Source organism: Micromys minutus (genome assembly GCF_963924665.1).
Source record: "Micromys minutus genome assembly, chromosome: 1".
Classification (NCBI taxonomy): domain Eukaryota; kingdom Metazoa; phylum Chordata; class Mammalia; order Rodentia; family Muridae; genus Micromys; species Micromys minutus.
This window is the reverse complement of record NC_137969.1, coordinates 157,013,643-157,082,976: the sequence shown is the minus strand read 5'-3', so window position 1 is coordinate 157,082,976 and position 69,334 is coordinate 157,013,643. Positions and strand designations below refer to the sequence as shown.

Below are 69,334 nucleotides of genomic sequence, written 5' to 3'. Positions count from 1 at the left end.
AGAGAGCTGGGGGTTGGGGGGTAAACTCTTCTATTTCTGAGATAGGGTCTCAACTTACAGACTGTGCTGGCTTTTGACTCACAGAGATCTGCCTGTCTCTGTCTCCAGGTGCTGCAATTAAAGATTAAAGGCTGTTGACAAAAATTAAGACATTTTGGGTTGAAGAATGACTCTGTGGTTGGGATCAGTGACTGTTCCTCCAGAGGTTCCAGCGACCCACATGGCAACTCACAAGCAATCTAATTCCAGTCCCAGAGGATCTACACACACACACACACACACACACACACACACACACAATCAAAAATGAAGGAAAAAACTTTAAAAATGAAAACATTTAAGAAACTTGTAATTTATAAATGGAGTGTTCCTGCTAGTTAGAACAAAGTCTGTCTTCAGTTACTTACTGAAGGAGGCAGTACCTAAAAACTACAAAATACCCATTGGCTCAATAGAAATTTCACAATGGAGATCAGTGCCAGGGACAAGAGAGGGAAAGATGCTGAGGAGCTGTGATGAACCAGCTAATAGCTCCAACTGCACGTGGCAGACAGTTGGCACCGTTAACCCCTGGCGCTGGATATATGCACGGGTGCTGAGTGTCTGTGGCAGCATGTTAACACAGAGGAGGGTAAACTAGGGGTTGAGGAGCCTTCCTAGTCACAGGCTGGATTCACGGATTCGAATCATCTTTCGATCCCCCCCCCCCGAAAAGTAAGTTTGATCGTGTGTGTGTGTGTGTGTGTGTGTGTGTGTGTGTGTGCTAGATATGGATATGGAGACATGGGTCTCACCATGGTATTCTGTTTCTATCCATCGCTATCCTCTCCTGCCCCACCCCTTACCTTTTCCTGGTGACCTTCTTCCTCACACATAGGAATTCATGTCTTATTTACTGATTGTTTTTTGAGACTGGTCTCAACTTCTTATATATTTCAGGCTAGCCTTGACCTCATGGAGTTTGTCTGCCTCTGCCTCCTAGTAAAGGGATTAAAGGAACACACCACACCCAGCATGATGAATGCAGTTCTGCTGTCCTCTCCTCCAACCCTTCCTCTCCAAATGTCTCTTCTTCCTCTTTCATATCCTCTTTTTAATCTCCCCCACGTCTGTACAATAGAAAACATACATCCTTTGTCACCCCTGAGCCTACACAATAGAAAACATACCTTTGTCACCCCTGAGTCTACACACTAGAAAACATACAACCTTTATCACCCATGAGTCTACACAATAGAAAAAATACAACCTTTGTCACCCACAAGTCTGCACAATAGAAAACACACAGCCTTTGTCACTCTGAGTCTGCACAATAGAAAACACACAGCCTTCATCACTCTGCGTCTGGTTTATTTTGCTGTGATCTCCTGCTCCACTTACTTCTCTGTAAATGTCATGACTTCCTTCTGTCTGTGCCCCACAGTTTATTTGCCCTAGATGGTCATGTAGGCTGGTTTCATTTTTCAGTCTTCAGTGAATACTGCAACAGTAGACAAGGGCATGCTGCTTTCCTGTGGAATGTTGACACGGAATTCTTCAGGTATATGTATCCAAGAGTGTGACAGCCAGGTCTACAGCAGCTCCATTTTTAGCTCTTTGGAGCATCTTCATACTGATTTCCATAGCAGCTGCACCTCTAATACAGTCCCTTGTGTTGTGGTGACCTTTCACCATGAAGTAATTTCATTGCTACTTTGTAACTGTAAGTTTGCTACTGTTATGAATCATAACATAAATTTCCGATGGTCTTAGGAAATTTTCATAGGACCATAGACTCCTATGAAAAGGTAACTGGACTCCCAAAGGGTTTGAGACCCACAGGTTGAAAACCAGTGTATTGCAGGAATTGTATTACAGAAGCTTAAGCTTTTGTACTGAAAAGAAACAATCAGAGTGAACAGACAGCTCAGAGGGTTAGAATTCTGAACTGGGCTCAGTGGTTCCCACTTGTGACCCAGCACCAGGGGAGCAGAGACTAGAGGACAGCCATGAGGCTGAGACTAGCTTGGTTTAACCAGTGAGTGAGTTCTGCCTAGCCAGGGATGCACAGCAAGACTGAGAAAACTCAAAAAAAAAAAAAAAAAAAAAAAAAAATTAAATACCAAACAAAGGAAGCCATCTGATCTATTAATGGGCTAATGAAGTCAACTGTTCTTTGTGTGTGTGCATTTCTTTTCATGTCTGTGCATGTGTATATGCATGTTTTCACATGTGTGGGCACATATGTGTAAGCATGTTTGTTTGCATGCATGTGGAAGCCCAAGGTTGATGTTGGAAATCTTCCCTGATTGTTCTTCCATTTCCTTCTTTTGAGGCAGGGTCTCAACCAAACTCAGAGTTTGCCGGTAAGGCCAGTCTAGCTAGTTAGCTTGCTCTGAGGATCCTCTTTACTTGCCAACAGGCATTTACAAGGGTTCTACAAATCGGAACCCAACTCCCCCTTACCCCCAGCCTTTGACATGTATAGATCTTTAAAGATATAGATGTCTGATCCTTTTGTTTCAATTGGTAAAATATTTCTTTAAACATTTAAAGAATGTTTAGCATTAATATAGGCATGTGTGTGGATCAGAGGAGAACTTTGTAGAGTGGATTCTCTCCTTCCACCCTCACATGGCTTCTGGGGATGGAATCCAGGCCATCACTCATATTGAGAAGCAGCAAGCACCTTACCCACAGGCCGTATTGCTGTCTCCGGTTACTATTTAAAAACAACATGAGGACCGTAGTTCAGGTTCTCAGCTCCCTTGTAAAGAGTCGAGCAAGGCAGCATGCATCTGTGGTTCTGATGTGGGCAGACAGAGATAAAATCCCGGGGGCCAGTTAGTCAGTCAGTGAGCGAAGGAGCTTATTTACCTGTTTCTATTGCTGCGATAAACACCATGACCAGAAACAAATTGGGGAGGAAAGGGTTTGTGTAACTTACACTCCTAATCACAGTCCATCAGTGAGGGAAGCAGAGACAGGAACCTGGAGTCAGGAACTGAAGCAGAGGCCATGGAGGAGCGCTGCTCACCGACCATCCTGTCCCTCATGGCCTGCTTGTCCAGCTTCCTTTTTAATACAACCTGCCTAGGGCTGCCACCACCCACACTAGGCTAGGTTTAGCTAAAAGAAAAACAAACAGACAAAAACAAAACTCCCTGTGATGGTTTGAATATGCTTGGCCCAGGGAGTGGTACTATTCGGAGGTGTGGCCTTGTTGGAAGAAGTCTGTTGCTGTGAGTATGGGCTTTAAGATCCTTCTCCTAGCTGCCTGGAAGCCAGCCTTCATTTACCTTTGGAACAAGATGTTGAACTCTCAGCCCCTTCTGTGCCATGCCTGCCCGGATGCTGCCAAGCTCCTGCCTTGATGATAATAGACTGAACCTCTGAACCTGTAAGCCAGCCCCAATTAAATGTTGTCCTTTTAAGAGTTACCTTGGTCATGGTGTCTCTTCACAGTAATGGAAACCCTAACTAAGACATCCCCAGAGTCCACACAATCAGCAGTTCAAACAATCCCAAACGTCAGACTCTCTCCAACAAGACATCTATGAATAATCTACTTTTCCCATCATCCCCAGGAGCCCTGTTAGGTCCTAGAAGCATGTGCTGTTGCTCCATTTACAACCTTTCAGTCTCAAGACAGGGTTCATAAAAGAAGTCGTCTTTAAGGCTGCTTTTCTAAACCTCTACCACCAGTTACCCACCCAGCCTGAGCCACAGGAGGAAAGCTCAAAAGTGGCTCTTGACAGGTGCAGTATCATACACTTCTAATGTCAGCCACTTGAAAAGTCTGAGGCAGGAGAATCACAATTTTGAGGCCAGTCTGGGTTATTAAGCAAGACTGTATCTCAAAACAAACTACAAAAATTGGGTCTTTTTATGGGTGACATTCTCCCTGGAGCATCCTTGTGAGGTGCCACAGCCAGGTGGAAGACAGGCATAGCATAAGGCGTGTGAAAATGGGCTTGTTCAGTGCCGTCTCTGCACACGTACCCTAACCCAGAAGCACTCTGGATTTGGGATGTGTGTGGAGACGCCATCACTTCCACGTGATTGACTATTATTTTCTGAATCCCCAGCTTCCCTCTGTTCTCCTGGTTGGGCAGGGAGCAGGGTTGACATTTCCACGCTTCTAATTGCAGAGCCGGTTCCCTTGGTAACCAGCTGGTCACACGGAGGCTACCAGGCTACCTGTCCTCTCAGTAGCACATAAAAAGACATGCACCACTGTGGGGATTCCTAGGGTTTTAGATGTGTGCCAGGAAATAGGTAGATACCTATGAAACAAAGTTTCTGTTCTTTTGTTTGTTTTGTTTGTGGGACAGGAGCTCTCTCTGTAGCTGAGGCTGACCTTGTGACCAATCCTGTTTCAGCTTCCCAAATACTGGGGTTACAGGAATGCACCACCGTGTCTGCCTTCACTCTAGGTTTTGGAGGCTCCCCAGGATAAACTGACAAAGATTATACAGGAGACAAGGTGTTAAGATTTATAATCTATCTGGGGCAGTGGTGGCACACACTTTTTAACCAGGCACTCGGAGGACAACAAAGACAGGTGTGTCTCAAAGAATCAGAGGCCTAGTATGGCCTACATGGTAAGCTTCAGGGCAGCCAGAGCTACATAGAAAGACCTTGTATCAAAACCAAGCAAGCAAACAAGCAGATTTATAATCTGCAAAAAATATACTAAATGAAAAAACCTCCAGGCATGTGATTTACCTGCTGGGTCAATGTGCTCACAAGTTTACAAACTTGTCTTTTTACAGGGGAGAGCGGGGCAGAGAAATCAGAACAGTACATGATTTTAAGCCTTAGAGAACATAATGGCTTCAGACACAACCTGTTCTTTAGAATGGAATGATTTGTTAATGGTTCTGAGACCAAAACAGAAGGTAATGCTGGACCTAAGGGTCTCCAGTGTGCTGGCAAAACGTGGTCGTCCGTCTTTTGATTTGAGCTAATAGAAGGTCTGGGAAGGAATGGTGGTGACTGCTTCTTCTTGGGTGGGGCTGGACATCAGGCATGTAGGGCCTCTGTAGAAATCCCCTTTCTGTACTGCGATGGGAGACGCAAGGAGGGACCCAAGTTCTGAGGGATGTCTCATGGCGCTTCAGATTTCAAGGCACCAGGCTCTGGGCAGTTGTGGCATGTTCTGGAGTGTGTAGTGAGAAGTGGAACTGAGAGATCATATGGAAATCTATGCTTATGGTTCTGAGGAATTAGTAAACATTTCCCACAGACACTGAACCATTTTACATTTCTTACTCAAAGTGCATGGCCCCCACTTTTTCTCCATTCTTACCCATGCTTGTGTAGACTCTGAAAGCTGAATCCCATCTAGATTACAGTCGATCAACCATATCTTCCATGGTTAGGTAGTATTTGTTGAGACCAGTAGAAACCTTGGCATGAGAGGTTTGGCCAACAAAATGGCTCTGTAAGAAAAGGTGCTTGCTGTACACAAAACCTGATGATCTGAATTCAATCCCTTGGCCCTCGTGTTGAAGGAAAGAAGTCTCACACATTTTTCTTTAACATTCATGTGTATATGTTGTTCCAGGCATGTGAATACACACATGCACACGTACACACACTAAATAAATGTGATAACAATTAATAACAAAGGAACAAGGGCAGAGTGAACATAAACACACATTTCCTAGTTTGTTCTAGGTCTGAGTTTGTAGTCAATTGGCCATTCTAACACTAGGTGGCGCTCAAAGTCCAGGTTTGTATAAAATTTCTTCTGGTCTTAGAACCTCAAAAAATAGAAATTAGGTGGGTGGGAGGTATGGGTTCCCTGTAAAAGGGTAATTGTCTGCCACTCCGCAAGCAGCCGTTAATAAGTTCATTCTTCTTATCACACTGGACTTGCATATGTATTCTTTGGGTTGTAGACATCACCCCAATTTGGAGGCAGACATTTCTCTAGGAATTACAGAGAACTGTTTATTACCTATCCCTGCCCCTAATTTATTTACCTTTTTTTTTTTTTTTTTTTTTTTTTAGGGAACTGTGTACTTTATTGCATTAGGTTTAGGTTTTCATTTAACTGGGTATTTGATTGCTTCTGGCTTCTGCAGTTATAAAGAATAGCTCACTGGCATGCTATGGAGAAAAGAGAATCATTTCTCCTACCCTCTCAACAATCCACACTTCTGACATCAGATGGGTAGATGCCCACTCCTGATGCTAATCTCAGGGCCCAGGTTGTTTGCACATGCTTTTGACCAACTGGCTATCCAAGAGTCCCACGACACCTCCTTGAACTCAATTAACTTGAAGAGATGTTTGTACAACTCAGAGAATCACTTGAGTTCCTTTTATCCACTTCTTAGCAGCTTGTATCAGGAAGAGACGCAGGGGACAATAATGTGGGACAGTGTAGGCGCTTCTATCTTCTCTTTGGGTATACCAGCTTCAGGAATGTCCATGTGTAGCCTTTGGAAGCTTCCCAAACCCAACCCTTTTGGATTTTAAAGGGAGTTTAATTATGTTGATAAGGCTGATTCAGGCAGTGGCATCAGGGGGATGAATCTGTACTTCCTACGCTCCATGGAGGCTGAGGGCTGAAGCTGAAAGTCCCACCTCTCTACCATGTCTTTCTTCAGGTGGCCGGCTCACCTCCTGATTCTATCTGGGACTCTCTGGTTACTAGTCTTCCCATCAGTGTATCAGAGACATTTCACACTGTCACGGGGTTCCTTTCATGTTTGCAATGTTTCCCCCACTTGAGTTAATTCACGATGTTGTATCGTTCTAAAGTGACTGCAAATTAGGATGAATCCTGCTTTAGTTCTTGCTGATGTCAAACGTATTTCTTTGTTCCCTTGTGATTCATCTTACTTCAGTGAAAGCTTACTGAAGGCCTCTTGACTATCAGACTCTGTACAGGGGACAGGTATATTTGATGGCTTTTCCCAAAGATAAGGGTAAAATCGGCATTCGTGAGACACTGTGGGAGGACAGACAGATAAGTCTAGGTGATGCAGGGTGGGAAATGACACACACAGTTCTCTCCTTGGAGTTCTTGAGAAGCAGAGGTGGGATGGCTGTGAGTTTGCGGTTAGCCAGGGCTATACTGTGAAACCATGCCTGGTTTAAGTTTGGGCCTAGTGTGGTGGAGCACACCTTGAATCCCAGCACTCAGCTGGCAGAGACAGTTGGCTCTCCAAGTCTGTGGGCAACTTTATCTACAGAGAGTAAAAAGTTCCAGGACAGTCAGAGCCACACAGACAAACCCTTTCTTGAAAAACAGTATCAAAAGTTTTATAGAAGAAAATGGACAAGATGAAACTTGAAGGCTCAGACAGAGCTAATCAGTCATAAATGAATGAATCTGTTGTACATAGAATCTGGGTTGTCTGGGGACTAGTGAATAAACCAGTATTTCAGGGAGGTTGGGAGCACACATGTGTGTACATATGTGTGTGTGCAGTGTGTGCCTGTACAGTGTACATGTGTGTGTTCAGTATGTGGGGTGTGTGTGTGTGTGTGCCTGTACAGTGTACATGTATGTGTTCAGTATGTGGGGTGTGTGTGTGTGTGTGTTTGTGTGTGTGTGCAGTGTGCCTGTACAGTGTACATGTATGTGTTCAGTATGTGGGGTGTGTGTGTGTGCCTGTACAGTGTACATGTATGTGTTCAGTATGTGGGGTGTGTGTGTGTGTGTGTGTGTGTGTGTGCAGTGTGTGCCTGTACAGTGTACATGTATGTGTTCAGTATGTGGGGTGTGTGTGTGTGTGTGTGTGTGTGTGTGTGTGTGCAGTGTGTGCCTGTACAGTGTACATGTATGTGTTCAGTATGTGGGGTGTGTATGTGTTGTATCCTTTCGTAATGACTGTGCTTTATCAAACATACCAGAAGTTACCAGAACTGGTGCACTAAGTCCACCTCAAATGGCTGACCCCACGGGCTTATGTTAGGTTATTAAGTTTTGAGTAATTTGATTTTGTTTTTTTTTTTAATTTGTTTTTAAGTGTCACACTGTAGCCTTGGTCTTTAACTTACGGTAATCCTCCTGTCTTAGCCTTCTTAGTGCAGGAATGAGCCACCATGCTCAGCTGTCATTTTGCTTATCTTTTAAAGTGAGGGTTTTGTGTGTGTGTGTGTGTGTGTGTGTGTGTGTGTGTGTGTGTTTGAGACAGGGTCACTCTATGAAGCACTGGCTGACCTTGAACTTGTAACCCTTCTGCCTCAGCTCACTGACTATTGGAATTAGTTATGTACTACTGCACCAGGCTTATGGTGTATTTTCTTGTAGTTTGTATCTATTAATTTGACAATATGAATTAATAAAAATCATTAATAAATTTATCAAAAACTTCAAAATTTTTAATTCAGAGAAAGAGAAAGAGAGAGAGAGAGAGAGAGAGAGAGAGAGAGAGAGAGAGAGAGAGGATACCCTGCAGGTGCTAAAAGTATCAGATCCCCTGGAACTGGGGTTATAGGAGGTTGTGAGCCATCTGAAGTAGATTCTGATAAATGAATTTAGGTTCTCTGCAAGAGCAGGATATACTCTTGACTTCTGAGCCATCTCTCCAGCCCTCATTTATAATTTAAAGTTATCTCTCTATCCCAAATTCTAGATTATTCATCAAAATATTAAAGTTAACACCTGGAGGATCTCAGTTATTGATTCAAAACCTTCTCATATTACGGTCCTGATTCCTATCTTTAAGGTAAGTCTCTGTCCAAGAACGTGTGTCTCACACCTGCTCAGGACGGGAGGAGAGGGGAAGGATGGAGAAGAGAGTCTGGGACACAGGACAGTACTGGCTCTTCACAGGATACAGCAATAACTCATCGCTGGGACCAAGAATCACGTTAGTTTGTATCTCTTCACAGTCTTTGGGCTATTTGTAGGTTTACATGGTTACTATTCAAGGAAGATGCAAGAAGGAATCATCTTAGCTTTACACATTGTTTCATATTCCTAAATCTTATTTCCTAAGTGTAAAGCCAGTCTGTGGTGGTTTGAGTATGTTTAGCCTAGGGAGTGGCACTCTTAGGAGGTGAGGCCTTGTTGGAGGAAGTGTGTCACTGTGAGATAGGCTTTGAGACCCTTGTCCTAGCTGCCTGGGAGACTGTCAGTCTGCTCCTGGCTTCCACTGGATGAAGATGGAGAACTCTCAGCTCCTCAACACCATGCCTGCCTGGATGCTGTGCTGCCATGCTTCCTGCCATGATGGTAATGGACTGAACCTCAGAGTTTGTACCAGCCCCCATTCAATGCAGTCCTTTAAAAGAGTTGCCTTGGTCATGGTGTCTCTTCACAGCAGTAAGCCCCAACGAAGACACAGTCCAAACTTGCATTCTGGTTAAGCAAGCTCCTTAGTCTTGGGCCCAAACAGAGCTATTTCAGAGCTTGACTTAGTAGCTATTTGTGTTGGCAATCTCTGACCCTGGCCTTTTCAGGAATCCTAGAGGAAAGTAGTCCACGGCAAAACTCTCTAAAAACTCCCTGCTTTCCTGCTACACTTAGTTTTGTCTTTACTTCCGCCCTTGACTAACCCTAAACCAAAGGACCACTGAGCCAACTGCCCAAAGCTAAGGATAAAAATGAACACAGAAGAGTAAACGGAATGATAGTGGTGCCAGGTGGCTCTAACTGCAGGACTGCTGTTCGACGAGAGTAAAGCTTGGAATCAGAAACAAAGGGCTGAAGGACGCAGGGCACCATGCACAGCGCCTCATCCGAAAGGTCTGTGTTTTGACTTCATTCGGGTGCAGCTAAAATGGCGAGGAAGATTGGGGAGAGGAGGGCACACAGGTATCAGTTACTTCTTAGTTCATGACATGCAGCTGCTGTTACATGAGCATCTCTAAAAAGCTGAAAACCAACCTGTCCTGTGTACAGCTTTATCTGAGGTCAGGAATTTATTAAAATTCCACTGGTTATTATTGTGTATGTGTGTGATATGTGTTTGAGCAAAGGAGTGTGCATATGGTGAGAGGGGAACTTTTGGGAGACAATTCTCTGCTCCTACCATGTGTTCAGGTCAACCTGCATGGCAAATGCTTTGATGGAGCTGAGCCATCTCCCTGACTGAGATCAGCTCATTTAATGGCCATCCTCATCGCTAATGATTGCAAGAAACAACTGTTCATCTTTTGGACAAGAAAGTGTAAGTAAATTGCTCTATCTATGGCTTTCATACTGAGACTGATTTGGGGGACCTCCCCTCCTGAGGCCCTGAGCAGGTTAAGCACTGTTGGAAACTAAAGAATCACCACCGATGTTAAGGCTCCCTTGTTATAAATGCCCCCGGTGTTTAATTTTCCTGTAAAGAAGCAAGAATTTTAGAGATAGGCAACTTGACTTCCTAAATGAGCTATAAGCCTTGAACCCTAGATGCTTCAGGGAAGCAACAACTGACAAGCCATCAGCCAAACTGCTCTCAGACTAGCACTTGAGGAAGCCAAACGGCTACCTAGCTACTTGCTGTAAGTACAGCTTTGCCTCGGGAAGGCAGAGCCCCAGGCATGACTGTTCAAACAGCTTGTATTATATTTCCCTGCCTTCCTGTCTTGGTAAAATCTAGATGATTCTGCAATCATCATCCAGGTCAAAAGGAGAACATCTCCCCTAGGGCAGAGCAGGACTTCTATGACTGGCACCAGGACAATGCCCTGGTTAGTGTGCACACAGTCCTCCACTTCCACCAAGGTTTACTGTGTTGGCACAAATACTACTATTCTTCCAGGGAGCTAAGCAGGCTGATCAGTTCGCTCTGGGAGCTGCTGGGCGTGGTCTTCCTTCGCTAATGCACTGCTGTCCCAACATGAGGCCCAGTAACAGGTTTCTCCCAGGTTGCCTTTTCTGTCCTACTTGTGATCTTTGTCTTCAGTAGAGTAGGCTGGACATGGAGACAGCAGTGGTGACAGCTGAGGCAGCGGTAATGGAGACAGTGGCAGTGCCAACGCAGATGCGGTGGTAGATTGGCAGTGGCTATGAAAGGGCTGAAAAACTCCTGAACAGCCCGGTTAGAACTAGCTGACAACAACTGAAGTAGAAAGGCTTGAGAGCTGAGAGCTGAGGAAGATGGGAAGCACAGCAGGGACTACATTGATTGTGAGTTTGAGGCCACATTACAAGGCCTAGACTAGCCTGAGCTACATGGTGAGACCATGGCTCAATGCCTTAAGCCTTACAGCTGTTAAAAAGGAACTATTAATAGCTAGGAATCCCCCAAATCTTTTTAGACCTGCACCAAAGCTTAACATTGGTCATTGTAGGCTAAATGTCACAGTACCTAGGGTTCCCTGCATAAAAGCCAGGAACAAAGACTATTACCTGCTACAGCTTCCAGTCATCTCCTGCAGCTCACTGTTCCTTTAAGTTAGGAACGGTGCCAAGAAGGAACTGTACAGGTGTTTCTCTTCATCAGCCTCTATTGGGGCAAAGACAATTGACAGCTAACAATATCAGCCTTGGCCTCTGCCTCCCTTTGAACCGTCACATTGTTCCATGTTGTCTGTCTTTGGTTTGAATGGTTACGCACAGTACTGCGTTAGTGTTCACTATCGGGGGAACAAAACGACCCCTACTATTACTGGGAAGCTGGTGAGTGTGGCGGGTAACAGCACCTTTCTCTACCACCAACCCACAAAGTAGTAGGTGTTAGTCTATGCTGACTCTCAGGACACTCCACACAGTGCGGGGTTATAAATGACCACACCCACTCAGGGTTTCCTATACATTCTTGTGCAGGACGAGTACTGGAAACTAAAAGGAGGGGAAAAAAAAAAAAAAAACCAAACAGGCACAAATTCTATTTGAGAAGGCTTATTACAGTCGACATTTCGTTTTTAAGAAATAATAAATGTGTGCAACTCTTTCTTAGTCTGCTCCCTGGCACGCCTTGGCCTTGATTAGAAGCTGGTTTACAGGGTTTGCTAATGGTGCTCAGTGACAGACTGCTTGCCTCCTGTGTGTGAGGCCCAGTGTACTGTAATGTAAATGTACTGTTTTCTTACACCTTATCAGGGTAACTTGTGTGATCTGTGGAAAACTTATCCAACTTAAAGTACAAGTTTTACTACAGACATATTGAGTGATTTGGAGACAAAATAAATATATTTATCTCGTTTGTTCTGGTCTGCATGACTGGGACAGCCATGGAACCCGGTTCAGTGTTGTTAGAGTGGTCTAGAGCTCTCCCAATTGCTCTGAGAATTGGTGGTGCTGGTGGTGTGTGTGCTAGGGTACTGGGGATTGAACACAGAGCCCCTTGCATTTGGGGCTAAGTGCTGTCCCCTAGCTGAGGACTGTAAAACTTATGAGACATTATTTTTAGTATTATATTGATATTTTGGTGCTGGATTAATATTAAAACCAGAGCTTCATGCCTATGAAGCACATACACTCTACCACTGACTTATTCCTCAGGGCTATTTTCACTTCATTCATTTAAATTCATTCTTAAAAAAAAAAAGAAAAAAACCCCAAAAACCCCAAACAAGGTCTCACATTGTAACTCAGGCTAGCCTCAAACTTACAACATTCTTCTGTTAGTTTCCCAAATGCTGGGATTGCAGGCATGAGCCACCACATCTGGTTTAATATATATTGAAAAATGAAGATAAAGCCATCATATCTTTTACAAACCTCCATGGAAAGATTTTATTCATTTTTATGACTTCAGTAACTTTTATTGGTGTTATTAACTATACTAATTCTTTAACTTACTAGCCATTCTCACATATCTGACACATTCTTTCTCCTGACTAAACAGAAACTACCAGAGCTAAGTTCTTTTCAAGTTACATTACAAAGATAACATTTTTTTCGAGGGTATGGATTGCGTATGTTTGCCTGGTTCCAGCAAAGCCTTAGGCTCAGTCTCCATGCTGGTAGAGGGGGATGGAGAAAGAGAGACACAAACAGGAAGGCAGAAGAGGTGATTTGGTGGCAGGCGAGGGAAGTGAGACAACTACAAACCACACTCACAGCTACGGCTCACTGGGGAGAGATACAGGGAGCTGAACAGCCAGGCCGACATAAGACAGCCCTGGTTACTATGAGTGTAAAAGCCCCTTTGAATGGAATTCAGAAGAGGAGACAGGATAATTCCAAAGGCAATCCTACGATTCACAGGACTCTGGTAAATCACTTCTTAAGCTTGCCTGGTTTTAATTTAACCTCATAAGGCCACATCATTTCACACCACCTGTATAGTAACTGAAGGCTAGGCGTCTTTCCCAGATGAGTTGATTTCACCTGAGAAATTAAATGATATAGTTTCATTGGATTTCAGAGGTGAATTAAGATTTTTAGCAATGTCTAACTTTTTTTTTTTTTTTTTTTTTTTTTTTGTTAAATAGAGACCCTAAGGTCCAGCAAGATGGTTCAATGGGTAGAGGCACTTGGTGCCAAGCCTGATAACTAAGTTAGATCCCCAGGATCCATTCATTGGGAGGAGAAAAATCAACTGTGGAAAGTTGTCTTCTGGCCTGCCCATGCTCACCCCAACCCCCCACAAATACATGTAATTAATAAAATGATATAAAATAGAAAACTCGGGCAAAGTAAAACTGAATTCTTGAAGATCCCTCAGATAACAAGTATAAGATGACAAAGTATAAAGTTCTACATTATTTCTGTTTAAGATCTTCCCAGGATTTATAATTGGTTCTAAATTGTAACAGCCATCCACAAGGGAGAGGCAGCCAACTACAACTACTTAACACTAAAGCCTTCATAACACTTAAGCTGTGAGGCTGGAGAGATGGCTCAGTCATTAAGAGCACTCATGACTATGCAGAGAAGATCAGGGTCTCTTCTCAGTGTCCTGAAGCACAGGGCTGTCTGTAAGTCCAGCTCCAGGGGACCTGGATGCCTTCCGTCTCCTCAGACACTTGTACTCACGCATGCATACATACATATAATTAAAGATAACAAGAGTCCTTAAAAAAATTCAAAGTTGTTCTTTAAAAAATATTTCCTAAATTGCCTTCGAGGCAGGAGGATCATGAGTTTAAGGTCAACATTGGCTACAGTGAGTCTCATGCCCCAGCTTCTCAGAAAGCTGGGATTGTACAGGTGTACCACCTCCCTCAGCTCTTGGGGGGTGGGGTTGGCACACTGAGTTTGCTTCCTTATGAAGTGATTAACAACTGCACTTCACTGGGTCTAGATGCTGAGAAGGGATGGGTGTATGGGAGAAGGGATTTGTAAGGGTAGGACTGGGAAGTTAGGAAGGAGGGGGGCTGTGATCCTGATATAAAGTGAATAAAAGAATTAAAAATTTTAAAAAAGAAGTGCAGCTCATGTATTATTAGTTTGCCCCCATGTTTTTTTTTTTTAATTTTACATGTATGGGGGGGTATTTGCCTGCATGTCCCTACATCATATGCATGCAGTGCTCCTGAAGGCCAGAAGAGGCATCAGGTCCTCTGGAACTGATGGTTGTGAGTCACCATGTGGATTCTGGGAATTGAACTCAGGATCTCCAGAAGAGCAGTCATTGCTCTTAAGGGCTGAGCCATCTCTCCAGCCCTATCATGTCACTTTTAAATGTTTTTCCATAAGTAGTTAAAATATGTTAAGTATGGTTTGTATTTCAGATGGGATTGTATAAGGCTCGTATTTAAAAAAATTTGATGACAAAATCCTTTTTGTCATATTTATATTGACTAGAAGAAATACTTGGCCAAGATTTCATCTTGATTTAACAGACACTTTATACGTATCATCTCATTAAGAATTGTACATTTTAGATATGGGCGTGGTGGCTCACACTTACAGTCTTAGCACTTGATATTGATAATGTTGTCCTGAATCTGAGGTTAGTCTGGGCTGTACAGTGAGTTCCAGGCCAGCTGGGAACTAGTATGAGATCCTGTCTCAAAACTAACAAACCTGTCCACACTCACCCCACACAGCCAGAAAACAGTGCTTGGTACATCGTAGGTCCTGATAAGTATTTGTTAAGTGAATGACTCCAAGGAACTTAAGAGGATATTTTAAATTAATTGCCCTTATTCCAGGGAACTGGAGAGACTGGTGGAATCACAGATGTAGTGTTTTTTAATAGGACTATATTTCTAATTTGGGTTAACCATTTCCAACCAGATAAGTGCCTCTGGAGAGATGATGTAATCTGAATTTCTTCTTGCTGGTACTGGAGAATACACAACTCTGGGCTTTGTGCTATGGGAAGTGAAGCAAAATACCTCTCATCTTAATAATAATGTTAATGGGTTGGCCATGATGTATGCAAAGTTCTCTACACATAAGGCACTCAATAGAAAGTAGCAATTATTATTAAACCTTAAGTACTAGTAGATACATATTAACAACTGGTGACGTGTTCTTTCTACAAGGCACCGGGCCCTTGTAAAATCACTCCTTGTAAACACAGGGCCCCGTCGAGATTGAAAGATCAATGGTTTTATGAGGGAATCGAGGAGACCTTAGCAATTGGAATTCGCACCGATTGAACCAGTGGAATTTGACGAGGAAGTCCAAGGTACACAACAAGCATCATGGATCAGAAGGAACATTATTTTCAAGTCCCTTTATTGGACCACTCCCAGTCTCCCGTTGACCTGGCATCATCATTTCAGGATCCCGAAGTTCCAGGTGCTCACAGCCCGCCGTGGCACATACCTGGCTCCGCCATTCCTCCCGAACTCCTTCGTACACACTCACCCTGGCGACAAAATTATGAGAGTTTCCCCCACACAGTCACTCAGGGTTTCTATAGCAGAGTCAAGAGCAAGGGCTGCTGGGAAACTGACCTTTCACCTCTCCTCTGACTTCAGTTCACCTATTTTGTCTCTGGCAAATGAAGCGACGAAGACAGTGGGGAGGCGGGACTTGGCGTTGGTCAGCCCGTGCCGATTGGGTGGAGGCGGTGCTGGGGGCGGGCCGAGCGAGAGGCGGTGTCCCTAGCCGCGGGAGCCGCAGGGGCTGCGCTTGCGCACTGGGCGGGCCACGCGTGCGCGGTGGGCGGAGCGCGCCTCTACCTTCTTTACCAGCCCAGGCTTTCCTAACCCTGCACAGCGCCGTGTGCTATTCCTGTTTCATTGCCCTGTCGCTCAGTGTCGCTGCCGCTGCGGAGTGGGCGTTCAGTTTTCGGATCATCATGGCTGGCTACGAATACGTGAGCCCAGAACAGCTGGCGGGCTTTGACAAGTACAAGGTAGAGAAGGCGAGCGGGAGGTCGCCCCTCTCCCTCGCTCCCCAGCCGCGCCCTAGCCGGCGCGGTCCGTGTCACCTTGTGCCTGCCGCGTGGCGTGCCGGCGGGCGTTGTTGAAGGGGATCTTGGGGAGGCTGGTGGGGGAGCATGGGAGCATCCTAGGCCTGCCGCCCTGTCTCGGCACCCCGCGGGTGCCTCTTCCTTAGAGAGTGGGGTGAGGGAATTCCTTTCTCCTCTTTTCCTTATTACTTGTCATGAAACGGGTTTTCAGCCTTTCCCAGAGAGGGTGTCGTTCCTTTCTTTTGGTGTTCGTTTGAATGAACTTTCCACACGCCTATCAGTGCTTACTACTTCAGAGATCTGGATGTTTTTTAGCGGATGCTAAGGGAGGGAAGTGACCTCTCCAGGCCTTAATGCAGATGCACCCCACCCTACCCCTGGAAGAAGGTTTTCACTGAGGCTCGTAGCGCTGGCGCTGCAGGTTGAGGCGTTGTGCAGTAGAAGGAACTGTATAGTGCAGAGAGCGCGCGGGCTTTCGAGTACATAGAAACCCGATGCCAAAGTCAAGTTTCTCTTTTTGGCTTTGGACGAGTCATTGGAACCCCACTCAGTCTTAGTATTTAGTATTCCCACCAGGGAACTACTGGCCAGCCACTCATCATAACGTGAAATAATGAGATTTAGTGTCTCATCTTTGCTAAGCTTTTCCTGAGGGCAATCTGTTCCTTTATGAAATTAGTGTGCATGTCGAATAGAACGTCCAAATGATGAGGCTGGTCCTGTGGGCCAGCATGGCCGAAGCATACTGCAACACTGCACAGTAGTCAACCAGCAAACATTTGTGCAATGAATTAATATTTGGGTGGGAGGGGGAGAGGAAATCTATATTTTGTTTAACTGAAATAGAAAAAAAGAAAAAACCTGGGCGGGGGGAACCCAGGGGCTTTACAAAGTCCTAGGATATTTTTCTTTGAAGCAGTGTTGAACCCTATCATTTCTGAATTAAGGTGGTGACTTGTCTTAAAACTGTAGCTGGGAAGTTGCAGAGCTCTCTTAGTAACTTGGGTCAGAAGGCTGTTAACCCAAATACCTTCTGTGTGTGTCACATGTGCTGCACTGCATTGGCGGCCAAAATATTTTCCTCAAACCGGAGTCCTGAATTTTAGAGCAAGCTTTTATAAAATAGCAGTTTTATTCAGTGAACCTTATTTTCCTTACAGTCTTTTCCAAGCTTATATTTTCAGCTACACAGAAGTCCTATTTTATCAGACAATTCAATGTGGTTTTCAGTGGCTATCCTTTCCTTATCTGACCCAGCTCTGGCGTTTGACAACAACAGGTTTCCTATCATCAGGGAAAACAAAGGTTAATTTAGCAAGCACCCCAGTGTTCACTAAAATAGTTTGTTGATGTTATTCTAGTTACAATGAGGCTTTTTTGGAAGAGGGATCCAAAATCAAATACAAATGTATAACCGTAACATTCTAGAGAAGGCTCTTTGCTGGGTGCCATACCACATTCCTATTAAAGGAATGAATCAGAGGCATCCAAAGGGAAAAATCTGTGTGGTCAGTTTTGTTGCCACATGAATTGCACACAGAGATCCTTTCTTTCTCATCGCCTTCTCATTGTGTGGTCTTCAGAGATACATGCTTTATAATGAATTAATACACCACCCCCCAACTCCCAGCCTGCAATCAAAATACTTAAAGAGGTCTTTATGCTCGGGTGTGACCTTTTATAACAGAGCAAAAAGATATAGAGGGAAAAAAAGACACTCATACAGCAGCTGGTAGAAAAAAAGTTACTTTTGAACCAGTTTCATTTCTTTATCTTCCCTAGAGGTACATTTGAGAGCTGCATGTGGAAACCTGGCACTTTTGTAGAGTAGCTGCTGAGAGGGGTGTATGCAGAGAGGTAATTAGGTTTCTGTAGTAAAAAAGGGTGAGTTCCAGTACAGAAGAAAGCCTGGGGTGGATTCAGTTTTATATACTCTCTTAATACTTATATCTTCTGGTAAAGTGAATGGCAACAGTCCTGTTCACTAGTCAGTTTAATAATTCCTCGTGTGTTAGGGCAGGGGCCCCAGGAGGGCAGGGCTGATAGCTGTCTTGTTCAGCATGACCTGTGTCTCCACAGCACCCTGAGCTGAAGAGCTGCCCAGAAAATAAGAAAGGAATGAAAATGGAAAGGAATAGAAGACATTTTAAGTCAAACAAAAGGACAAAAGGAGCTCCATGGGGGGTGGGTCTGGAAGGCTTCTTTTTTATTTTCACTTTGAATATGACTAATTTAGAAGTACAGTGTTCTGCTCCCTTGCTTAATAGGGAGCTCAGACACTTGTGTTGAAGTATTTCACCTTCATGAGGTTTATCGCTCCTCTCCTCAGGTTTTCCATTTTCCTCCTGTTCATAATGGACACATACTTACTGCTGAAGGACTCCACGCTTTAATGGGTTAAACTGTTGTGGTGTGCTTAGACTGAGGGAAGCCATAGTTTTAATTTACAGTGTTGCAGCTGGTGTCACATTGTATCCTTTTGCTTTAGAGGGGAAAGAGTTAAGTACTTTGTTTAATTTCAAGAGTAGAATTTCAGGAACTGGTTTCTGCTGTTGGGTAGTTAATGAATGTGGCTGATGACAACAACCTGATACAGGGATTCTATTGTGAACTTATTACTGGTACAGTTGAGCTTTAAAGGGGAGATTGCATTTGCATCTTGATAGCAATGCCAGAGAACCAGAATCCAAACTAGCCTTAGGTCTCACTGGGTCATTCTGTGTAATTTTATTTATTTAGCTAGCGTTTATGGAAGATCTGTTTATCAGGTGTGGCACTGGGGTTGCAAAATTAGGCTAAGGTGAAATTCCTGACTTCAAAGAGCCTAGTTTGGTGGCAGATAGGAATGAGTAAACAAACCTTTATAACTAGTGAGTATGGATTGAAGTTCTAGGTTCTATGGAAAAGGCCAGGAAGCAGCACACACCGATGGGGTAAGAGCTGGAGAAAGATGCAGATGGACCTGAGAGGGTTTCTGAGAACCACTAAATAAGGTGTTTGAGTGTCATGTTGTCGTGGCAGGAAAGACTGGAGAGGAAGACAGGCTCCTAACTGTGGCAGTAATTTTGTTCTGTGGCCCACATTTATTGGCGTCAGAATCATTTGGGGGGTGGTTACTCCTCACCTAGTGATTCTGATGTCAATCAACTAACCAACCAATCAACCTAGGAAATATTGCAGACCCGAATATTATGGCAGTGAGGATAGAAAAGAGGGAATAGAGATTTTATGTGTCTGTCTGTGTGTATCTATGTCTGTCCTACTGTGTCTGAAGCTCATGATCCCCAAGGGAGTAGAGATCCTCTTTCCTTCTCTCCCTCCTTTTTTCCTCTCTGACAGTCTTGATCTGTAGCCCAGCTAATCTCCAACTTCTGGTCTTTCTGCCTCAGTCTGCCTTATTCTAGGATTATAGGTATGAGTCACCACACCCAGCAAGGGAAAACTCATACTGAATTTATCCATCAGATAATTTGAATTTGACCCTTACTTTGTTTAAAATTAATTTTTCCCATAAAAGTCCATATTTCTGGATGCTTTTTCAAAAAATTGGGCAACACTGTCCTTGAACTTTTTCTTATAGTTCAGGGTTAGTAGTGCTTAAAACTTCTTTGTAAAAGGTTTATGGCTGGTGTGATTTCACACATCTCTAATCCAGCACCAGAGAGACAAAGGCAGGTGGGTTTCTGTAATTTCAAAGACTGGGAAGCTTCCTGAGCCTGAGTAGAAATAGTATGAGAAATTATTGACTTTCGATTTCCATTTATTGGGGTTATAGACTCGCTGCAGTATAATCTTACATGTAAATATGGGGACACCTAGCTGTCAGCTGTTACTCAAGAATAATTCATCATCAGTGGTACTCTGTTGCCTTGATGAGATTATACCTAGTGAGTACATTGATAAGCCTTGGAAATACTTTAGGGGTTTTAGATAAAGATGTATAGAGGCATGCATGTGGCTGCAGCACACTCATGAGGCTGAGGCTGGGATTTAAAGCCACCAGGGCAACATAGCAAGACTGTGTCTCTAGTTCACCCATTGCCTTTTCCCTTCCTTCCTCTTTCCCTCCTTTCTTCTTTCCCTTTGAAATGTCTTTTGGATTATATCCTGAAGTTAGAGAAAGGAATCCTTCTGAAGAATGAAAAGGATGGGGAAATTCTGTCTGGTATAGGGGAGAGAGATTCAGTAGGAGAGAAAGAAAGTTGCTTGTATTCAGGTGCTGTATGGAGGAAACACCCAAAGCTCTACCACAACACAGTGGGATGAGATTTGACACCAGGCAGTTGGATTTGGCATGTCATTTTGCTACAGATACAAGCAAGCCTATGATAAAGTTTAATTTGTAACAGGCACAGCAAGCAATTGATGACAGTAATAGTATATTCTAATAAAGTTCCATTAATTTGGTCTCTCTTGATCTTTGTCAAAATACTCACTGTGCCTTCTAGGGACCACGTGACTTACAGTGGCTAGTGGTGAGATGACTGAGGTGAGTAACCTAGGCACTGGGGAGTGAGATCTGAATGGAAACAGTGTGATTTCTTGGTCACTGCTGAATGACTAATGAGTGGTAGTCCGTATAATGCGGATGTGCTGGATAATTGGACAGTCACATCTCTACCTCACTGGCAGGAACAGGACTTCGCTGATACTCTGACCAGCATTAAATTTTAAAACTAGGAATTGTTTATTTCTTGAGTTTTCTATTCAATATTTCCTCCAGTTAGTTGACTGAAGACACAGAAAGTAAAACTGGATAAAAGGGACAGTTCATTCACAGCCCTGAGAATGAAAATGTTTTTATGAACAGTTTGGGGAATGATATTTAAGTAAAAAGTATATACATCCTGTTGTGTGTGATCATTATCAGGAAGTCTCTAGCTTTTCTCATCTGTGAGTTTGATAGGTCTTACATCACAGGATTATTTTCAAAGAACTAGAGTCATCTAGGAAGAGGTAGCCTCAATTGGGAAAATATTTCATCCAATTGGCCTGTAGGCAAAGATCTCTAGGGCATTTCTTGGTTAATGATAGATGTGGAAGGGCACAGCCCATTTCCCAAGTGCTGGGATTATGGGCATGACTCAAAGCATTCCTTGGTTCTACAGTCTTTCTCAAGTTTCTTCCTGGTTTTATAGACATAATACAACAGGCAGAATTAAATAGTTTTTCTCAAATATGATTCCAGTGTAAGAATCTTCCTGGGGCCCTATGTATATATCAAATGCTCGCTATCCAGATTCTTCAACAAGTAATTCTGTTCCCTTACTGAGGTGGACTCTGTCATCATGGCAGTGCGACTCGCCTGGCTGTGGTTTTCCAGTCTGCTCTGACTTGTTAGCAGATATAAAATGACTGTACTCACTGAAATGAGATCTTTGAGTCATGTCTGTGGGTGTGGTTCTTAAAGCCTCAGTCATAAAGAGCATGTAAGAAACTTTGTTTCTCTTTGGTGTTAATAACTTTCTCCTCTGAAAATGCCTTTGAAGTTTAGAGTGAATGTTTTCCCATCTTAGTTGTGGCACAATGTTTGTTTTCTTGCGTTTGTAGCTTTCTAATGGATATTTAATGATTTATTTTTAGAAACCTTATACTTTCCCTTTTGCTTAAAATGTAATGTTTGGAGTTACCCCTAGGAAGTGTCTGTGTTGGCCACTAAATTCCTGATAGTGGCTTATCATTCAGGAAAACCTTCAGAAGGGTTTGCTAATAGGCAGATTCTGGCCAAAAGTGCTGGTGCACACTTATAGTCCCTGGTCCCACTCCCAAGACCCTGATGCTGTGAATCTGATTGGGGCTAATAATTTGTGTCCAGTTTGAGACCCACACTTTTAGAACTGCCCTGCGTCAAAGAAATAATTATATTACAAGAATCGATATGAAAAGAGAAGTTATCTTACTCTAATATGCGTACATTAGCTTTCAAATATCAAATAGCTGTCATTTTTTTCTTTCTTTTTTTTCTTTGTGGTGCTGAAGGTCGAATCCAGAGACTAGGCAAATGCTCTGCTGCTGAGATATATCCCTAGCTCTGTTTTTTGTTTGTTTGTTTTAAGGTTGCTCAGGCTGGCCTCGTACTAGAGATCTTTCTGCTTCTGCCTCCCAAGTACTGAGAATGTGTCACCAAGCTTCAGCATATCTGTTCTCAAGCTGGGAAGATAGTTGAGGAAATTCATGAAGATATAAGTTTAGAATCCCAGAACTTAAATAAGGAAGGTAGGCATGGCCGTAAATGATTGTAACCCTGGTATTGAGGAGGCAGAGATAGATGGGTCCCTGGGGCTCACTAGCCATCCATCTTAGCCTAGTCTGTGAGCCAGGTTCCTGTAGAGACTATCTCAGAACAACAAAGGTGGATGATGGCTCCAGAGGCATAGCACCAGAAGCTGACCTCTGACCTCTGGTCTTCCCACTTGTGCTCCATGATACATCTTAGAAAAAAATAGTGACGTCCTTCATCCTTACTGTGTCCTATTGGTTAGAAGCAGCCCCAAGCTCTACCCTCAGGGAAGCAGAATGAGCCATCAAGGAGATATAAGGGTGAAACACACTGGGAGTCACCCTGAAATGCATGTTCTGCACATGGGGTGAGAAAAATCTGCATCTGGAGAGCTTGCAGTTTTACTGCACTGAATCTAGGGCAGTGGTTCCCAACTTCCCTGATGCTGTAACCCTTGAATATAGTTTGTCACATCGTGGCGACTCCAACTGTAAAGTTAAATTATTTTCACTGCTACTTCATAACTATAATTTTGCTACTGTTGTGAATTGTAATGCAAATGTCTGATATTCGGATATCTGATATGCAGCCGCTGCCAAAGAGGGTCATTCACTCCCAAAGGGGTTGCAGCTCATAGGTTGAAAACTGCTGAGCTAGGAGTTAAGGGTCATGTCAAGACAGTGTAGTCTGGTTTAAAGCAAAGTGATCAGTTTTACTATAGTGTCTTATTGGACTCATGATTTATAACTTGGACCTTTCCATTTGTTTGCTGTGCTAATTGGAATTTTATAGCTTCCTTATCTGTACGATCAGGACACATCATCCTTAGTTTCTTGTCCTGTTGCTAGGATAAAATACTCTTGAGAGAAGCAACTTAAAGGAGAAAGAATATATTTTCCTCTAACTGTTTTATGGCAGGGCACTCAAGGCAGCAGGGTTTGAAGCGGTTGCTCACCTCAGATCTATACCCAGGAAAAGGAGGGAGGTTTAAGTGCTCTTCCGGTTGGGGCTGGCTTTCTCCACTTGGGAATCGTCCACAGTTAAGATGGCTTTCCCACCTTAGGTTACACCATCCCCCACATGTTCAGAGAGAGGCCCAGGTGAGTCTAGATTTCTGTCAGATGGCAATTAACGTTACTACTTTATAGTATTCGCTGGCAGGCTAATCTGTTGATCTTCCACTGAATACACAGAACACTTGACATATTTACTTGTTCCTGTGTGCAGAGTCTACATGTGTTTATTGGTGGCCTACTGTGTGCTGGAAGTATATAGGATTGAATTTGGGAATTTCTGTGCTGTCAGCCTTTTTTACTCTTCAGGCACTGAGTCCCACATTTGTATATGAAAGGCAGCTCTTTGAATTTTTTTAAGAGTAGTTTTTAACAATATATGTTGTGCTTAAGTGATAGAAATAATAATTTAAATTTATACAGAAATCTAATATGAACTACCTTGCTTTTTTCCCCTTGGGCATGGTGGGCACACCTTTAATCCCAGCACTCAGGAGGCAGAGGCAGATGCATCTCTGTGAATTGAGGCCAGCTTGGTCTGCAGAGAGTTCCAGGGCAGCCAGAGTGATTACACAGAGAAAACCTGTCTTGACACCCCCCCCCCCAAAAAAAAAAGCAGCACAGGCAAGTTTGAATTCAGGGATCCTGGAAATTATTTTGAGTTTGATTACATCTGAAATGGTAACTAGTAAATGCAGTTCATGAGCCACCACTAATTTATATGTAAGTCACATTTTATGGATTCCACAGTTAGCGAGTACATAGTTTGTTTTGTTTTTAAGGAAGGGTCTCTCAGTGTGTAGCCCAGACTGGTCTGGCCTTGTGCTTCTTCTGCCTTGGCCTCCCGAGCACTGGCATTACAGGTGTGACTTACTATACCCAGTCTTAAATGTGCTTTACAATATGACATTTATATATCAGCTAGGTAAGCATGGGTCTTTTGTTAAATGTAATTCATAGTGAGATAATGCACTAGAAGAGGTCAGGGAACATCTGTTTCCCCCCACACCCTCTCCTTCTCTCCCTCTCCCCCTCTCCTACCATGGGGGTTCCAGGGATCAAACCTGTTGGTGGCAATTGCCTAACCCTGCTGAGCCATCTCTCAGGGCCTCTTTTTCCCTCCTAGGTGTGGACACAGATCTTAAGTGTGTAAGTTCCTGAGTCTTAAACAGTGATCCAGAATTATCTCCAGTATTTAGTTCCTCTCATCAAACTACTATTATAACTTCTTTAGAGAAATATTTTTAGTTATTTGTCTATGCCCGTGCCTGTATGTGAATGAGCAAGTACTCACAGAGAGCACAGGCATTGGATCCTCTGGAACTTGAGTTGTAGGTGTCGTGAGTCACTTGATGAGGGTGTTGGGACCCAATCTCTTGTCCTCTGCAGAGCAGTGTGTGATTTTAACCATGGAGCCATCTCCAGTCCATGGCTTATTTTTTGAGCTTCATCTACATGGTGGGCCCTTTAGAAACATACACTCTTTCAGGCCTGGCTTCTTTTTCTTGATCCTTTTTCCCATACACTGTGACCTTCTAGGACACAAGCTGACCGCTATGTCTAGGTAGTGGGGTATAGTCACATAGTCCTTGGTTTCCTAGAGGTGTCATAAGAATTGCAGTTCAGTAGGTGGCCTTAAAACAAAGAAATTTATTTTCTCATGGTTAGAAAGTTTAGAATACCAAGGTCCTGGCAGGGCTATACTGTCTCTAAAAATCACTAGGGGGAAGTCCCTGTGCCTCAGTGTCTGGTGACTGTGGCAGCATATCCAGGCTTGGCTTTTCTTTCCATGGTGTTAATTTCTTTTTTTCTTTTTCTTTTTTTTTCATAGTGTTCATTTCTGTCTTCTTGGCCTGTCCACTTCCTCCACGGCACGATTAATGTTGTTTTTGGTTTCTTTTATCTTGCCTCATGATATGCATGACTTGTGTTCTTCCCTTTGACCCATCTCATGTTAGACTGTAGACCAGATAAGCTCAGAAAACTGAGTTTACTACTCTTCTGCCAGAGAGCACAGGTGTTCATAAACATCGTAACTATAGATGAGGGGAGAGAGAGTGAATTCGGCTTTGTTTCCTGACTCAGATTGAAATTTTTAAAAAAGCCTTTGATTTGGGCTATTTGGCAAAACATTCCTTCAGGTAATTGTGGATTTCACTCTCACTATGCAAATCTCTTACTGTGAAATAGGTATAGTAGCTTTAGATGACATTACAGAATTCCATATTCAAACACAAATGATGAGCTATAGTAATTAATGCAGAGCCATCCCAAGGGAGTGGGCTGCACGTTTACCTCAGCTGGCATTCTGAGACCTAAGGAATGGTGTTGTTAACATGGCTAGATTTACATGCTCAGGGTTTTGAAGGCACATGTATTTTCTTGGGCAGTTGAATCTAGATTAAAGAAAATCCAACCTGGAAAGTGTGGAAAATGAATTGACTTTATTTAGTAAGATGAAGTGTTTAAAGGGCCAGTATAGCCATATGCTTAGCTTCCAACAGCTACCCTCATGTTATAGAGCAGGGTGGCCCAGTGGCCCACATGGGACAGTCCTGAGGGGCCAGGTGACTGTGAAAGTATCTGAAGCCTGTGGTGTGAGTTTGTTGAGGAGCCCGCCATGTTGATAACTGGATGCTTCAGGTCATGCTTCCTTCCCAGTCGGCACTGCTTCAGTTGCCTTTTGCCCTCACTGAAGCTCTGTGTTGCAGTAACAGCAAACTGGGCTGTCTGTCGTGGCCTTCCGCAGTCGCCAAGGTCCTCTTTGGTGAGTGAGATTCTATTAGAACATAGCCTTGCTTACTTGTTCGTGTGCTTAAGTGACTGCTTCTCTTTAAATAGCAGTGTGATTTTATTGCAGAGACCATTTTTAAAGCCTAAGTGTTTATTATCTGACCCTTAACTAGAGCCCCCCCAACCCTTGGTCTAGTGAGTTACACTCAGTGTTTGGAGAGGAGTCACAAAAGGTGTGTGTGGGACACAAAGGGACAGGTTGCTGTGACAGGGAGCATTATTATTGCCTGCTTTTTAGGCCCCTTTGTAGATAAAATGAAGCACAGGGTTGAGAGGCTGGGGTTGAAGAGGACTTATTTGTGTTGGGAGAGCTGGTTAGCCTCAGACCATTTTCTTTCTGGAAGTGGTGAGGTTTGCTTTGCTCTTGGTAACCGGAAGCACCAAAGAGCCATACAACCAAGACTACAGTAACTGTGGTCGGACGTGATGAGTGTGTGGGTGAGGCCACCTCTGGACTGTGTGCTTGGAAAGTGCCTCTCGCCCTGAGGCTGTGCTCTTGAGTACTTTTTCAGGCTTATCAGACTGCAGAGTCAAAGCCAGCTAGATGTTCCCTAGGATAGTCACCAGGTCACATTCTCTGGGTGTGTACCAAAACATCCAAGTGCAAAGTCAAAGTGTACTTAACAAACGAGAGCAAACACCCATGTCCAGTTTAGCACCTTTAATAGTTTATGTTGATTTCCCTCCATGATGAGGTTTTGCCATTCTTCCTTGTGACTCACAGGACTGTAAGATTTTGTTTAAATGATGTGTGACTTTAAGAAGCTCTGTGTAAGTCGAGAACACTGAGTATTATGTAGGGTTACTGTTTGCTGCCTTGGAGGAACCTAACACTGATCTTCTTGTATAATTTACTTAAACTCATTGACAACCATTCAGTCAAATTAGAATCATTGGGTAAAATGTCTCTTTCTGTGTTTATAGTCTGGGCTTCTGGAGTGGAGGTAGACTTTGTTTTGTTTCTAGTTGGAAATGACGAAGATTAATGAGCAAGGCTTTTTGAGCAGAGGTTTTGGACATTGTGCCCATTAGATGCTCATGCTGCAGCTCACCCCGTTTCCTCTTCCCTGCAGAGGGTGAGCTGGAAATGGTGCTCTTCTGGTTTTTCAGGTCCCCTGCCTCCAGCACATGGTGTGGGTACAGACTTAAGTGAGGCCAGCACACTCCCTTTGAGTCATCTGTGTAGAGTTGCTTGTGCTTAGAGGAGGCCCAGGGGAGCTGTCAGGGCAGGGCCCTTCTGTGACACTTTGTGTGGGGATGTCTGCTGTGCACTGTGCAGGTGAAAGAGAAAGCCTCGTCACTTTCAACTTGCTGAAAGTTCCAGTAAGACAACCTAGGTAGGCCTAAGTCGGCCTGCTGGGTCTGGTGCTAGTCTTGAAGGGTAGTTCTGGCCGTACAAGCAAAGCGCATCTCCATCATCATTGTCTTGCCTGTGTCAGTTTTTTGTCCTGGGTAGTTTTTCCATTTTAGTTGTAATTATTAGAGAAGTGAAAGGAAACCACACGGAATCTATTGTGGACATTTGAGTTACCTAATGTATGCTTGTCAAATCCTTGTGGTAGCCTCTGAGACCAGGCCTGTCACATGCCATCACGGGTGAATAAGGCAGGAAGGTCACTCAGAGCTGTCTAGAACAACTAGACCACTGTAGGCTATGGGGGTGTAGGAAAGCCATGAGGTAGTGGTGTACTCCTTTAATCCCAGCACTTGGGAGGCAGAGGCAGGTGGATCTCTGAGTATGATGTCTACCGAGTGAGTTCTAGAACACCCAGGACTACATAGAGAAACCCTGTCTCAAAAAGCAAAAAACAGGGATGTAGGAGATTGAAAAGGTGCCCGGTCTTTGTTTAATTAACCTGAACAGTATGCACATTACCTCTCCTGTATAATAACTATAATGACTGGAATGTGAAGATTCTTTTTCTTTTTTCATAAAAGTTCCCTCTAGTGCCTACCCCTGATGTCAGCGCTCTACCATGGTCCATGGTGTAATGCCTTTACTGAAACATTGTAACATTATAAAATTTATTGAGGAGAGCGATGAGCCAAACAGTGATCCTGGCGATTCTGACTCTGCATGACTGAAACGACCACTTTAGGATTAACTCCATGCTTTGGTGTGATCTCACTATTTGCCCTGTGGCTCTTTCCTCTGGCCATAAAATAATGTCTGACTGTTCAGCAGTCTTGTCCCGTGTATGTTTCAGTTTAGCCTTGTTATCCAGAAGAGCATAGTATATAAATGGATGTGCTCTCCAGGGTTATTTTACATTTGCTTTTGTTAAGAAATGCTATTATATCTGTTAGTAATTAATGGTTAACTTTGAAATGTTTTGTTTCTTAACAGTACAGCGCTTTGGATACCAACCCACTCTCTCTGTATATCATGCATCCATTTTGGAACACTATAGTGAAGGTAAGATTACTAATGGCATGCATTTTTGTTTAAACGGGTTTTTAGTATTTTAACCCATCTTACAGGGTCTTATTGCTGCCACTCAGTTTATTTTTTGCTATTCTAGTTATTGAACCTGGGGCCTCAAGCATGCTGCCAGGTGATCCACACAGAACTGTATCCTCAGCCTTCTCCTGCTTTGTGGAGAGATTGGTTTTAGACTTATTTATTACCTTATGCGTATGTGTTTAACCTGCATGTGTGTCTTTACCGTGTGTGCGCTTAATGCCCTTGGAGGCCAGCAGAGGGCATTAAATGAGCTGGAACTGGGGTTGGAGATGGTTGTGAGCTACATACTCTATGTGGTGCTGGGAACTGGACTTGGGTCCTTTGGAAGAACAAGTTCTCTTCACTACTGAGGCAACTCTCTAGCCCCCTTTTACTTTTTAAAACAGGGACTCACTGGAGTGCTTTCAACTTGGAGTCCTCCTGCCTCATAGATTGCAGGCTTGTGCTTGCAGGCCAACAGTGCTTTTAATAAGCTACATTAGAGGTGCCAGGCCCCCACCCCCCATCCCCAGTCCCCAGTCAAGTCTCTTTTTTTGGTGTATCTTCCTCTTGAAATATAAATGTACACACTGTAATGGATCATTGTTATGAAAAGGCTTTTTGAAACCTTCCAAAATTAACTGAACAGTATCATTATAAAGGTTTGTATATTAAAGAATCATTTAAAGACAGGAGACAGGAAGAAGAAAGATACTCGTCTAACAACTGGAGTTACTATTTACATTTTAATATACATAACTCCTGCATATAATCTTTAATACTGATAGCTTCTTATGACCTAAATTTGTGTGTTGTGATGTTAATTGAACAGAGCTTTCTTTAATTTACAACTATTTTGGAAAAAAAAACAGGTATTTCCTACTTGGCTGGCTCCCAATCTTATAACCTTTTCTGGCTTTATGCTGCTTGTGTTCAATTTTCTACTCCTGACATACTTCGACCCTGACTTCTATGCTTCAGGTAAGAACTGTATTATCTTAATACAAAATTTAAAGCATTTTGAGTAGCAAAAGTAAGGTGTGCTTAGTTAATTTCTGTCTCTAATATGTTTATTTTTCTGAAATTTTTGAATGTTAAAATGCTATATAAGATGTTACAATTGTATATAAAAGTTGTGCTTTTATAATGTTACATATGTTTCCATTAAGTTTTGCATTTACACTTGTGAGGCAGGAGAGGCAGGATTTCAGGGCCAGACTTAGCATATAGTAGAAGTTCACAAGCAGAGGGGCAGGGGAGATTGATTGATTGATTTTTTTTTTTTTATTTATGTGTAGACAGAAATTTAGGATTTAAACTTATCTAAAAGTTAGTACTAAGTAGGGCCCACCATGCCTATAAATGCCAGGAATGAACATCTCCCATCTCCAGTCATAGAAAAAGTTGCCTCTATTCTAAAGAGAATGCAGTCTCTCCTTTCTTCTTTTCATTTCTTTCCTTTAGGTGACTCCTGTTTTCCTCTAAAATGGTTCTTAGTTGGACCTTGTTTGCTTTTTATAGGATTTTACAAGTTAGGCATGCACTGTACTAGAAACTCAGCCCGTTCTTTACTTTTTATTTTGAGGTGGGCTTTTTTACTAAGTTGCCCAGGTTGGCTTCAAATGTAGAATCCTTCGAATATTGGAACTACAGGCCTGAGTACTAAGTCATACATTTGACTACTTCTAAAATATTTTTGATATCTGTCTAGAGTATGGCTTAATTAAAACTGAGTTGGGACCCCATATGGTGTCACATTCCTGAATGTAGGGGAGTCAAAGACAATTTGGTAGCAGTAAAATATCTGTGAGCACTCAACCACTAAAAATAAATTCAAAATCAGACAGGTAGTGATGGAGTCTGAGGTATCTGCGGCTGTACTCACCGGTGCTGTGCCCTAGCGTCACTCTATCTAGCTTTGCTTAAGAGCACTGCCCCAAACACTCAGCTGTTTCCAGACTGCTTTATGTTATAAACTGTGATCATTTTATTGAATGTATGAAATGTTCTGCTTTTAAATGTAATGGCTTTTTAAATGAAAAACAGAGATGTAGCATTTTTTATGTATCCTCATCATGTAAGTATTAAATTGGAATGTCTTTGTTGTATTGGGTCAGCATTTTTTATCTAAAATTGATGTTTAGGACTGGCCATGGTGGTCTGAACCTTTAATCCTAATGCTTTTGAGGCAGAGGCAGGTAGACCAGCCAGAACTACACAGTGAGATCCTCCTTTTCTTAAAAGATGTTAGGGGCTGGGGATATCGTGTTGGTAGAGGCACGCCTAGTGTGCACAAAGCCCTAGTTCAGTCCCCAGCACGGCATAGCATAAGGTGAAAGCAGGAGGGTCAGGAGTTCACAGTCAGCCTGTGTAACGTACTGAGTCTAAGGCCAGTGTGGACCACATGAGACCCTTCATCACGAAAAGAAAAAATAAAACACTGAGCCTTTCTAAGCTGGAGAGATGGCTCAGTGGTCAGGAATATTGCTCCTATTGAGGACTTGGAGTTTTGATTTCAGCACCCAAGTTGGGCAGTCTCAGTGATCTGTATATCCAGCTGTAGGGAAATCAGACTCCTCTGGTCTTCATGTTCTCTCTCTCTCTCTCTCTCTCTCTCTCTCTCTCTCTCTCTCTCTCTCTCTCTCTCTCTCTCTCTTCTCTCTCTCATGCATGCGTGTGCACGTGTTTTAATAAACTAAATCTTTAAAAGTTGCTGTTAGAATTGCTGGAGTCTCATTTGAAAAAAAAAAAGAAAGAAAGAAAAATGAATTTTGCCTTGGGATTAGGGCAGAGTTCCCACAGTTTCTGAAACGGGCCTAACAGATTTCTAGTATTTTGTGTTACAAATTTATGTGAAATAATGTTCCTGTCATCGACACTTACAAAATTAAAGTTCAGATCAACCGTGAAAAATGTTGAAGATGCTCTAAATAATATCAAATACTTGGCCATTTTCAATTCTTTATGTGAAAATAAACAAGCATATCTATCTCATTAGTGAGCAAATTATTTTTTATTTTATATGCATTGGTGTTTTGCTTGTATGTATATCTGTATGTGGGTGTTGGATGCCCTGAAATAAGAGTTACAGTTTTGAGCTGCCATGTGGGTACTATTTTTGAATCCAGGTCCTTTGGAAGAGCAGCCAATGATCTTAAGTCACAGACATTTCTCCAGCTCTACTTTAGTCTTTAATAAATATATTAAATTTGTTTTTAAAAATTCCCTTATGATTTGTTAGTAAATCTTTGGTTTGCATACTTATTTTATATACATCTATATGCCTGAGTTTGCAGATATGTTTTTTGCTTTTTTATTTTTTAACCTTATGAGCTTTAAAAACAACTTCTAAATAAGTAAAAAAAATCACACCTAAATCAAACAGACCCAAGTGTACACAACTTAAAGAGCAGGCATTTACAGTGGACGCTGTGGAGTGTCATAGTCAGTGTCAGATGTGTGTGTTCCCACCTACCACCCAACCAAGGCATGTTACAGCCTTTCTCATTACTCATCTCATGGCCTAACATTTATTTAGCCCTTTCCCTTTATAAATATTGTACTCACTGTACATTTGTTTAATATATGAGAGAACACTTGTGTTTTTTTTTCTTTCTGAGAATGACAAATTATATATAAAAATCTATGCAATATACATGCATCACATTTTCATTAATTATTTTGTAACTAAGGATATATTTTCTCTGCTTGTGCCTAAGATTATTTAAGATGAGATCTTGCCATGTAGCTCAGGCTGGCCTGGACCTCTGTGTAGTATATCCTCTAACTCAGCACCCTCATCAGCCTCCCAGCGTATCACCACATCTGAGAATTCATTTTTAAGTCTCTCATACATTGTTTTTTTATTTTGATTCCATAAGTACATTTTTGTTTTGTTTTGTTTGAGACAGGATCTTTCTAGCTTTGGATGTCCTAGAACTGCCCTGAACTCAGAGAGAACCACCTGCCCCTGCTTCTGGAGTGTTGGGATTAAAAGTGTGCACCACCACACCCAGACCTTTAAATAGGTTTGAAGATGAACACTCAGTCTTGCACTGTAATAAAAATACAACATGGATACTGTCTTAATTAGTGTTTTATTGCTGTGAAGGGACATCATGACCAAGACAACTCTCTGAAAGGCAAACATTTAGTTGGGGCTGGCTTACAGTTTCAGAGATTGAGTCTGCTATCATTATGGTGGAAAGCATGGTATCTTGCAGGCAGCCATGGTGCTGCAGGACCAGGAGGAGGGTCTGGATCTCACTGGCCGGATCTGATGATGAGATGAGACCTCCAGGCCACACCGGATAACAGTGCCACTTTCCATAGGCCAAGCATCCAACGTGACCCCCCCCCCCCACTTACTATTAATGAGTTGCCAGGGAGTTACTTTGATTTTGGTGGAGTTTACTGCTAATTTTGATATTTTAGTTCTGTAGTCAGAATACATTGTCAAATAACCTCCCTTTAAAAGGTAGCAGCGTTTCTTACTGGTAGCAGGTAGGGTGGTAAGGCTCTTGTAGTTAGACTGTATTAAAATCTTGGTTAATTTCCTTTGCAGCACCAGGTCATAAGCATGTACCTGATTGGGTCTGGATAGTCGTGGGCATCCTCAACTTTCTTGCCTACACTCTAGGTAAGAAACTGGCAAATACTCATTTAATCAGTGGATTAACATTTTCTCCTATGCTTAATTCACTTTTAATGAATTAAGAGTCTATTAATGTCATGTTCCAATTGATAGGTTTATATGTCTGAATCTTAGAAGTGTTGACACTTGCTGCTAGGGCTCTAGGATAAAGCTGGGACTGGCAGATGACTGCTTGTAACCTAATCTGGGCAACTCTATTGTAATTTCATCCATTTATATAATATGTTTAGATTGTATACACAAGCGGGCACACACACACTCCTCAACTCTTCTGTACTGCCTTCCACATCTTCCTCCCCACTTCTGGCCTTTTTCTTTTTAACCCGCTGAGCCTCCCACAGCCACACCTGAAGACAGCTGGCTCTCCAGAAGCACAGTTTGACTGGAGCACAGCGGTGCTCACTTCTCATGCGCTGTCGATGGCTGCCTTCCTGCAGTAATGCGCAGCTGAGAAGTGGACAGTCTCACAAAGGTTATGCCTCACAAGGCCTGAAGCATCTGTTGCTTCGCCCTCACTGCAAGATTTACCAGCTCTTGGAGTAAGTTATTTCTGCTTTGAGTTGGACAAGGAATCCTGGCATAGAAAGTGATTGATGGGTGGTGAGAAGACAGTGATAGAATATTATGGGGGACAGATAGGAGGGGAAAGGGGTCGGGGAGGCCTCGGGAGGCCCACACTGCTTGTTCTGCCAAGAATGCTTTGCAGCAGGAACATCTGTGGGTCTTATTCTGTATCCTTTGTCCTTCCCCCTCTGCTGGGCTAAAATATTAAATTATTTAAGAGTGAGTATTCTTGTCTACTGTTGCAACCTAAGTTTCCAGAACAGGGCCTGGCACATAGTTAGCAGTTTAGAATTTGGTTTTCAGATATATGTAAACCAGCAGACCTGAATTTCAAGTTGTTTAAGAATTTTCATATAAAAATGATTTGTTCTCATAGAACCAGTAATTCACTAGTGTATAAGCAGTTTGTTGCAGAGCTAGTTTTGAAATAACATGAAGAAATATTTAAGTTTGACTATCCTAGTATTACAAAATATTAATTTACTTGACCCTGTTGTAGTTTCTGTAGGGTTGAGCATGTCTTTCATAATAATGCAATATCCTATAATTCACCATTCTGAGAAAAAAATTACATTCTGAAATATACTTAGACCCAACATAGGAAGCTGGAATGAAGTCACTAAAAATGTACAGATTCTAATTAATATGTAATTTGTGGATTTGACGGTCCAACCATATAAGAGCTGCACAGAAAATAGGAAATCATTAGGCCAGTAAATAGGAGGGTGCTTGTTTTTGTTGTCGCTTTGTTTTGTTTTGTTTTTGGAAATATTTCAGCTACATAGAAGCAGGAAACACTCTGAGCCCTGTTACCCCACCACTGCTGCTGGTTGGCTGACTGCCCTCCGTGTAAGAACATTCTGCTTCCTGCTACCCAGGCTGGAAACTTGGCCAGTTGTCTTCTTGTGTTGTGCTTCCTTACACATTCTCCCCATTTTACTTGTTTGGTTTTCTTTGAGAGTGCCACTTGTGGCTCAGTGTGGCCACCATCTTGAGCTCCTCCTGCCTCTGTCATCTGCATCAAAGTCTGCAGCACCACACCAGCTCTCGGTCCTTCTTTGTTAATGTTCCCCTCTGTCTGACCAGGCTGACTGACTAGGACCTCTCTCTCGAGCCTGCCAAACACTGCTGCAGCAAACCTTCGGAAAGCGTGGCTTCTCTCTTCTACTCAAACAGCTTTTAGTAGCTCCCTCCACTCACTGGACTTTTGAGATGACTCAAATCTCTCTTAGAGGTTTTCGTTTTTAATAGAGAGCCAGTGGTGGTTTACTTTCTTTTTAATGTACGAGTGTTTCACCTGCTTGTAGACATGTGCACTGTGTGCATGTCAAGTGTCCAGGAGTCCAGGTAAAGGTGTCATGAACTGCCATGTGGATTCTAGAAACTGAACCTGGGTCCCCTGCAAGCACAGTGAATGCTAAACCATCTTACCAGCCCCTCTTTTCTCTTTTTGATACTGTCTTCACATACTGGCTTGTAGTCAACCTAGAGCTTACATGTTCTGAGCGTGACTCTGGCATCCCAAGGCTTCTAATGTGCACTGTGGTTTCCATCTCAGTGAACACTGCTGGTGGCACATCTCTCTGAAATGGCGCACTCCTGTATCTCTTTACCTGCTGCAATCCAATTGAGTCCTTAAGTTCTCACTCTCTCATGACTTGTGACACCGCCATGCTTTTAATGATTGCCTTTTGTCCCTTTCTCACTCGTAAACCCTTCAAAGGCACAAACTCAGTTAATTATAAGATTCTTGTAATTTGTATTTATTTTAGTTTTACATATTTGGGATATTTTGCCTACATATATGTCTATATATCAAGTATGTGCCTGATGACTGCAGAGACTGTCAGATCCCCTGGAATTAGAATTACACATGGTTCAAAGTCACCACACGGATGTTGGGAATCATACTGAATCCTCTGGAAGAACAGCCAGTGTTCTTTTTTTTAGATTTATTTATTTTATGTATGTGAGTACACTGTAGCTGTTTTCAGACACAGCAGAAGAAGGCATCAGATTTCATTACAGATGGTTGTGAGCCACCATGTGGCTCCTAGGACCTGAACTCGGGACCTCTGGAAGAGCAGTCAGTGCTCCTAACCGCTGAGCCATCTCTCCAGCCCCAGCTAGTGTTCTTAACTATTGAGCTGTCTCTCCTCACTGTCATTTTTATAACACCTGGAATAGGGGGTGTGACTAAGAGTTCAGCAGATGTTTCCTAGTGGTGTCTAACTACCTACCATGCTATGTGCTTGTTCTGAATGCACTTAGAAGAGGGGAAGACAAGATGTGTGAAGAAGGACTGTTGTCACAGGAGGAAATGAGTGTGGCCACTAAGTACTATGGCCCCTGAATCAGGTAGTTTGTCAGATAATTGTACTGAGACCCCCTGAGAATTCGAGGGCTTGCACCCAGCTTGGAGGAGTTTGGAGTCAGCTAGAATTCGTGAGATTGTCAGTGTCGTATATCATGGGTTTTAGATTCAACCTTAAGAAATTGTGGGACTGGAGGAGAGTGGGCTCAGTGGTTAAGAGTGCTGTTGGTCTTCCAGAGAGCTGGGGTCCTGTTGCCAGCATCCATAGCAAGTGGCTCACAGTGTAATTCCAGCTCCTAGGAATTTAGTGCCCTCTTCTGGCCTTCATGGCCTTTTGCACATATATGGTGGGGACACACACACATACACAATATCAATCAACCAATGTAAAATAAATATTTAAAACAAGATATTACATATTTTATTTCTGAAGTGTTTGAATTGAAAGATTAAAGAATAGATTCTAGAGCTCTGGCTGGTAGCAACAGGATACTCCTGCTACCCATTCTGCTTTTCCACCAGTGTCCTGATTGACTTTCTCTGTGCTGGTCAGATACTGACTCTTCCTTTGATGTATGTTTTGTTGCAGATGGAGTAGATGGAAAACAAGCACGTAGAACCAATTCCAGCACCCCGTTAGGGGAGCTGTTCGACCATGGCCTGGACAGTTGGGCATGTGTTTATTTCGTTGTGACTGTGTACTCTATCTTTGGACGAGGACCAACTGGTGTCAGTGTTTTTGTTCTTTATCTCCTGCTCTGGGTGGTTTTGTTTTCTTTTATCCTGTCTCATTGGGAGAAGTATAACACAGGCATTCTTTTCCTGCCATGGGGATACGACATTAGCCAAGTGGTAAGTATATACTCTGCCCTACATTGCATGTTCTGAAGTTTCTTAACCCCTTTTATTAACCCTTTCACTGCTGTTAGGCATTTTTAATTAGAACTGGTGTGGGGGGCTGGAGAGGTGGCTCAGTAGTTAAGAGTGCAGGTTCTTTTGTTTTCAGAGTCCCCAGCTTCAATTCTGAGCAACTACCTGGCAGCTTACAGCTGTCTATAACTTCAGTTCTAGAGGATCTGGCACCTTCTTTGGCCTCACTGGGCACCGTGTGCTTGAGTGGTGCACAGATGTGCTTGCAAGCAAAACACGTACAACTGAGATGAGGTAGCACATGCCATTAATCCCAGCACTCAGGAGGCAGAGGCAGGCTGATCTCTTGAGTTTGAAGCCAGCCTGGTCTCTAGAGCGAGTTCCAGGACAGCTAGGGTTACACAGAGAAACCATGTCTCTAAAAACAAAACAAAACAAACAAAATAACCACAAACATTACAAAACAATTTTTTAAATAAAAATTAAAAAGGGAGAATTGCTGTGTGCTATGTTTTTTTTTCAGGAAGAGGCTAGGTATAGAGATGTAATACTGTGCTAGCACACTTGCCTAACACGTACAGGTCCATAGGTTCTGTTCCCAGCATCATTGACTCCAAAATACGCAAAATACATAAAACATGACAACAAATTCTCAGTGTACCTGGCACTTAGCTTTAGCAGTTCCCAACACATGGCCTCTAGCTTCATGTATGTTATCTGTGTTTTCCTAAGTCTTTTTACAGGAAATGTGGTTAAGTGCTTTGTCATGTACCTCTAAGTGATAGCTTTAAAAGTATCATAATTATAATGCCATTATTACATTAAAATTTAATAACTTAGTGCTATTAAATATGAATTACTTGGAAGAAGATACATACATCTGATGAACTGTTGGCTTTTGTCTCCCTCACCAACCTCAGTGAGTAGAGAGAGCTGTCTGTCCGTACAGCCCTGGATTACTGTCTTAGTTAGAGTTTTACAGCTGTGAACAGACACCATGACCAAGGCAAGTCTTATAAATGACAACATTTAAATGTGGCTGGCTTACAGGTTCAGTCCATTATCATCAAGGCAAGAGCATGGTAATGTCCAGGCAGGCATGGTTCAGGAGAAGCTGAGAATTCTACATCTTCATCCGAAGGCAGCCAGCCAGCATCCTCAGGCAGCTAGGAGGATCTCGAAGCCCACCCTCACAGTGACACACTTCCTCCAACAAGGCCACACCTTCTAATAGTGCCTCTCCCTGGGCCAAGCATATGTAAACCATCACAGTTACTCTCCCTGTCCTTGAGTCTCAGCTTTTGGTGGTGGTGTTTCTCCATTTGCCATGAGACTCCAATGAAGCACTCAGAAGCTGGAGTATGTTTGTTAATGGAGATTGGTTAGCTGAGCAAATTGAGTTGCCCTATGACTTAACCAGCTTGTGGACTGCCTTTGAAAGGCTCCAAATGCTGACTGCATTGCCTATATAGTAGCTATTGATGACAATATTGGAGGGCAAAGCCTCTTACAGGCAGGAAGATTTGCCATATAGCAAATTTCGGCTCTTTTTTTTTTTTTTTTTTTTTTTTGAAATCACTTTGACAAGATGGCAATGCATAGAGCGTTGCTGGCTCCTCGGAGTTTCCAGCTGCTAATGCCTCTGTTCTGTTTCCCTTCCAGACTATTTCTTTTGTCTACATAGTGACTTCGGTTGTGGGAGTTGAGGCCTGGTATGAACCTTTCCTGTTTAATTTCTTATATAGAGACCTATTCACTGCAATGATTATTGGTAAGAAGCTCCATGTCGAAGCCTGTTTTAACATCACTTTGTTATAAAAGCCAGTGTCTGACTGTAGCGAGTGGTAACACTCTTCCTTTTTCTCCCGCAATTAGAGTAACCCCACGGCTCTGTACAGTGTCTACCAGAATGTTAACAAACAGGGGGACTTCTGTTGTTGAGCACCAAGCTTTTTCTAATCAGAGAGGAATACCAAAGTAGATCATCACAGGAGCTTTGTAAATAATCCGGTTTAGTCTAGCCTGTATTGGAGAATGTACATTTCCAATAGTGGACATTTCAGACCTCCCTGAAGTTGAAAATTGTTGATTTGGAAGAATACAATGGATGAAATATGGAGACTTTATGACCTGTCTGCTGAAAGATTAAGCCTCTCTTTCTCTTGGATTCCTTCTGTCTTATGTTACTGAACACTGAAGATTTTTGGTTGTGGTGACCATTCTTATGCCCTGTCTGTTGCTCTCTCAAAAGTGACCTTCTTCATAAACAGAAGCCATCCCACCTGTCTCCAGTCCTTTGTCCCCCCCACCACCTTTTTTTAAGGCAGGATTTTATGTAATCAAGGCTGCTCTTGAATTCCTAATCCTCCTGTCTCCAACTCCCTAGTGTTGGGATTAAAGATTGGTGTCCCCGTGGGTGGCTTAAATATCCATTAAAGCACATCTAACTGTCTAGTATAATTAGTGATGAGAGGGCTCAGATATCATGTGTCAGTTCCAACTCAGTGTGTTCTTCACCTAGTAGGACTGCAGACGTTGATGGTCTTTGTTTGGTTCTTCATTTGGCAGACAGGTGGGGGACTAAAGTTAGTCTTGTGATCAAAATACACATACATTCAAAATGATGGTTCCATAGGGAATCTGATAATAAAGGTACCACATTCTGTTGCAAGATCATTTTCAGATATGTACATTTATATTTTACTTCAACTTACGAGCATTGGCTTTTCTGTTAAAATTTTTTCATAGTGGTAGAAAGTATTCATGATTACAAAGTAAAACTACTGAGCAGTATATTCAAAAGTATAGTTTTTATTCTACCTATTCTTTTCCTTTAGCCATTTTTGCTTATTTGTTTACTTGTGTGTTTGTGTGTGTTTCTCCCTCCTCCCCCCAACCCCCACCCTGTGTGTGTGTGTGTGTGTGTGTGTTGTGTGTATGTGTGTGTATGTGTGTGTAGGTCAGTGGACAACTCTTCGTGTGGGATCAGAGGATAGGGCTCTGACTGTCGGGCTTGGCTGATGATAAAGTATCTTTACTTATTAAGCCATCCCTCCAACCCCATTCTTATAATTTATGGCTAAGATTTTCATTATTTCTTTATTGTAAGTAAATGTGCACCTCATTTTCTCACCTTCTTTCTAGTTGCCCCTCCCTAAACTTGATGGTATATCCATGGTATATACACCTCACCTCCACACACATACACACTTGATGGTATATCCACAATAGTATATAAGGGTTTTCTGTGTATCTTCTTCCCAATATTTACTGTGTAGGTGTACCATAGTGTTGTTGACTTTGCATGCCTGTCAGTGATTAAAAATGCTTGTTCATTTATAGTTTTACCATCATAGTGTATTGTCAGGTTATTTACCCTTGTAAAGTTTCAATCTACCTTTCTCAGGAATGAACTCACCCAAGCTTAACAGCCATTGTGTTTGTTTTTCTTTGTGGCTTATATCCTCTTGCCTGTTTTCCCCAGTTGAATTATTGATCACCTCCTTCATTCTTAGAGGCACTTGTGTTTTGGGTACATTAATCCTTTGAGTTGATTAGTTTTCTCACTTGTCTTTTTAAACTAGATACTTTTTATCTAGGAACTTTTTGTTTGTTTTATGGGTGTTTTGTTTACATATGTCTATGTACCGTGTATGTGTCTTGTGCCTATAGAGGACAAGAGAAGGCACTGGACCCCTGGATCTGGGGTTACAGATGTTGTGAGCTATCATGTGGGTGCTGGGAACTGAGCCCAGGCTCCCTGCAAGAGCTAGTTCTCTTAACTGTTGAGTCATCTTTCGACCCCACGATGATGGCTTTTTTATTCTATGTGTATGAATGTTTTACTTACACATATATCTATGGAGCACAAAGGCCAGAAGATGATGTTAGGTCCCCTGGAACTGGGGTTACAGGTGGTTTATTAGCCACTGTATAAGTGCTGGGAACTGAACCCAGGTCCTTGGGCAGAGTAGGCAGTGCTTGCTCCCAACAGCTGAGCCATCTCTCTAGCCCCACATTTGGTGATTTTTGTTACTTCAAATGTTCCTATGTGTTAAGTTAGAAATGGGGGGGGGGTGTTGTTTTTCATTTAGTTTTGGTTTTGTAGCCACATTACCCTTAGGTTATATTTCATTTCACTTAATTTTTTAAAAATGAGTTCTTTGATTTTCCTGCAGCTATTTTGTTCTCTGTATTTAAAGTCTGACTTAACTGATAGCACTATGGAGAGCAGGTCTGCACACGCGGGTTGCATCCTGCTGTGTGCCTGACAGCATAGTTATATAGATAAATCTACGAGTTACGTGTTCTTTCCAGAACGTAGGATACCACTTGGAGAAGAGATAAAGACAGTTTTCCCCTTTGGTAACTTAGAGCACAGAGTGTCTACATGTTTACTGTACTTAGAGCTGTTTTTCTCTCCCCACCAAGAAAATGTCTCATTGTTCTTGATAGCACATTTGTCTCAGCCTTATCCAGTGACTTGGAGGTACAGGTATCCGAGTTGGTTTAGCTTTGGCTCTCCTGTGAGCTCCAGCTTAGTGTGGAGTAACTGAGAGCTCTGAGAAATACAACTGACCTCCTTTTCTCCTGACTGCTCCCTGCCCTCTCAAACAGCCTCATTTAGAAAACTTGATTTTAGTTGGATTTGGAAGTAGAATAATTAATTTATGTATTTATTTTTGAGACAGTTTGCTGTTTAACCCAGCCTGATCTGAAACTTTCTATGTAGTACAGGTTGGCTAAAATCTCACATTCTTCTTTGCCTCAGGCTTTGGAGTTTTGGAGTTTTGTATACACTCATGCCTGACACATTTCTTTTGACATAAGATACTGGCCAGGTTCATCTTTTAATGTCTTTTTGACCAACATTTCAGAACTAGGTTTTTATTTGTTTATTCATTCATTTCATTTAGTTGGAATTGTTTCACAAGGATATTTTCTAACTTTGGTCCCTTATAAGATCACAAGTCTATGTGACCCTTAACCCAATGTGGTGAGCGGGAGTCTGGAGTTATTGATGTTATGAGACAGTGAAGCAGACAAGGAAAGAATACTGAAAACTGAAAGGTATTTGGCTCAGAGAGTGAACAAGCAGATCAGGGACTCACACCTCTTGGGATTGTAAAGCACTGGAGGGCCAAAGTGGGGGATCAGATGGAACCCGTGCTTCCTGCTATGCATGCTGGGGTTTCCCTCCCCCAGGACTGCAATACAAGAAGAAAAAGACACTAGGAAAATCATCCAGCCATTTCCATTCAGCTGGGCTCTGCAGCTTGGAGAATGTGGTTGCTCACCTTCTAGATGCTGTGGTTGGCCATTAAGAGGAAGATCGTTAGCTGGGTGTGGTAGAGCATCCTCTAATTCTGGTGGGACGCTGAGATAAAGTGACTGTGTGGCTAGAAGAGCAGGTGATGAATTGATTGTCAAAGACTGGAATGTCCAACTAGTGACATGCAGGAGGGGGAGTCACAGTCACTCACGAGTGACATAGAACTTAGCAGAGGAAATCTTGGTGGGTTTCAAGAGTATAGTTTCTGAGGACAGGATGAGTGGGTGGATGTTAAGAACTGAAAGCACTAAACCATAGCAAATGATGAAATCTCGCAGGGTAAGCTCGGCCACAGTGCCCCCACCACAGGGGTAGGGTTTCTTAGAACGACTGCGTGTCACTTATTTTCATGGGAAAATAAGCACAGCCTGGCTAGGGCAGGGAGGAGAGAAACTGGAGAGTCTAGGAAGATTGAAAACAAACAGGAAGCAACTCCCCAGTGTCGTCTGCCTTGCCTGCTTTGGAGTTCACGTAGATTTTGCAGGTGCTGTTCCAGTGTCTTTACATGTGATGATCAGTTTTCAGATCCTGTGCAGTTGGTACTTCAACTTTTCTGCTATAAAAATGAGGACAATGAGGCACGGAAAGGTTGAGTTGCTCAGGGTTGTGGCTATTTGACCAGTTGATGATGAACAGAGATCAAAGTCCAGGCAGGTTCTGGTCTGTGCGGATTCACCCAGCTGTGAGTCCACCTGGCTTGGCTCACTTCACTTACGGTGTGGAGATAAGCTTGAATCTAAAGACCACTGGCTCTAAACACCTGGGCATTTTGCATGGATGCGTTCACTTAAAACGGTCATCTGGAATAAATTATAATAATTTAAATATTCTTCCTTTTAGGATGTGCATTATGTGTGACTCTTCCAATGAGTTTATTAAACTTTTATAGGTAAGTTTTTTGTTTTTTGTTTTTGAGTTTTTGGAGAAACAAAGAAAAATCTTTAGCGGTTGTATAGTTAGCAGAATTTAAAGAACTGTTTGCTTTTTGTAATATGGACATTTTGAAACAGTTTAAAAACCTATATTTCAGATCTAGAGTGATAATTGATAGGATAATTGAGGTTATCTCTTGGCTAATGCCAATTTATACTGTAAAATGGTCAGTTCTTTTGCTAAGGTTTTGGGCTCAGCAGTCTTCAATGTTTTCCCTTCTTTGAGTGAATCAATGGGTACTTTCTTGTTAATACTGATTTGCTCAAATTCTTTTAATGAAGGATTTAGTTAATGAGATTATAACCCTTCTGTGTAGGTTAGCATCAAACTTTATGATGGCCTATTTTCTCACTTAAGAGGCTGTGTAGACAGTCCTGCCTTTATGTGGGGATGGTTTCTGTGGTCGGTAGAGGTGGGGTTCCAGTTCTGACTTGCATACCCCATCTTTGCTGGCTACCCTCACTTGCTTTGTTTTGTCAAGATATATTTTGTTCTTTTACAACTCAGTCCTCTTGCTCTGGCTGTCTCCTCTGCTGCTGTTTTATTTTCTCATCCTACTCAGTCCTTTAGCACATAGCCCTGTCGTACCCATGTCAAGACAAGCTCTGTGTAGCTTCTGCTGAGGCTGGTGGCCATTTATATAGAAGTAGTAGACTATAAGCCGGATGCGGTGCACACTTATAATCCGAGGCCAGCCTCAGCTGTCTGCTGAGTACCAGGTCTGCCAACAGTGCACAGTAAGACACTGTCTTTAAAATAACATTTACAGTTTGCAAGTCACATTGATCATTTGAGTCACTTTCTTCTCTTATAGATGAGGCTTTGGACCAAACCATCCAAAGTAATGTGGCCAATAACAAAACCAAGACTAGAACTTGGAGCCCTGTTAGGATGAGCAGAAATGTTAGATGATTCCCAGTATACGTAGAGGCACCAGGATGTGCTCGCAGGCTCACTTCAGGGTCTTTTCTGTGAAATATATCAAAATTCTGTGTCACTTTAATTTTTTTTTTATTATTTTATGTGATGGGAATTTTGCTTGAATGCATGGCTATTGCCCACAGAGACCAGAAGAGGATCTTGGATTTCCTAGAATTGGAGTTGCAGATGGTTTGAGCCTCAATGTAGGTGTTGAGATCCAAACCTGAGTTCTCTGGAAGAACAGTCGGGGCTTTTTCACTTTTGAGCTCTTTTAATACAGTTCCTTGTGTTGTGGTGATCCCTAGCAGTGACATTACATTGTTGTTACTTCATAGCTGTCATATTGTTTAAGGAATTGTAATGTAAATATCTAACATGCAGGATATCTGATATGTGGCCCCTTGAAAGGGTCATTCAGTCTCCAAAGGGGTTGTGACCCACAGGTTGAGAATAGCCACCGCTCTAACCCTCTCTCCAGTCCCACCCACCCATCCATTCTTAACACAGCGATGTGAGTAAGAAGAGCCAGGTGCGGTAGTACGTCACTACTTTAATCCCAGCACTCTGGGGACAGAGGCGGGTGGATCACAGAGTGAGACCCTGTCTAAAATAGAGAAAGGGAGGAGGGAGGAAGTGAGGAGGAACTAGAGGCAGGGAGGATCAGGGGTCAGAACTTCAGTTATAATCCTGGCCCTGGTAGCAATTGTAAATATACAGCAAGAATACATGTGGAATAAGTCTGGAGATGACCAAGCCAGCTCAGTCAGTCAATGGGTTCTCCAGGGAGGGATTGAGGATTAAAATAAAAAAAACAAAGACTAAAAGATAATTAGACAATGTTGTAGCATGACCCCAGCCAATTCTGAGGCTGAATGGGCTTATTTTTCCCATCTTTTATACCATTTTAAGTACATGCAAATAATGTCAGTTAAGTTAGGATGAAATATCTGAGCCTACTTCCCTGTCCTAATCCAAAGTCGAATTCCTGCCTGAAACCTACTTCCTTGTCCTGGCCCAAGGTCAAATTCCTGCCAAGTTTCTGGAAGCGCGGCCCCCAAAGCCCTCCACAGTGTGTCTAATGTACTGTTCTGTATTGATTTTTCAGAAGCTATAAAAGCAGCACTCTGAAGCACAATTCCGTCTATGAAACCATGGTCCCATTCTTTTCTCCATGTTTGCTCTTCACTTTGTGTACAGTGTGGATCCTCCGCTCACCCTCAGATATCTTAGAAATACACCCTAGAATATTCTACTTCATGGTTGGAACAGCTTTTGCCAATATCACAGTAAGACTTTTTATTTAAAAAAAAAAATTGTGTGTGTGTGTGTGTGTGTGTGTGTGTGTGTGTGTGTGTGTATGCGCCAGATATGGTAGCTTCCCCTATAATTTAGGGCTAGCTTGGGCTGCATGAGACCCACTCTCTGAAAACCCAAATAGCAAAGAGGAACCAACGCAGCTTTGAATGGCATTCTTTGCTGGTCGGAGGTCAGGGGTTGTGTTTCTTCTTCACTAACATGAAGAAACATAGTTATTCCAAGGCTTAGAAGGCTGTTTTGAAATTGTTCTTCACATGGCATAGAATTTTAACTTGGCTTGTGAAGAGACAGCTCCTGTAGCATCTCTATTAGTGCTTCTCTCATGGCAAAGTACTACAGAAGCAACTTAAGGAAGAGTTCCGTTTTGGCTCCTGTTTTAAGAAGGGAGACAGTTGACTACAGCAGGTGGCATCATGTGACATGGTTGGTCACATGGCACCTCCAGTGAGGAGGAAACAGCAAGGGGACTACTGTGCTCTGTCCAGGACTCCAGCGCATGGTATTGTCATCCTCATACAGAGTGGAAGCTCCTCCACAGAGTGTATGTCCAAGATGATTCTAAATCTAGTTAAGTTGATTTAATAACCAGCAGACGTCCTTCCCACATTGTCTTAGTCTCTTCAGATGGTCCCAAGATCTTTGCTTTAAGGGTGGCACTAGGGGCCAGTTAGGGCCTTGAGCAATTGAGAACCATTGAGAATGGATACATTCGTGAAAGCTCTTTATGTGGAGGTGGCTAGCTTTAAAAGTGCTTTGCTAATTAATACCCCCTCTTTTCCTGTCCTCTTCTCGCTTCTCCCAAGTGTCAGCTAATCGTTTGCCAAATGAGCAGCACACGGTGCCCGACTCTGAACTGGCTGCTGCTGCCTCTCTTCCTGGTCGTGGCCACAGTGATCATAGGCGCAGCGCCCTCTCGCCTTGAGAGCGCTCTCCTCTACACACTTACGGCTGCCTTCACTCTGGCTCACATTCATTACGGAGTACAAGTGGTGAGTGTGAGAGCAGAGCACAGCTGCTCTTGGGAATACAGAAGACTCCAGCAACATGGAGGGTGTGCCTAAGTATGGGAGATAGGGATCATAGTACAGCAACTGAGGATAGTTTCTGAGTGAGTGGTTATGGGGAGTTAGTTCTTATTCTAAATCATATAAGTGCTTTTTTTTTTTTAATTGAGAAAGCACTGCTCTGTTCTTTTTTCTGTGGGACCAGATAGTTCTATTAGTTTCTCTCTCTCTGCTTCTTTGATCCTAGGACATTTTTATTGCTTACTAAGTTAATTTGGGGAAAACAACCTAACCCTGAGAGAAATGTAATAAGACAGGATTTTAGGGTTTCTATTGCTGTGCTAAACACTATAACTAAAAGCAACTCAGGAAAGAAAGGTCTATATCCCAGTAGTGAAGCCTGTTGCCCTCCAAGTCTGATAACCCGAGTTTGATCCCTGAAACCACATAAAGGTGGAGAGAACTAACTTCATAGACTTGTCCTGATCTCCACACATCCACTTATGTGACATAGCACACATGTACCATGCACATACACAACAATAATACATAAAAATACAGTTCTCGTGAGGCCAGTAAAGTTGTTACAAGTTCAGTCTTAGCACCTCCCAAGCGGAAGGAGAGAACCAGTTCCTGCACTCTGTCCTCTGGCCTCCACATCCATGTGCCCCCTCCCCACAAATAAATAATGTAGAAAGAAAATGGGGAGCAGGGGAGATGGCCCAGTGGCTAAGAGCACTGGCTGCCCTTTATTGGGCTTCATTCCCAGCACCCACATGAAGGCTCACAGCCATCTGTAACTCCAATTCTAGGGGACCAGATACCCTCTTCTGGCCTCCATGGGCACTGAACACATGTGAACAGGCGTATGTGCAGGTAATGCCTATAGACTTAGATAATTAAACTTAAATGCATTTTAAGATACTTGGAAAATAAGCATGCTAACAAAGAGCATCTTTTCTTGTCTGTCTTTGTGCCATTTGCTACTTCTAACCAGAAACCACACAAAATCTTGACTTGAACTACTAACATATAAATGAAAAATACCAAAGAATTGTCACCTGCTGGGATATACTAACCAATGTTAGCCAGTATTCTAGCCTCAGATTCACAGATTTTACCCAGTTAGGAAGCACTGTCCAGCAGGGTTTTATAAGAGACTAAATACGGATTCTACATTACAGGAAATCATTGTCTGTACTGGCTGGGGTAGGTCAGGCCACTCTGTAGTTTAGTTTTGAGTGTGTCACTTGTCTGCTCCACACGCCTCACAGAAGGTCTAGAATGGGTCCAGAAGAACCATTTTTGTTTGTGTCAATTTGTACTGTGTCAGTAAATTACTGTCTGCAGAGGCGAGTTCTGACTGAGCATGTTCCCAGAAGAAGCGGTCTGTGTTGGTCACTGTCTTGTGTTCTGGTTTTCCGTAGGTGAAGCAGCTGAGCCGACATTTTCAGATTTATCCTTTTTCATTGAGGAAACCAAACTCAGATTGACTAGGAATGGAAGAGAAGAGCATCGGTCTGTAATCTTGAGGAAGTTCTGTAAATAGATGTGTGTAAATACTTCATCCATCACCATTGAACTAAACGGATCTGCCTGACAGACATGGGATCTCAGTGTGCTACATGGACAGCAGGAACAAAACATGGTTTGAGCTTGTGGAATTGTGTGGACTTTCTAACTCCCAGTTTACTTCATTTTATTTTATTTTTTTATAGAACCATGAGATATTTGGTTAAGCACAGTGTACATTAAACCAGCTAAATGTTCCTAGCTTCATGAGTCCATACATTTTGACTCATACAGAGTTGAAGATGATTTATTTTTATGTTGAAAGTCCCAGATTGATTGAGGAACGCTAATAACATTCAAATAGCCACAGCATGTCTTAATATTCGATAATTTATGCTTGGTCTTATCATTTTGGGAATGATAGCCCAAATTTAATGTAGAAAAGCATCAAAAATTGTCTTGAGCCAGAGATGCCAGTGACTCCAGAACAGTGTACAATTGCCAAATCCTGGTTGTTCTCAGTGAACTGCCTTTCCCACCTGCTGTCGAGGTTGTCTAGTGTCCTGGCTCTTGTATAGCTAAATCCCGATAAACAGCTTAATGTTTTTGTAGAGTGAAATGTTCTGCTGTTACTTTGTAGGGAATGTTGTCATTGCAGCTGGACCGATGTGGCATGGTTCATTGTCTGTTTGGGACAGTTCCTCTGTTACAGTGCATTGCTAGGGTTGGGTGCCTGTGAGCCGTGACTTTTAAGTATATATGTGACAGTCCCAATCTTGTGGTGCTTACTTGTGAGGGTGTAGATAAAGAACCTTGGAGGAGGAAGTTTAGACTGGAGTTAGGAGTCTCAGCACACTGACTCCACATTGACCACAGTTAGCATCCTGGCATGTCTGTCCAGCCTTTCCTTACTTTCATTCTCTCCTGGGGGTGAGGTGCTGGGGTTTTATTCTCACACAGAATAAAGCAGAGAGATAGATAGTCTCTCTCTCTTAACTTACCCACCTCCCTATTTGAAGAAAACTTTTGATATCTATGCCTTACTGAGTATTTACTCCCTTAATATGACTCAAAATAATTTTTGAGGTTCACTGACAACATAAAAAAAGTCCCTTCTGCTGTATTGTGGTTATTTTATATAAATCACACCTTTTTATGAATGTGGATTTTCCCCCCCTTTGGACTTTGTCTTTATTTAGTATGGTGGTGGTAACATTTACTTGCTGATTTTATTTTCCACTGAATGAAGTTTGTGCTTAAATGAAGAGTGTGTCTTAAACCCTTTTTTTTGGACAGGTTGCACTTGGATAAAATGGGCACCACTGTGTTGATATGTAATTAAATTTGTAACTGTTATTTATCTGTGAATGTAACCATCCTTCAATATTGCTCATTCCTTTGTTGAATATCTGTCTGCTGCTTTGTAAAAAAACAAAACAAAACCATTGATACTTCGTGTAAACATTTTAAAATTCTAATCATTGTGATCCAGGCTGTTGAAAGTGAGTCCAGGAGCTAACTTACAGTCTGCCCAGTCTTAATTGTGTGTAAGGCTTTCGTGTATTTGGGGACATTCTCTGAGACAAAAAAAAATGAAAGCAAACCTTGATGAGAAGTTGAAGTGGGAAGTGAGTAGTGATTCTGTGTTCACTCATACATTGCCATCATGGAGATCAGAAGGTGAGCCAGTTATGTGAAGGTAACCATTGTGTGCACCTTGTGCTCTGCCTGACCTTCTTAGAAGGTTTGGCTAATCATTCTACTGCTTTTCTGACTTTGTACACAAGAATATTCATTTGTATAAAGGAAAATGACTGACAAATATTTATAAAATAATGAATTTGGACCACAGGCTTTCTTCACCTTGTACAGTAGAATCATGTCCTGTAATTTTGGACTTTTTTTTTCCTTCAAAATGTGTGTTCTCTTTATTGCATCAAGTAGATCTGAAAAAGATGTTTTGTGCCTTTTTTAAAAAACATGCTTCTGTGTAAGGAATTGTTTCTAGTTAGTTTTGTTGACACTGTTGAATGGAAGAGGAGGCTGCTGCCAAGGGGAAGCGGAAGTGAGCGGTGTTTCAGAATCCTGTGATCTCACTCATGGCCTGCGTCTTGATGGTCCGTTGTGAAAGGCCCATTTGTTGTAGTGTACAGCAGTGGATGCAGGGCTTGGTTACCAGGGGCTCTGAGTATGTCTGTCATGCCCCTTCCTGTATGCTTTCCCAGTGTAAAAGGTACGGCAAGCTTATACACACTGTTTTGGTGAGTTTACCCCACAGCTTTTCCCAGGCGGCACAGCTGCCCTCTGGGGAGCGGTATCACGGTTTCAGTACTTGAGGAATGAAGGGTCTTTCCCAGACCAGGCATTCGCATTCTTACGCTGCTGGACTCACCCACATGACAGAAACACACTGTCAGAGGTTTCTTTTCAGATTATGGTATGAAAAAGCCTTTTTAAGCTTTTCAGAAAATAATATCCCTGTATTTGAGAGGGATACAAAGACATTAACAATACTTGGATAAAGGCTGCTGCCTGATCTTTCAGTGATATTTATGACCTAATTGCAGTTCATTGTTTGAAATTGCCATAGTCACTGTCTTTGCTTAAAATACTAATAGGGTTTATAGGTTTTAGAGCAATAGAGTAATTTTGAAGTAAAACTATAACCATTCTTCCTTGGCATTTCAATTTTTACAGTTGAAATATTTCTTTTCCCAATTTTGAAAAGAAAATGTTGAGCATGGTTTAGGGTGTTACAGTAGCACTGCTAATATGCAGTTTGCTCACTCCTGAGACATTGGAAGGGAGGGTACATCTGGGGTTAGCACATGTTAAATTACATTAAGGGATTGTGTTGTAGTCAGAGGGAGCCTTGCTTCCTGAAACCGACTTCAACTCCATGAACTATAGAGAATGAACAGGTCATTTGGAGGTGTTTAAGTCCAGGACCACTTTCTTTAAACTGTAACTCTTCCTGTCGATGAGCCATGAGCCAGCACCTAGGACAGAACCAGCTCTCTGGATCCTGGTTTGGTTGCAGCCAGAGGTTGCCACACTGATAGGGTGAATGCCTTCCATCTCTTGGCTGGTGAAGGACTAGGAACAACCCTAAAGAAGGTTAAGTCTGAGGTCTGCAACGTTGACTCTGGGTCTCCAGATTAGCCAGAAACAGATGCAGAGTTCAAATTGGTTGTGGAGATGCTTGTGTCCGAGATGCTCTCGTCATGACTTTCTTCTGGACTTGGTCAAGCACGCTTTAGGGACTCCGTGACGTCAGACCAGAGTTTTCTTTGTCCATTGCCCTATCTTGAACCTTTAATGTGGATGAGTGATTTTATTATAGTTTGCTGCCCTATGCCAGCCTTCCAGAAAGAATGTTAACCTAGCATGCCACACTGAAGTGAAGCACTTCACATTTAAAGCAGAAGTCCTAACAGTAAAGTGGTGTTAATTAATCACTGCAAAACTTGAATGTGTGATGCTCTAGGAATTTTTAAAAACTGGCATAAATTTCTGCTTTTCCTTTATTAATTATGTAGCCCGATGGCTTGAATATATTAGATGTTTTGTTTGTTTTAGTTTCTAAATGTCTTTGACAATGGGATGAATGGCCGACTTCACAACAGGCAGTGACCTCGGAGTATGTCATAGTCTAACTTGTCCAGAGGGTGATGTGTCTGATGAGCCGTGGGAATTGGAGGTGCTAGCTGATTTATTTCCAGTGTTTTACAAACTAAGTGTAACTTAGAAACCTGCATGTGCTTTGCTTGGGAGATAGTACACCAGCTGGTTACCGTCTGTCTTTTAAGCAGAGATGAATTCTTTTGATAAATATCTGTTGAGCTCACGTTTAGGGTAGCAGAAGGAATTTTGACATTTGGAGCCCTCCCTCAAGCAGCTTGAACAAGGAGGTTTGTTCATTCAGTGAAGAAGGCTGGGTTCTTTACAGTATTTGACAGGGGCTTGTCTCTGAGAACATACCTTTGGGCAGAACAGAAGGGTTGTCTGGGCTTTTAGACTATTGTCTTCCCTCTTAGAAAATCCTTAGAGAGCTGGATGGAGTCAGAGTCCAGCTGCTTTTATGGCAGTTGGACCGTGGCCATTGAGAGTCTAAAATAGGACGAGAAACTAGTGCCCTTTCAGCAGCACTAAAATGGAAATCACAGATAGTGGTGAGGCCAGGGAATGACCACATGCTGTGGGTGTTTTCTGTCACCTTGGTTAAAGTCTTTTAAGCAGTCTCTTTGGGTAACAAAATAGGAGTTGGTTGGGTTTTTTGTAAACAAAAACCATCCTCCATGAGTTCTCAGTTGTGATATTCTTGGTCGGCGCACAGGTGATACAGGTGGCCTGTTTTCCTTTTACATCACTAACCTGTTGAGATCACTGTTACTCAACAGCAGTGAGCATCAGCTGCTTGCCAACCCTCCTGTCCACGTTAATTTTTATATCCTTGTCCGAGCAGCCACTTCAGGGACAAAGACTCAGTTATGTCTAATGATTAGCTCATTTCAAAATGTCCCAAGAAAGCAGAATTTAGCATCGAACTCAGAATTTCAGTTTAAAAAAAAAAAGTCCCCCCCCCCCCTTTTGGGGCAGAGTGGAAGACAGTAATGACCAAGGTATGCAGGAGGCCACATGCTCTCTCCCTTCCTGCCTAAGGTGCATTAAGGTGGATGGTAACTCAAGAAAAATGAAGTACTGCTTGTTGAGTGAGGTTTCATGTTCTATGCTTAGAACAGGCAGCAGGACTGTGGCTGGAAGTTTAACTTGGTGCTTTTATGGGTAGACTTTCTGTAATATAATTTCTTAGCATGAGTATAATTTCTTCCCAGATACTTCAAAACCACCACTAGAACAGGTGAGGTGTGTTTGCTGCAAAGGATGAAAAAGACACCAGAGACGAAGAAAAAGAGGACATGAACTCTTCCCCGTTTTGGTACTTGGAATTATAGTTGGCCTGTATGGGACTTGCTGTGTTAATTTAGCATTTATTTGCTGTGGTTCCATGTGCTCTGTATATTTACACATTTACTGTGTACACCTGTTCTCCGTGCGTATGGTATCCAATGGAGTTTACTGTTGGATCAGCCAGGTGGCAACCCTCATTAGCCTGTTGCTCTGTGTGGACTCAGTGTGCCCATGACCCACATCTAAAGCCACCTCCCACCTAATACAACCTTTCCCCTCCAGGTTATCTCAGCCCCAAGAAGGCCTCTGCGGCATATCCAGTTCCATATCTCTTTTACCAGGGAACCTGTGAGCCAGAAAGACTGGTTTCAAGAATGCTGGCTATTATCTTTGGGCTTGCAGTTTCTGGGTCGGCCAGGCCCTCTTTTGGCTAGGAGGCAGCGTTGGGCGCAGTGTCTGTGGGCTCCATCTGGTACTTGATCTTGCTGAAGCAGAGCTTGGAGCTTGCCTCACTTCCCGGAATGTTCCAAGTCTTGTGGTTCGATGTATAGAAGACTCTGGGTTGTCTGAATGTGGGTTCTGCATTATCTGTGTTACTGCTCCCTGTCGTTAGTCCACATAATCAAGACCTAACTGTTGTCACCGGACTCTAGAAACCTTGACCCTTGACTTTTCAACTGGATTTATGTTTGTCTGCTGCTATGGACTCCGAATTTAAAGCAGTAGGTTTTAGTTTTCAATTGTTTAATTCTTTATTGATAAATATTTATTGTAATAAAAAATAATTTTTAAATCCTTTTAATTGTTTTCAAGTTGTCTTCTTTGGTCCTTGGAAGATGCAAAGGGGAAAGTGCTGTAGGGGAAAGCGCTGTAGGGGAAAGCGCTGTAGGGGAAAGCGCTGTAGGGGAAAGCGCTGTAGGGGAAAGCTGCAGAGCCACTCGCGCAGGTCTGGTTTGGGGTTTTTGTTTTGTTTTCTTAGGTGACCTTTCTGATCTTGTTCCTCCAGCCATTCCTGGCATTCCATCAGGCCTGGTTAAGAATGTGCTGGGAATCCAGGTGAACTACATTTCTTGCCCTAAAAAGGGGGTTGTTGCCCTGGTTATTGTTGGGTATGAAAAGATCACCCTGGGTCTGACCTTTCTCAGTACCAGAAAGGTGATAGCGACACTTGATTCCTCGGGGAAAGTGGAAATAATAACCACACTTGCTTTTCTAATCAATTTACAATCTTTATTTAACTTTTTAAAGACAGGGTCTCATGTAGTCCAGGCTGGCCTCAAATACTTTGTAGCTGAAGATGACTGAACTTTAGACCCTTTTACCTTATTTCCTGGCTACTAAGATTACAGGCATGTGCCACCATAACCAGTTTAATTCTGTGCTGGGACTTGAACCTAGGATCTCATGTGTGCTACGCAAGCTCTTCCGGCTCATCCACATTCCCCACCCTCTAGTTGGAGTTTTAAAAATTACCCTTTCAGTTGTTGTCCAAGCTCTGATCTGGCTCCTCCACTCCTTGGTTCCTTTCCTCACTTAATTTTAAAGATGCATTTACTACTGGTGGTGCACTTTGTTTCTTTTCTGCTCTGGGAGTCCCATGTGTGGAACCCAGGTGGCCAGGCTTGGTGACATGCAACACCTTTACCCCTGAGCTGTCATCTGGCCCCTTCCTTCATACTTTAAAGATGATACTAAAGAAGGTTTTTTCTTTTCAAACATTAAAATTGGATAAAGATTCCCTTCTAGAAATTTAATTGTTAAAATTTACACAAATTGCACATCTGCTACAAGTGAGTGGGAGGCCTAGGTCCAGCCTCAGTGGGAGAGGAAGCACCTAGCTTTGCAGAGACTCGAAGTGCCAAGGTGGGGGGATACCAGCGGGGTCTCCACCTGCTCAGAGGGGAGGGGGATGAGGGAAGGATGACGGGAGGGGAGCAGTGAGCAGAAGTGAATAAGTAAAAATATTTTTTTAAAAAAATTACACAAATTGGAATATACAAATAAACCAAGAAGTCTCTAAGGGTGTGATGAGTTTTCTGACATCTCCAAACTCCAGGTAAGGTTATGTACTATGAGCATGCAGATTCAGAATCGTGACTTGTAAAATGATCAGATGTATAGTTCCCCACCCCCCAGTCCCCACAAATAAATGGTGTTGCATACCCATAATCCCAGAGCTGGGGACGGAGGACTGCCTGAAGTTCATGTCCACCTCTACTTACAATGTGAGTGAGCACCAAGTTCACGTCCACCTCTACTTACAATGTGAGTGAGCACCAAGTTCACGTCCACCTCTACTTACAATGTGAGTGAGCACCAAGTTCACATCCACCTCTACTTACAATGTGAGCGAGCACCAAGCTCACTGTAAGACCCTGCCTATGTCAACAGACATAACTACTCTGTGTGGTGGCATCCGCAGCTGGGGATTTAGGGGGTTCTGATGCTTGTTTTAATCAGGTGCCCACTTCACAGCCCACTGCCTACCCTGGTTAAGGTACATAGTCCTTACAGGCCCCTGCACGATAGGTTTCAGGATACCTACTGATGTGTTGTCCTTGAAATATTGATGGAAGTCTGCACAGGGACAGCGCCCTTCACAGAGATTATGCCCTGAGCCGAGATCTAAAATTCCAAGTGCTGGACCATATCCATGCCAGTGATGGGGATGGCAAGGATGCCAGCATCATGGTTCCTACTGTGTGTGTGTGTGTGTGTGTGTGTGTGTGCAGGAAAGCATGCATGCATACAGTGTTGCCCTGCTAATTAAGGTCAAAATCTACCATTGTCTGGATAACCTGGGGCTCACCAAAATATGAAGGACTCCCTTCATTGGTGGGGGTTTTTCCCCTTTGACCTTGTTTGGGGAGTTCAACACCCCCGCCCCAATGATTCCGGCAGAATGTCACATAGCCTTAGATTACAGGTTCGTCTTCCTTTTTCTGATATGAATATTTCTACCCACCTCTGTCATCCACCAAAACTATCTAAGCTTTCAATCATCCCAAGTAAAGTTGTCCTGCCTCTCTGCAGCTGGTCCTGCTGTCTTCATTCACCACAGGTACAGGGCTTCCAAACATTTTGTCCTCGTGGATCAGTATCGGCCAATGGTACATGGGCAGGGAGGGTAACAACACCGAGAAGCTAGGAGGGAAGATCCTGTGGATCTAGGCTTACATGCAATTATGAGCCACACATAACTACTGGGAACTGAACTCAGGTCCTCTGGAAGAGCTCTTCATAGCTGAACCATCTCTCCTGCATCACGTTTTTTGCTTGTTTGTTTGGGATTCTGGACCCTGAATCTGGAGCCTCACACATACTAGGCAAGTGCAACATTACTAAACTGTACCTCCAGCTTCCTTTTTAAAACAGCTGTCCCAGAGATCTAAAACTTGTCAGCGGCCAAACAGCAAAAACTGGGAGTTAGTTAAGGTTCTTTAGAGCCATAGGACTCAGGGAGTGAATCTCTCTCTCTCTCTCTCTCTCTCTCTCTCTCTCTCTCTCTCTCTCTCTCTCTCTCTCTCTCTCTCTCCTCCCTCCCCCCTCCCTCCCTACCTCTGTGTATGTCTGTGTGTATACACATGTATACATATGCACACACACACTATGGAATAAATCATGAATCTATTTTCTCTATATACACTATAGAGAGATAAAGATATTTTCTTTATGTTTGTATAAACACATGCACATATATAGAATTTACTGGAATGACTTACAGGCTGCAGTTCTGCCAATCCAACAATGGCTAGCTGTGAATGGAAAATCCAAGGATCTAGTTGTTGCTCAGTCCCACAAGGCTGGGTGTCTCAGTTGGTCTTCTGTATAAGCTGGAATCCTGGAGAAGTAGTCTCCAATGCCAGTGAAGGAGTCGATTTGCTAGCAAGGCCAGGGCAAGCAGGCGAAGAGCAAAACCTTCCTTCTTCCATATCCTTATATGGGCTTCCAGCAGGAAGTATGGTCCAGATTAAAGGTGTCTCGAGATCTGAGGCAAAAGCTTGAGTCTTCCAGCCGTAAGATCCTGGTCACAGGTGTGCCCTCCATTTCTTGATCCCCAAATTTTATTCAATTCACCCATTGTCAATGTGACACAAATTATACCTTGTGTCCAAATGAAGACAACCAGGTCATAATGATGCCTAATATAATAACTATTGCTCATATAACTGCACGTGCATTGTAAATTTAGAGTAGGTGCCAATGTCCCTTGGGGACATCCTTTTATTGTCTCAAACTTAAATATGATAATCATTGACATTCTCTTAATTGAAGTTAAAGAAATTAGGGGGAAGAAACCCCACCTGTTCAGAAGCATTTCTTGACAAAATCTAAACAGAATCATGCATGTCGATTATAATCTTTGTTTCTGCAACTGGTCACATGGCCTTACATGGCATTTATAACTTCCTTCATCTACTACCCATTCTGTTTACTCCACCCTCTGCAAGCACCTCAGAGGATCTTGGCTTTTTTCTTGGAGAAGTGGCCCATGTCTTCATTCCTGATGGGTCTGTGCCCTTTGCCATCCTGCCTGGATTAAGCTGTTGTAGTTTCTCATGGACTTTAATCTCAGGACAGTTTAGTACCAAGAGACACCCTAAGGGATCTCCTATACTTCAGACATGTTTCTTCTAACCTCAGTTGTGAAAAAGCAATCCAATTTCCCAGTGGCAATTTGGATTCATCACCCCTCCAAACACTTATTTCTTTCTTAGCCTGTTGGTTTAAGAGCATTAGAAGCTCAAAGTGACAAGGGGGTAGTCTGAGCGTCCAGTTCAATGGAATGTTTGTTGTGAATCTTGGCAGGAACACTCTTCTCTCTGAAACCAAAACTTCTAGGCCAGAAGAACTTTGGGTTGTGGGAAAAGGAAGCAAAAATTTTCCTAGAGGGTCACTAGAAGTGATAGTGGAGCAAGTCCTTTTCTAGTCCTTGGTTCCAGAAGCTGCAGATCCTGGCTATGGGAGAAACCATATTATCAGACTCTGATTCAAAGCATATACTGCCTTATGAAGAACCCTGCCTCGGTCCTCCAGGCTTTGGCACCTAATTGGAGCTATAACTGTGTCTTCAAAAGGCCATTCCAGATTTGTATCAGACCAGCTGCTTCAGGACGGTGAGGAACATGGTAAGACCAGTGGATTCCATGATCACAGGCCCACTGTCACACTTCTCTGGCTGTGAAATGAGTCCTTGGTCAGAAGCAATACCATGATGGTAGATAAGGCATTCTGTAAGTCCACGGATGGTGGTTTTGGCAGAGAATTATGTATAGGAAAGGCAAATCCATAGCTAGAATAAGGATCTACTCCAGTAAGGACAAAATATCATTTCCACAGGGAGAGCGGCCCAATGTAGTCAACCTGCCACTAGGCTGCTGTCTGGTCATCCTGGTCTCTGCTGTTGGCAGATGTGGCATTCAGCAGCAGCTGTGACAAGGTCAGCCTTGGTGAATTGAAGTCCAAGTTGTGGCGCTAATGCATGTTCTCATCTCCGGCACTTGACCCTTTGCTAGTGTGCCCACTGGGCAGTGACAGGAATGGCTCTGGAAAGAGGTTGACTCTCCACAAAACAGTATCTAAATGACTACTGAACTTCTGACTGAAGTCAACTTTGGATGAGTGTCTACATAGGGCACAAATACCTTCACTTTCTTTGCCCATTTGGAGAGATCTATCCACATACTTCTTCCCAGATGTCGTTCTCATCAATTTTCCAGTCATGATCTTTCCAAGTCCCGGACTATCCAGCCAATCTATTGGCTACAGCCTATGAGTCAGTGAACAATCTGGCCATTTTTATTTCTTCCAAACTGCAACCCATGTGTACTGCCTTAAGTATCTGCCCATCCTTTTAATAGCATCTTTCAGGGTTGTCCCAGAAAGGGGGATGTAACCTGCAGCTGTCCGGGTCTGAGTGGTGCCTGTGTAATGTACCGAATCATCAGTAAACCAGGTCCTAGTCTTTTCTTCCTCAATCAGCCAATCATAGGAAACACCCCATGAAGCTATAGGTGCATGCTTAGCACCAGATGGCGTAAATATAGAAACTATAGGCATTTGGGAAACGTCTTCATGTAACTTGCTTGTGCTTTCAGGCCCTGCTTGGACCTGATCACATATGTACCACTTCCATTTGATAACAGACTACAGCTGTGCATGTTCTACTTCATGACTTGGAGGGTCTGACAGCACCCAGCTCGTAACGGGCAGTTTAGGCCACATGGTAAGTTGAATAGAAGCCTGCCAAGGGCTCCAAACAGCATCTCTAGCCGCTACCGACACCTCAAGTACCATCGGGTCTGCTGGGTCATATAGTCCAAGGGGTAGAGCAGCCTGTAGAGCAGCAGACATGTTGAGTAACACACCCAAGTGAGAAATGTGCTATCTCCAGAATCCAAATAAACCCAAATGTGCTTCTTACCCTTAGCCTTAGAAGGACTATCTCTGCATACCACTGGACCCCCAAGAATTTCACTGAGGTAAAAGGTCTTTCAATTTTGGTTGGATTTATTTCTCATCTTCTGATGTGCTTACGTGTTTCCAGTGAATCAGTATGACATCAATCTAGTGTACCCGTGTGATATTTTGTGGAAGAGACAAACCATCATGATCCCTTCCAGTGCTGGAGAGATGGCTCAGTGGTTAGAGCACTGACTGCTCTTCCAGAGGTCCTGAGTTCAATTCCCAGCAACCACATGGTAGCTCACAACCATCTGTAATGAGATCTGATGCCCTCTTCTGGTGTGTCTGAAAACAGCGACAGTGTACTCACACATAAAATAAATGATGATGATGATGATAAATCTCTTCTAAGTTATGACACAGAGCAGAAGAGTTAATGTATCCTTGAGGCAAAACTGTAAAGGTATATTATCGCTGGTCTTGCCAACCAAAAGCAAATTGCTTCTGGTGGTCTTTATGGATAGGTATTGAGAAAAAATGATCAATACTGCATACCATCTAGTCTTAGATGTGTCAATTTGCCCAAGTAGGGACACTACATATGGTACGGAGCTGCAATCAGAGTTACTACCTGTCGGAGTTTTTGATACTCAGGTGTCATTACCCATGATTCATCTGTCTTCTGCACTGGCCAGAGTGAGAGTTGAACCACCAACCCTGCATCTTTCAAGTCCTTGATGGTGGCACTAATTTCTACAGTTCCTCCAGTACTGCTTTTGATTCACTATTTTCTTTGGCAGAGGCAACTCTAAAGGCTTCCATTTAGCCTTTCCAACCATAACAGCCCTCACTCCACAGGTCAGGGAACCAATGTCAGGATTCCGCCAATTTCTCAGTCTATCTATCTGAATTATACATTCTGGAACTGGGGAGATAACCACAGGATGTGAGTCAGATGTCAGCCCAAACTCCACCAATCACCTGACCTCCATAAGCCCCTACTTTAAGTGGTGGGCCACAATGTTTTTTGGGATTTTCCAGAATCAGTCTCAGTTAAGAACCAGTATTCAATACACCTTTCCCTCGGTGTACAGTTACCCTTGTAATTGGAAGGACTGGAGAAAGGCTAACAGCAAAACTTTCAGGGGTCTTATCGAGGTCCTTTCTTAGGGGAACCTGGCTACCCCTTCATTCAAGGGCTTCTGAGTCTGCAAACTGGCTCGTCTGGAAACAGACTCACTGTCTGAGATCACCTTTTGCCAGAATCCAATGTAGCCTTTCTTTCGTTTGTTTTGAGGATTTTTTTCTGATACATATCAAACAAATGCAGTAGGCTTCTTATCTATTTCATGCCCAGAAGCACCATGATTAGCCAGTACCAAAGGTCTGTGTGAGTCATGCGGTTATAAAATTCATCTTGCCTGTGCTGACCATTGGGAGTCACATCCTTATGAACATTGGCTACATTCACCTTGCTTCTGGTGAGTCACTGCTGCTGCTGGCCCCGACTACCTCAGGGCCCAGTCAAACCCATCGCCCTTAATTCATTCAGCTGAGCTGCAGCATCTCCATCCCTAAGGTCTGGCACAAGCAGAAGGGCAAAGACAACGAAGCTCTTCAAATGGGCTGTGCCCCTCTCACCATTTTGCATCTTACAGGACTAGGGGAGGGCGTGCCTTCTGAGCCTTCCCACTGTAGAACATGAGGTTTTACACAGCAAGCCCACTGTTGCACTGCAGTTTCCCTGAGCCATAAAACTGCTTCGTCAACACGAAGTCGAAGAATAGCCAGCATGGGTGATTGCCTAGCTTCAGTCTCTAACGCTACAAAATGAAACTCTTGAGTGGTTTGCTTTTGGGATAGTGTCTTGAAATGTAGCCCAGGCTGCAGTCTTCCTATCTCAGCCTCTGAGAGGGCTGATTGTGAACCACCACGTGTGCATGTCTGGGTAAAAGGGTTATTATTATTATTATTAGTTATTGTTGTTGTTGTTGTGTAGGGCTTTACATCTCTTATTTTAATTAATTTAGTTTAGTGACAGGGTCTCATGTAGCCCAGGATGACCTGGAACACATTCCTGAGTTCTGGGATTACAGGAGTGGTGCTTTTGTTTTGTTTTGTTTTGTATGTCCTGCCCATAGTGCTCACACACACCAACCCACTTGCTGGCATAGGCAAATCCTTTACCATCGGTCCATACCGTGAGCCCACAGGCATTGTTTTAATTCTTAATAAGAACATTAAAAAAAAAAACAACTTTACACGTATGTTTTCTTGTGCTCGTGTGCCATTGCAGCGTGTGAAGGTCAGAGGACAACTTGTTAGAACTGGCTCTTTTTCCGTCGTGTGGACCTAAAGGATTAACTCAGGTGGTCACTCTGAAGGAAACATTAACTGCTGAGCCATAATGTCTTCTCTCTCTCTCTCTCTCTCTCTCTCTCTCTCTCTCTCTCTCTCTCTCTCACTCTCTCTCTCTCTCTCTCTCTCTCTCTCTCTCTCTCTCTCTCTCTCTCTCTCTCTCTCTCTCTCTCTCTCTCTCCCTCCCTCCCTCCCTCCCTCCCTCCCTCCCTTCTTCCTTCCCCCCTCCCCCTTTAGGAATATTCATTTGGTATGTAGATAATGAGTTGGGCTTTCAGAAAGAGATGAGGTGCGGTTTGTCAGGTCAACCCTTCTAAACCAGCTTCAAGCAAGGGGAATAAAGTCCACATCTGGGACACAAATATACAAATCTTAGTGCGTGACCGAGAAGCTGGACCTGAGCGCCCTCGCGACAACTATGGGTCAGGTGACTGCTTTCCCTTGGCAACAGCTTGTTCCTAGCAACTGGGCTGCTGGTCCAGGCGGAGCCGCCAGTGGGTAGGAGGTCGCCGCCATGAATCCGGCCATTGGGGTCCTAGAGCAGAATGGGGACGAACACTTAGCTACTCCGATGCTCGGGCCCTCGGTGCATTCGGATAACTCGCAGGAGCGGATCCAGGCTCGGCGCCTGCGCATCGCTGCCCGCCAGGAAGCCCGAAGGCGGTGAGCTGGCTGGCGGGATGGTGCTGTGGGGAGAACTGGGGCCCCTGCAGCGATGTGTGTGTGTGCCCTTGGGGTGAGCAGGAAAACTGTTCTACAACATTCAAGCAGTGAGTTTGGGGGATAGCTAGGGTTACATAGTGGGACCTTGTCCCAGTATTTAAAAATAAGAAGAAAAGGTTCCAGGTCAGATTTAGTCCAGAGGCTGTAGTTTGCTGACCAGATGTAAGCGATCGCGATCTGTGAGTTGTCTCCAATCTACTGAGAATACCTTCTAACAAAGCTCAGGACAATTACCACAGCCACTGAGCATATGTGATTGTACATTTCAAGCGAAGGTGAACACCTTGATTCATTTTTAAAATAAAAATAAAAAAAAATAAGATAAAGCCAGGTTTAGTGACTCATGCCTTTAATCCCAGTATTCAAGAGACTGAGGCAGGCAGATCTCTGTGAGGTCAAGGTGAGCCTGGTCTATCTAGGAAGGCCTTGATGCCTCAAAATAAAAATAAAACTAAGTGTAAGAGCTTTCGTTTGAATTAGTGGCCACACTCACTGGGCCCAAGGCCATGACAGCTGCTCGCTTATACTTGCAGAAATTGATGGTCATCTTTTAGAATCCATCCAGGTACTGTAAGTGCCAGACCTGTGAGCTAAGAGGGATGCGACGGAGGCACCACACTCGCTTCCCCATGAGCTCCCTAGGCTTTGGTGTCTTTATTAGCTGAGGTACAGTTTAAGAGACATCCATTCGGCTTCCACATGGTGAGAGCTCTTAGTCACTGGTCACCAGACTTCATGGGGCAGTTCTTCAGCTGCTAAGTTGTTTGTCTCATTTTTCACTTTGGTGGTCTACAGACTCATACGATGGAGATCTGTGTGCCTCCAGCCTAGCTGGGCAAGACTGTGATATGGTTAGCATGTCTAGGTATGGTGGTGACTCAGATCTGTTTTTAGTTGTCCTAACACTGTTTGGGTGCAGCCTTCCCTGACGGTTCCCTGATGACCATCAGTCCCCTCGGGGAAGGGTTAGGAGCATCATTACGCTACGTATTTGCCATTGTGTTTCATGTTCTTCCTCCTGGGATTCCTGCCGCCTTTAGTTAGGAGGTTCTGGGATGAGAACTGGGGTTGGTTCAGGAACTGGGCAAAGAGGAAGCGGCTCGTCTGTGGCTAACAGATGAACTGGACTCTTGTCTGTCCTTCTGCTTGGCTCCAAATGATGCCACATTTACCCGTTTCCAAATCAGTCTGTGTATCACAGTCTTGGTTGTTGCTGTGGCTTTTAACAAGGAGGGTGTGAATTCCAGAAGTTCATATCCTACTGAGGGAGAAAAGACAGTGAACAGACAATGTAAGTGTCTGGAACTATGAGCAATGGCCAGGACAGCAAAGAGAAAGGAGTAATGGGTGTGGGACCTAAAGCCAGGCATCTAGAAAGGGTGGCCTGACACTTGAGAAGGAACCAGCTTCATAAGGAGGTCCTGAGCTAGGCCACAGTAAGACATTTATTGTCAGACTCGATGGCACACACCTTTAATCCCAACACTTGGGAGGCAGCCTGGTCTATAAGAGAAAGTTCTAGGACATCCAGGGATACACAGAGAAACCAGGACAATTATTGGGTGTGATAATGTCTAAACTAAATTAAGGCCCCTTTCTTGATGGGTAGGGTGACACTTTCACCTTCAGATCACTCAGCTCACTGTTTGGGGAATGGTGTGAAGGGGCTGGAGGTGTGACTCAGGAGAGGCCTGGCCAGGAGGAAGACAGCTGCTCTGGTTCTGGTGAGGGGCAGGACTGACCTGGACTCTGTGGCAATGATCTAGACAGAAGCAGATGAAGTCAGGACAAATTCTGGAGTTGAATCTGTTGGTTGCTTCTGATGACTCTTTGAGCAGAAGACAGTGTGACCTCTATGTGTGTGTTTGTGCCAAGGTTTGTGTATACACACACACACACACACACACACACACACACACACACACACACCAAATAAATAGATCAATAATATTTTTTAAAGATAGGTGTCATCAGGTGTGGGGCATATTCCTATAACCCTAGCTCTCGGGAGGCAGAGGAAGGCAGGCATCTCTGGGTTTGAAGCCAGCTGGTCAAAATCTGGAGTTCCAGGCCAGTCAGGACAGCACAATGAAACAAACCAAGACAAAACAAAACACGAAAGAGGCCTGGAGAAATGGCTTAGCAGTTAAGAACAGTGACTCTTCTTTTAAAGGGACTAGGTTTGGTCTTTAATATCCCATAGCAGTTCACCACTGTCTCTAACTCCAGTTCTGGGGGATCCAATGCCCTCTTCTAGCTTCTGTGGGCACTAGGCAGGCACATGATACAAAGACATACATGCAGGCAAAACACATGTTCACATAAAATAAAATAAAATAATGATGATGATGATGATGATGATGATGATGATAAACTGTTCAGCACAATGGAGGAAATGGGCCTACTCCAGGTAAAGGGAAGGTGTGTGTCTCAGTAATTTTTCATGTGCCAATTTCCAGCACAAGAGGAAGGAGGGGGATGGAGGAGAGAGCGGAGAAAGGGAGGAAAAGAAGAAAAAGGAGGGAGAAAGGAAGGGAGGGAAAGAGGGAGGAAAATGTAGAGAAATTTTAATCCAGCAACATCACTGTTCTGGCAAGGGGTCACATCCAAAGACCTAGGTCTGTGTGATGCAGACGAGCCACACACCTTTAATTCCTCTGGCTAGAATACAGACACAAGCTTAGTACACATCTTTAAGGTAAAATTAGTTTTGTAGAAGGAAACATCCATGTTTGAAAGTGATGTCTCATTGAGGGGCAGACAAAGTGACGAATCAGAGAGAGATTTGACAGAATGAGTCAGAGACAGGACACGCCCGGCTCTCAAAAGAATAGCACAGGAAAGAGAAGCTATTTACAAGCAGTGCAGGGAGAGGGCCAGTCATTTGGGAGTCAGTAAATGGACGAGTGCAGTGCAGTGGAATTGAGTTTTTTGTGAGTCCGCGCTGTTCAGTGCAAGCAGCAGAGGCAGCTGAAGCCAGACAACAAGTCAGAAGACTGGAACAACTTGCCAGAGTTAGTCTGAGGCCAAGAAAAGCAATTCCATGAGAAGCTGAGAGAAGCCAGATCGAATCAGTGAGCTTGAAGAGGAGTTTGAGACAGAACAGCCGAGTTAAACCAGCCAGCCAGAGTTCAGAGAGAGCTAGAAAGGGTGAGCTTACTCAGCAGCAGGCCCCCAAGATGGCGATTACATCAAGCAAATAAAAGTTACCCTTACACAGAAGAAGGAAAGGGTCCATTTTAAAGTACATCACTGCAAAGGTTCAGATATCAAATACCAAGGACAAAGAGCAGTGTCACGGACTTCCTGAGTGAAGAAAATGAGCCAGGTATTGTGGTGTTGAAGCAGGTGGGTCAAGAGTTCCAGGCCATCCTGAGCTACATAAGGAGACCCATCACAAGGAAACCAGGAATAATAAAGCAGGGTGACAGTGGTGACAGCTTGTGGGTGGAAGCTGGAGGCTGGAGGTTTGGATGCAGTCCTATGTTTCTGTTTTCCCAGCCCCTAGTGGGTGTTTTTTTGTTTTGTTTTTAGATTTATTTATTTTACGTGTATGCTGACTTTGCATGTGCACATGCCTTGTGCCCAAGGAGATCAGAGGACATCAAATCCCAGGAACTAGAGTTGTGATTGGTTGGGAAGCATGTGGGCACTGAGACCTGACCCCAGGTCCCCTGCAAGAACAAGTGTTCTCAGCGACTAAGCCATCTCCCCAGCCCCGAGTGTGTGCTTTAAACAAATAGCTCCTGTTAGTCTGATCACACCTCATTTCAAGAGCCTATTAAACATGGGTGGTCCAAGGTCACCATATTGACGATCACAGTGCCCAGGTAGGGAATTAAAACAGCAAAGGGGTTGAAATAGAAACTTGGTGAGAATTTGCAGCAGATCTGGACCAAAGTCACTTTCCTTCCAGAACCCCCGATCTCTGTTCCACGGAATAGCGGGGAGTATTTGGAGAGACTTGGTTATTGATTAACCGACTGACAGCCAAGGTAGGAAGTTTGAGGTGGGGTTGAGATACAGCCACCTTAGCCTGGCAGCATCTTAGTAGAAGGAAGCAGCAATGTTCTTTCCAGAGGAGTGAAGGGTAAATTCAGATCAGGAAATTGAGTGAGAAGACACTGCTGGGGGTGGGTGGGTTGGGAGTCAAAAGTCTGCTCTTTTATCTCCAAACTTGGGCTCCAAAAGTTGTTGGTCTGTTAGTCTCTGTCATTGTTGACACAGGGTCCCATTCTGTAGCCCAGGCTAGCCTGGAACTCACAGTAATTCTGATTCAGCCTCCCAAGTGCTGGGATGTCAAGGCTTGGCTGAGGCAGGACTTTTAATCAGAAGACAAATCGTGCAAGAGACAGGCCCAGCACTGACGTGGGTGGGCTCAGTTTGCTGCCAGTAAGAAGATCTGGGTAGCAGAGGATAGTTTCAAAAAAAAAAAACCCTCCTTTCCCTGGTTTCCCTATGTGACACAGGACTCAGTGGCCAGTTTGTCCTTGGAGACACCTTGGCATCATCTGATACTGTTGGTCCTTTGCTGATGATAAGGGATGGAGCTTCCACACACTGCTAAGAAAGACACAGAGATGCTGAGTAGCTAACAACGCCAGTGGACTAGGTACAGTGAGTGGCCCATGCCTCCTGTCCCCAGCAGGGTCTGATTGCCATTTACTTGGAAGAAGCCCATATGGCTTGGGCAAAGCCCTCTGCTTTTTGGTAGATAACTCCTGCTTTGAGGCTAAACCTGCCATTGATGATGGTCTTCCTCACTGTTGCCTGGCTTCAGTCCCTTGTTTTAAGGATGCTGATCCATGAATCTTCTTCCCCAAAACCAAGGTCACTGCAGGTTTGGGTGACTTTTGAAGGTCTGAGACAGGACATTGTAAAAATAGACAGTGATCTGCAGGACCCCTAAAACACAATGCACCTGGATTCCCTGGGGGCTATGCTGAGGGGTCCTGAAGGTACCATTGGGAAGATTAGTCGGCAGACAGCGATGGCGCAGGACACCTGTTCTGACCCCGAGGGGTTTGAGCATGCGTAGCCCGCAGCTGTCAGGCTGCAACTCTTCTCGTGGATCATTATCGCAGAACCTGTCAGTGAGGCAGGGCCTGCTAAAGATAAGGAAGTCCAAGCTGCCCAGGGCTGGTTCTAGAGTCTGTCAAAGCGCATTTACCAAGCACACCTGCTCCTTTCCGGAACCCAGTCTGAAGCCCGAGGGCAGGATTCAGAGAAAAGTCAGGCCAGGAATGCGGCAGATGGCCTCAGCTGGTACCCACACCTGCTGATCCTCGTGCAGACAAATGCCACGAGAAGGAGATGCCAGCTACCAGGTGTCAGTTTGGTTACTTTTCCTGCTCCTGCAGCAAAGGAGAGTCAAGGTACTTGTACAGAGGAGCCCAGCCACAGAATGGTGTCTTCTACAGCGGGTGCTGGTCTTCCGGTCTCAGCCACACCCTCATGATAAACCCCATATACAGTCCAGATACTTTTCCCAGGTGATTCTGCATTCTGCCAGACTGAGGGCTCCAACCACCAGGGGACTTGATAGTGTCTAGTCCTTTTCACCTGACTAATTTAAGACGGGCTCTCTAAAGTTCTCCCTTCTCATTCATTTGCTTCTAGCGTGGGTTTTTGTCGTTGTTTGGTTTGTTCTTTGTTTTTTTGAGATTGGGTTTCTCTATATAGCCCCAGCTGTCCTGGAACTGACTCCGTAGACCAGGCTGGCCTTGAACTCATAGAGATCCACCTGCCTCTGTCTCCTGAGTGCTGGGATTAAAGGCCTGTGTTTAGATCCAGTGCACAAGCATGCATGGCCATTGTCCTGCTTTGATTTCTTTCCGCCACAGGGAAGCCCTGGGAGAGTATTTGGATGGGAAGAAGGAGAGTGAGGAGGAGCAAAGCAAGAGCTACAAACAGAAAGAAGAGAGCCGACTGGTACGAACCAGCAGCTGCCGAGTCTCAGCCTGGTCTTCCTCGGCAGGCAGGAAGTATACCCTCTGTGTGGCTGTCTCTAGATGGGGCTGAGCTGGAGTCTGTCTGGTTTTGGGATTCTCTACAAGGGAGCTTTCAAATTGTAGGATGCTGTCCGGAAAGGCAGGCGCATAAGTACAGGCACCCAAGAGAGTGTTCTGTCTGAACACTGACTGGCCTGGGATGCAGTGTGAGCCAGTTCAAAAACAAACAAATGAGAAGTTAGGGCTGATTGGGTGGGCAGGGAACTAGAGGGTTAAAGTGCTTGTGTCAAAAGCTGAAGTTTGGATCTCCAAACCCATGTGAATGCACAGTGCGTAGGGTGGCAGAGTTCTAGTAACCCATGCCCAGCCTTAGTATTTTTATAATTACATTTTATTTCTTTATTTTGTGTGCCCCAGGTTGTGTGCCAGGCTGTGTGTGGTGTGTGGCAGTCAGAGGGGAATTAGTGGGAGTTGATCCCTACAGCGTGGGTTCCGGGGGTTGAACTGAAGTCTTCAGCCTTGGCAGCAAGGACGCTTACCCAGAGAACCAGCTAAGCAGCTCAGAATGTTCTAGCTTCACAGACCGCCACCTCTTTGTTTTTCAGAAACTGACTAAACTCCTGCTCTGTGGGACTGAGTTGGTGACAAATATTCAGGTGGCTGCAGACATCAGAGAGATCCACAGGAGGGTAGAAGAAGAGGAGACAAAACGGCAAAGGTGAGGGACTGGCGACATTTGGACATTTGCGTCTCCGATGTGACCACCCTTCAGCTCTACAAGTCCCTGGAACGCGGCGCGGCCCACGAGTCCTCTTTCTGCTCCTTCCGAACCCATTGTCCTTCTTTCCCCGCCTCCTTACTCCCTTCCTCAAGGGCCCCAAGCTGTGTGGGTGTGAATAGAGG

General features: G+C 43.5%; 2 protein-coding genes across 4 annotated transcripts in view; both read left to right on the top strand.

Moving 5' to 3' along the window:
• Nucleotides 1-16,002: 16,002 nt before the first annotated feature.
• SELENOI (selenoprotein I) lies at nucleotides 16,003-48,405 on the top strand. The gene is made up of 10 exons (XM_080917152.1): nucleotides 16,003-16,136; nucleotides 28,567-28,635; nucleotides 29,535-29,643; nucleotides 33,227-33,301; nucleotides 36,784-37,046; nucleotides 38,727-38,835; nucleotides 43,237-43,285; nucleotides 45,356-45,536; nucleotides 46,371-46,556; nucleotides 47,999-48,405. Exons 1-10 carry the CDS (start codon nucleotides 16,080-16,082, stop codon nucleotides 48,095-48,097), a joined length of 1,197 nt encoding a protein of 398 aa, XP_080773278.1. The 5' UTR covers nucleotides 16,003-16,079; the 3' UTR covers nucleotides 48,098-48,405.
• A 13,866-nt stretch (nucleotides 48,406-62,271) lies between these two features.
• Nucleotides 62,272-69,334, top strand: part of DRC1 (dynein regulatory complex subunit 1) — a gene marked incomplete at its 5' end in the record, with an annotated part of 31,980 nt that continues 24,917 nt past the window's right edge. For all 3 annotated transcript variants that reach the window (XM_080923281.1, XM_080923280.1, XM_080923279.1), the window contains 3 exons: nucleotides 62,272-62,420; nucleotides 68,324-68,411; nucleotides 69,037-69,149. In XM_080923281.1, coding sequence (XP_080779407.1) covers nucleotides 62,272-62,420; nucleotides 68,324-68,411; nucleotides 69,037-69,149 — 350 coding nt within the window. The remainder of the gene's footprint in view (nucleotides 62,421-68,323; nucleotides 68,412-69,036; nucleotides 69,150-69,334) is intronic.